Source organism: Bombina bombina, chromosome 4 (assembly GCF_027579735.1).
Source record: "Bombina bombina isolate aBomBom1 chromosome 4, aBomBom1.pri, whole genome shotgun sequence".
Taxonomy (NCBI): domain Eukaryota; kingdom Metazoa; phylum Chordata; class Amphibia; order Anura; family Bombinatoridae; genus Bombina; species Bombina bombina.
The window spans coordinates 825,545,932-825,618,020 of NC_069502.1; the positions used below are offsets into that span (position 1 = coordinate 825,545,932).

General features: G+C 40.8%; 3 pseudogenes; 2 read left to right on the forward strand and 1 right to left on the reverse strand.

Moving 5' to 3' along the window:
- Positions 1 to 34,075: 34,075 nt before the first annotated feature.
- LOC128657924 (histone H2B-like) lies at positions 34,076 to 34,538 on the reverse strand (annotated as a pseudogene).
- Positions 34,539 to 34,841: 303 nt separating this feature from the next.
- On the forward strand, positions 34,842 to 35,267 carry LOC128657925 (histone H2A type 1-like; annotated as a pseudogene).
- Positions 35,268 to 37,269: 2,002 nt separating this feature from the next.
- LOC128657146 (histone H3-like) lies at positions 37,270 to 37,683 on the forward strand (annotated as a pseudogene).
- Positions 37,684 to 72,089: the final 34,406 nt, after the last annotated feature.

The following is a 72,089-nucleotide window of genomic DNA, read 5'->3' on the forward strand; positions in this document are numbered from 1 at the left end:
TCAGATATTGTTGACTCATGTTGTAATATTAATAAAGGTATTTTATTATTGAAAGTGCTGGAGGACTTGTTGCTTTAAATATGATTTGAGACTTGGTAAGTCTCCTCCGGGCACTCCGTTTAACCCTTTAACGCCGTTAGGACGTTGTATTTTGTCCAAATTTTGCTAGTGCTTTAGCGTTGAAGGACGAAATACGACGTCCTAACGGCTTGGCTTTCCCGAAGCCACTGGCGCTTCCCTGATGGGATTGCGATCTGGAGGGCGTGCCTAGCATCATAGGGACGCCCCCCTGACGCGATCCCATCATTGAAATATTGTGATCACTTGCACGATCGCAAGATTTAAATTTGTTTATATCGGAACAGTTGTTCCGATGTAGACACGTTAACCCCGACAGGAAAAGGGTTAAAAAGTGCTGTTCCTATACCTGGATTGTTTACACATCCTGAAATTAGTCAGTGTTATTACCTCAGTATGTTTAACCTGCTAACCTTCTGTCATTGGGCTGTAGTAATCAAGAACAAAATATATATATATATATATATACACACACACGTTTTTGTTTATGTTTTACTTCTGCTGAAACACTAAATGAGCGTTTAACAAGTAGGCGCCATTTTATGAGGTAAATAGTAATTTTGCTGCTGCAGTGATAGAAGATTTTAATTCAGTTCTCTGAATCAGTGGGGTGTGGGGTTTGGGAGGTCACTGCTGGGGATCCACTGCCAAAAACTCTGTAGGCAGCAGCGGTGTCCTTAGGAGACCATAAGCACTGGCCCCATAAAGCTAGCTCAAAGGCGGGCCTAGAAAACAATTACATTACCAGCACACAAAAAGTCTGATATCTTAAAGGGACATAAAACAAAATTTCTGTCCTTTTCATGATTCATATAGAAAATTTACTTTTAAACAACTTTCCAGTTTACTTCTAATTTTTTTAATCTCTTGAAATCGTACGTAAAAAAGGGATACCTAGGTACATTCAGAGGCTGCTGATTGGTGGCTGCTCATATATGCCTCTATATATGGCTCTCCCGTTGCATTCAGCGTCCTCCCAGTAGTGCATTGCTGCTTCTACAACAAAGGATACCAAGAGAATAAAGCAAATTGGATAATAAGTGAATTGGAAAGTTATTTAACATTGTATTCTTTCTCTGACTCATGAAATAAAATTTTGTGTTTCATGTCCCTTTAAACCCTGCTAAGCCCTGAAAAGAGCCGAACAGCATGAGCGGCCGCCTACTTCTTCATTCCGATCCTCACAAAGGATCTGAGTGCACATATCTAGACTAGGGTTCCCCCCTCAGCCATGTTTTCCTGGACACTTATGAGTTACACATGCTGCAGGGTGTGCAGAAGACAACATGCATTGCACACCTAAACAGCACACGAATAGTGACCCTAGAAAGCACTATTCATGTTCCTCCCTGCAACATGTGTAACTCATAAGTGTCCAGGAAAGCATGGCTGAGGTGTCAACCCTAATCTAGCCTATATATATATATATATATATATATATATATATATATATATATATATATATATATATATATATATATATATATATATATGTGTGTGTCAATTAAAGTGATATAAAACAGTTGCAACAATCATTTTAATAAAACATATCTTATTTGCTCGTACATCAACTGCACAGTATGGTAAAAAAATGTGCATTTTATGCAGTTTATTACCTATATATTCTCCTTTGCTAGCAGGCTCCATAGCTTCTGGTAGCAGCCCTGCAAAGGGGCTGGGACTCGGAGCTGTACAGGAAGTGGGCGGTGCTAACAAATGCACAGAGACTTATTTAAAAAGTACTTTAAGTTAAAATTAAATAAATATTGTTAATAAGCTTTACATTAAAAAATATATGTATTGCCTTCTGTCTTACAGTAGTGGTGTGTGTAGTGCTCAACTTACAGTTAAGGTGGTCATTTTAATAAAAAAATCACCATATCCAAAAACAGAGAGGGACTGGTCTGGGGTAGGGTGCTTCTTCCCTCCTGGTCACTATTTATGGACTAAATCAGGGCCAATTGTTAATAAAAAATGTGTACTGTTTGATTTTTTTGGTGTGTGTGTCAGCAGCCACGATAGAGAATTGCTGTGGGTATAATGACCCAGCTTCCTGCTAGCACTGCAGACTGTTTCTCAGACAGTTCTGCATCTGATATCTTGCACACCCCTCTTTCCCTCTCCCTTCTCTCTGCCCGAATGCGGTGCTGACAGCCTATAACTTGAGGCAGGCACTGCATGCAGCTATTGTACAGGAAATCTATTAATCTCTAAGAAGGGCAGGAGGGCTGCTAAACTAAGGTAGGATGACCAGACATCTTGTTTTTAATGGGATTGTCCAACTTTTTCATGCACTGTCCCAGTGTCTCCATAACTTTTTGAATCACCCCAAATCGTCCTGTTTTTTTGTTTTTTTACATGAGTAGTAATCATACACTCACCTAGTACATTATATAGCACAGAGTTATATACACAGCCGATAAAATATACAGCTCTTAGACTTTTAGCATTAGACAGCATGGCATTATATACACAGAACTACAATCTCCAGGCCAGCATGCCTTGAGTCAAGTAAATGCCACTTCTGTTCCTGTGTGAGATCTCTGGAGTGTATTGGAACCCAGAGTCAGAATTTGGTTCAAGTTGGGATTCTCTAAGTCCAGGTATAGACTTTGGTTTCTGTGCAAGGAGGTGCGGGTGATGTGGGGTGACCACGGTTGTCCAGACCTGGGGTGCTAACCTAAGGTTGCCACCTTGGCTAAAGTTTCCTGGACACTTATGAGTTACACATGCTGTTGGGTGTGCCAGAAGGAATCTGTATTGTGCTGTTCATCAGCAGTATTCATGTGATGTCCAGAGACGCAATACATGATCCCCTCTGCTCACCCTGCAGCATGTGCAACTCATAAGTGTCCAGGAAAACATGGCCGAGGTGGCAACCATATGTAAGCACTCATAGCGCCACTTGTGTTCTACTGTGTAGCCAGCCCTACAGTGTATATGCACACTCTGGCTCCCACATACTCCAGCTACCAGGACCATTGTTGCTTTCTCTTTGCTGCAGGGACCGCAGTCAAAACCCAGATATGGTGTGCGGATCCGGCAGTAGTGTCCTGTGTAGAGCCTGGGAGTGCAGAGGATTGGCCATGGTCGAAATAATGAGAGGATGGGGTAATGGCACAATTATCACATGGGAAGTGAGTGGCTCAGATGTGCTATTGATTTAGTATGTTTAGTTTAAATATATAGTACATAAACAATAGTATCTTATACTGCAGTGTCCTATTGGTTAAATATATAGTACATAAACAATAGTATCTTATACTGCAGTGTCCTATTGGTTAAATATATAGTACATAAGCAATAGTATTTTATACTGCAGTGTCCTATTGGTTAACTATATAGTACATAAACAATAGTATCTTATACTGCAGTGTCCTATTGGTTAAATATATAGTACATAAGCAATAGTATCTTATACTGAAGTGTCCTATTGGTTAAATATATAGTACATAAGCAATAGTATCTTATACTGCAGTGTCCTATTGGTTAAATATATAGTACATAAACAATAGTATCTTATACTGCAGTGTCCTATTGGTTAAATATATAGTACATTAGCAATAGTATCTTATACTGCAGTGTCCTATTGGTTAAATATATAGTACATACACAATAGTATCTTATACTGCACTGTCCTATTGGTTAAATATATAGTACATACACAATAGTATCTTATACTGCACTGTCCTATTGGTTAAATATATAGTACATAAGCAATAGTATCTTATACTGCAGTGTCCTATTGGTTAAATATATAGTACATAAGCAATAGTATCTTATACTGCAGTGTCCTATTGGTTACCGTTAAATATATAGTACATAAACAATAGTATCTTATACTGCAGTGTCCTATTGGTTAAATATATAGTACATAAACAATAGTATCTTATACTGCAGTGTCCTATTGGTTAAATATATAGTACATAAACAATAGTATCTTATACTGCAGTGTCCTATTGGTTAAATATATAGTACATACACAATAGTATCTTATACTGCAGTGTCCTATTGGTTAAATATATAGTACATAAGCAATAGTATCTTATACTGCAGTGTCCTATTGTTTAAATATATAGTACATAAGCAATAGTATCTTATACTGCAGTGTCCTATTGGTTAACTATATAGTACATAAGCAATAGTATCTTATACTGCAGTGTCCTATTGGTTAAATATATAGTACATACACAATAGTATCTTATACTGAAGTGTCCTATTGGTTAAATATATAGTACATACACAATAGTATCTTATACTGAAGTGTCCTATTGGTTAAATATATAGTACATAAACAATAGTATCTTATACTGCAGTGTCCTATTGGTTAAATATATAGTACATAAACAATAGTATATTAAACTGCAGTGTCCTATTGGTTAAATATATAGTACATAAGCAATAGTATCTTATACTGCAGTGTCCTATTGGTTAAATATATAGCACATAAACAATAGTATCTTATACTGCAGTGTCCTATTGGTTAAATATATAGGATACTCACATATGCAGAGGGATAATTATTGAAGGTCAACCACAAGCAGTGCATTTAGTGTCACACGGTTTACCTTGCTGGTTGCCCACAATCATTTAGCACAAAATGCTGTAGTAGTCAAACAGTTAAAGCTGCATGTGGCGTTGTATACAACATTGCAGCATCCAAGAGGTTAACCTTGTACCCATATTTAGTCCAATGTAGCAGCAGCAGTCAAGGAGTTAACCGTGTAGGGCACTTACTGCAGTTATGGGTTTGAGCCTGCTGTGTACTAATGATTTATATAGGGAAGTTTTTATACAATATATATAGTGTGGAAATTTTCACTTACCCACGACCGATAAAAAAACAGCAGATGAGTAATACTGATTGCACCAATAACAAAATGTTTTCCTCTTACTTAAAAGAAAGAAAAAAGTGCAAAAAGAAAATGCTGCAATGTGTTAAATCATGGTGTTATTGCACAGTTGCTTGTATATAAGGAGTTAAACACATAGATAATATCAGCTCCAGTGCAGCAATGCACTACTGGGAGCTAGCTGAACACATCTGATGAGCCAATGACAAGAGAGAAATGTGGGTAGCCACCAATTACCAGCTAGCTCCCAGTAGTGCAGTGCTGCTTCTGAGCCTACTTAGTTATGCTTTTTAACAAACGATACCAATATAACAAAGTAAATTAATTGAAACACAACATAAAACAACATGGTCTATTTGAACCATGAAGCTTTAGTTTTGACTCTCATGTCCATTTAAAGGGACAGTCTAGTCAAAATGAAACTTTTGTGATTTAGATAGGACATGCAAGTTTTAACAACTTTCCAATTTACTTTTATCATCAAATTTGTGTTCTTCGCTTGGTATTCTTTGTTGAAAGCTAAACCTAGGTAGACTCATATGCTAATTTCTAAGCCCTTGAAGGCCACTTCTTATCTCAGTGCATTTTGACAGTTTTCACAGCTAGACAGTGCTAGTTCATGTGTGCCATATAGATAATGTGCTCACTCCTGGGGAGTTATTTATAATTCATCACTGATTGGCTAAAATGCATGTCTGTCAAAAGAACTGAAAGGGGCAGTTTGCAGAGGCTTAGATACAAGGTAATCACAAAAGTAAAAGTGTATTAATATAACTGTGTTGGTTATGCAAAACTGGGGAATGGGTAATAAAGGGATTTCTATCTTTTTAAACCATAACAATTCTGAAGTAGACTGTGCCATAGTTATTTATCCTTTGTTTTGCATGTGTTGTCAATGGAGCGTCCCTTTTATTCCCCTCATATCTGGTTACCCTAAACCACTGGTTTTCAAACCTGCCCCCAGGCCTCCCTAACAGGCCACATTTTGAGGATATCTGAACTAGAGCACAGATGAATTAATCAGCTGATTAATAAACCTGGTTATTTTCTCTCATCCAAGGTATTCCGGAAAACCTGGCCTGTTAGTCAGGTCTGAGGACAAGTTTGAAAACCAGTGCCCTAGACTAAGGTTTGTACTATGTTTATTTCTCAATTGGAATTCCCTTTTCTTTTATGCATGCTGCAGTTCTGGGCAAGTGCTCCCTGTCTACCTTTCAGCAGGTCATATAGTTGTTTAACCCCTTTATTCCTAGAAGTGATGAGTTACAAGTAAAATTTGCAACACTGAAATAAATGTGATCTGTGCATGTCTTCCCCTTTAAGACATCAGAGTATATGCTGTGCTTCGGATGTAGTGTTTAAATGTGTGACACCAAAAATATCTCTATTCTCTCCTCCTGTTCTCTTCTGTCTCACCTTTCTCCCCTGTCTCTCCTTTCTTCTCTCCTATATTATAATATTTCTGCAAACTAAAGTCATCTTTAAAAATATACTTGGCGTGCTAAAAAAGTGAGGTATAAATTGTGTGGGTACCTTAAAGAAAAAAAGTTAAAATCTACGTGTAGATACAATGATTGCCAGACAACTAAAGACACTTCTTGCCCAGAGGTGTGGAAATGGTGCAGCAGGGAAAGGGTTAAACAGGAAACGCATGCTAGACATGATATATTCAAAGCAAAGATTAGCATTAGAATAATAAGTAGATGTATGTATTACACACATAGTTGTTTAAAGGGACATGAAGCCCACATTTTTTATTCTTTCTTAATTTAAAAAGCGCATGCAATTTTAAACAATTTTCCAATTGATTTCTATTATATAATTTGCTTCATTCTCTGATATCCTTTGTTGAAAAGCATATCTAAATAGGCTCAGTAGCTGCTGATTGGTGACTGTGCATTGATGCCTTGTGTGATTAGCTCATCCATGTGCATTGCTATTTCTTCAACAAAGGATACGAAAGAATGAAGCAAATTAAATAATAGAAGTAAATTGGAATGTTGTTTAAAATTGTATTCTCTACCTGAATCATAACAGAAAATGTTGGGGTTTTATGTCCCTTTAAATATTGAAGCTGTGTTTAGTTTCTATAAATATAAATTTTTATAAAATAATGGGTGACACCATGTTTGAACTTTATTTTTCTATTGATGTCTCCTTACTGCTGAGCACAATTAAGGGCAGATATAAATTAAGCAATAAAACAGAGTTTACAAAGCACTGTCCACCCTAGGGTTGCCACCTCAGCCATGTTTTCCTGGAAACTTATGAGTTAATCATGCTGCAGGGTATGCAGGAAGGAACACGTATTGTGTTTCTGGATAGCACTATTCATATGCACTATACATATTCTTCCCTGCGCAGACTGCAGCATGATTAACTCATAAGTGTCCAGGAAAACATGGCTGAGGTAGCAACCGTAGTCCACCCCCAGCTGAGCACTTTTCTCAAATCTACCATATACAAATGACCCCTTAAGGGTGATGGGGCAACTAGAAGTGGACCCCTTGCCTGCTGTGCCTAGAGGGATATAGCTGCACCTCTGATGATGATGTCCATATAGGCTGAAACGTACGTCTGCGGTTAGCTGAAAAAAAGAGAATTGCCTGGTATTTTGGGGCTAAACTGTCCTTATGGATGGAGATTGATATACTGCAGGAAAGTTTACTTCTCTGAAAGGAACATTATGGGCAAAAAGATGCTGCAGCCTGGATGGTTACTTACCAACCCATAGAATGGTCTACTGAGCACGGTCTATCCCCAGATGAACACTTCTCTCCAATCTACCAAGGATATGTAGAAACCTTGTTATATAATTAACAATCCTCTATTGTTCAACACAGCCTTCTTTACACAGTCTATCTTATTGCCTGCTTTATATCTGACTGTAACTGTTCTCAGGAGAAGATGAAGAGAAACAGAAAACTTAGTTTCAAACATGGCAGTGCCCTTTACTTCATAGAGACTCAGTAGAATTTAGAAAAAACAACAATTTGCAGAGTTAAATTATAAGAAAAGAGGCCAAAATAAATAATGAAAGTATAATGTAAGTATAACTACACATAATTACACATTTCATAATACAATCTCATATTTTTAATATCTTTTAACCAATAGGACTCCCAGCACAATTATCCCCTTAACTATCAGGACCTTCCACCACAATAAGTTGAAATATTTTTATAAATTTTTCTTTTGCAGTAAACATAATATGCGAAACAACAACATGTTACACATTGTATATATTATCATACGCCTATATTTAGAGTTTTGCGTTAGAGTTAAAAAGCAGCGTTAAGGGGTCCTAACGCTGATTTTTACCGCCCGCTGGTATTTAGAGTTTCCTTAACGCAACTCAAAAATTGTTTAACGCTGAAATCATTACCGACAACACAGACCCAGTAGTTAACATCTAACGCAAAAATAAACATCCACGAATCACACAAAAAATATTACACAAAGTACACTTACACTCATACAAACACTACACTATATTTATTTTTCATATTTTCATGGCAAAATAGAAAGGATCAAAGTTACGAGATCTCGGGTGTTTGAAAAACCCCCCACTAATATCCTTTTTCCATTGACTTACATTGACAGAAGGGAACAGACACTCATATAGCTACATCTAAATAATAATATTATCACATACATACACTAATCGATACATACAAGCAATATACACCACATTACATAAACAAATCACATTTGTATTAGGAAATAAACACGATTTAGCTACTTTTTCACACAAGACCATGACGTCACTCACTTTACGCTCAAAACCAGTCTTGGATTTTATTTACACACACATTTTTCTCCTCCATTGACTTTTATGGGGAAGACGTGCTCATGCATGCGACAGACAGATTTACCTAACGCACGCAAAAAGCGTAGACAAGAAAACTCTAAATACCAGCGTTACAATTGTGAAACTAACTCATGCGTTAGTTCCGCTATGACAAATAGATCACGAAATGACTATTTCCCTACGGACTTATGGCTTTTACTTATGTGAAATTCACAACAACATCAAATTGTTTGATACATTCACATTACATCAACTACAAATCACCATCACTAGTAACAAACATTTGGAATAATTACATCAGATTTAAATGGACAGAAAAATAATTGGAACATTTCAGTATTCACAAACAGTAGACTACTGGAAACACCTCTCATTTACATCTATTATAGCATTTCATTTATTCAACTCATATGCTTGCATCAACAGCATATCTACATAGGCTTAACACATGATCATTAATGGATGCACATACTTTACTTTTAGCATTCACTCATACATGTGCATTCATATGATGGGGAAAAACACATTACATTCTCTCTATGAATCAGGAAACATAAAATAGGGATTTTACTGTCCCTTTAATATCACGATTCACTCAGAATAAACCATTAGGAATTACGTACAATAAGAACATCATTAGAACAGATTACAGCTGTCACTTTTTGGGAAGGAACCACAATGCTATACTGCTTTATAGAAGTCAGCATATGTGGGAGAGAATCACAATCAGTGGAGGCTCCTCCATTTGTGCACTGTCGCACGTGAACCCCCAGGGGCAAGGAGGAAAAAAATTGAGCAAAAAAAAAAATGAGCAAAAAAAAATAAATATAATTTTATTTTTTATTATTATTATAATTGTGTTAATAATATAATATACATAATCATTTCATTACTACTAGTCCATCTGTAGTGTAGGTAAAGTTACCAGGCTGTGTATGTATTTTTTTATGCATTTAACTGTAAGCAGGAGGAAGCTAGGACTGGGCGGACGCCGGACGACAGAGCAGAGCCAGAGCAGAGTGAGTGCTGCAGAGAGTAGGATTGCTCAGCTGATGTCATCAGACCCACACCGTGTCAGTCACTTCTCACTCCTCCTCTGAGCTCTCCTGACCCGACCAGGCACTGCGGCTGCTGTCTCTACTGTGCGCACACATCGTCACCTGACCTCCTATCCTAAACCTGTTCGCACGTGCGATAGAGAGAGCCCCTATCCTGCACAGTGATCTCTATGCATCACTGTGCAGGCGTAGCTCCTCCCAGCCCGGCATTTCTAATAGAGCCTTAATCGCACAGGCTGAAGTGTGCAATTGACTTCAGCCTGTGCTCTACCTCCTCCCACAGTCTGCCTGAGCTCGCCTCTGATATGCTGTTGCGTACACGTGACGGCCCCCACAAGGTTCCTCCCCCTCAATGGCACGAAAATCGCATTGAGGAGATAGCCGTTGAGCCGATAGGAGCCTTGTTTAAGAACTCTGTGTGCAACTTGCCTCTCTTCTTGTTGTGTGTTTAAAAAAACCCTGAATAAGACAATTCTACTGCTAGGTCCTCCTGGTTACTGCTGCTTGACAGAGTCTGTGACTCTCAGAGTTAGATTAGATAGGGAAGGGTAGGGAGGTCCGAGGAAGATCTTGTTCTGGCCTAAAAAAAAATATTTTGCTGCAGGCCTGCAGCTTATTAGTTTAGTTAAACTTTTACACTTCTTGACAAGTTGAGACAGAGAGAGAACAGACAGATTAGACAGTGTCAGTGGACAGTGTGTGAGAAAAAAAAGTTCATTTTTATCTTTATTTAAAAAAAAACAGATACAGTCAGATTAGAGTACTTAGGTAGGGAGTTCTTTAGTGGAGTAATTTGGGAATAATAAAATTATATTTTTTAGCAGATTTTATCAGATTGCAATTAGAAGTTTTGCAAAAAAAAAGTTAAAAAAAAAGCAGTTAACTGCTGTGCTGCTGCTGATACTAGTTGTTGACCGTTGACGGCTGTCACGGTTGCTTACCATTAATAAATTTAAGTATTTTAGCAGATTAATTAATTATCAGATTGCAATTAGAAGTTTTGCAAAAAAAGGTAAAAGTTTTTTGTTTTTTAAATAAAAGCTGTTAACTGCTGTGCTGCTGCTAATACTAGTTGTTGACCATTGACGGCTGTCAAGGTTGCTTACCATTAACACATTTAAGTATTTTAGAAGATTAATTAATTAGCAGATTGCAATTAGAAGTTTTGCAAAAAAAGGTAAAAGTTCAAAAAAAAAAAAAAAAAAGCAGTTAACTGCTGTGCTGCTGCTTATACTAGTTGTTGAACCGTTGACGGCTGTCACGGTTGCTTACCATTAATACATTTAAGTATTTTAGCAGATTAATTAATTAGCGGATTGCAATTAGAAGTTTTGCAAAAAAAGGTAAAAGTTAAAAAAAAAAAAAAGCAGTTAAGTGCTGTGCTGCTGCTGATACTAGTTGTTGACTGTTGATGGCTGTCACAGTTGCTTACCATTAATACATTTAAGTATTTTAGCAGATTAATTAATTAGCAGATTGCAATTAGAAGTTTTGCAAAAAAATGTAAAAGTTAAAAAAAAAAAAGCAGTTAACTGCTGTGCTGCTGCTGATATTAGTTGTTGACCGTTGACGGCTGTCACGGTTGCTTACCATTAATATATTTAAGTATTTTAGCAGATTAATTAATTAGCAGATTGCAATTAGAAGTTTTGCAAAAAAAAGGTAAAAGTTTTTTTTTTTTTTTTTTAAAAAGCAGTTAACTGCTGTGCTGCTGCTGATACAAGTTGTTGACCGTTGACGGCTGTCACGGTTGCTTACCATTAATACATTTAAGTATTTTAACAGATTAATTAATTAGCAGATTGCAATTATAAGTTTTGCAAAAAAAAGGTAAAAGTTTTAAAAAAAAAAAAGCAGTTAACTGCTGTGCTGCTGCTGATACTAGTTGTTGACCATTGACGGCTGTCACGGTTGCTTACCATTAATACATTTAAGTATTTTAGCAGATTAATTAATTAGCAGATTGCAATTAGAAGTTTTGCAAAAAAAGGTAAAAGTTTTAAAAAAACCCAAAACAGTTAACTGCTGTGCTGCTGCTGATACTAGTTGTTGACCGTTGACGGCTGTCATGGTTGCTTACCATTAATACATTTAAGTATTTTAGCAGATTAATTAATTAGCAGATTGCAATTAGAAGTTTTGCAAAAAAAGGTAAAAGTTTAAAAAAAAAAAAAAAAAAAGCAGTTAACTGCTGTGCTGCTGATGATACTAAAATTAGGCAGTAAACCTGCATATTTAACATTTTATATTTTATCTCTAGTGAGCTATATTATTATAATTATTATAAGATATTACCTATTAGTTCTAGTTGATATTTTCTAACAGCTGCAATATATTTTATAACATCCGGCACTGCAAAACTACTTGCCTTGCCTACTAGTGTTGTATATTTTCTAACAGCTGCAGAGCTACTTACCTACAAGTTATATATTAGATAATAACCGCAAAACTATTTAACTATTACTTCAAGTTGTATATTTTCTAACAGCTGCAGAGCTACCTACCTACAAGTTATATATTAGATAACAACCGCAAAACTATTAAACTATTACTTCAAGTTCAGTTGTATATTTTCTAACAGCTGCAGAGCTACCTACTGTTACAGAAGCATTAGTTATTTTGTTGTGAAGAAACTTATTTCCCAGCAGCAATGCCTGAACCAGCCAAGCCAGCGCCTAAGAAGGGCTCCAAGAAAACTGTAACAAGTATCATTTCATAAAGGGTTAACTCTGTTCAGTTTTGAGAAAACTATTTTCTGAGGCAGGTTTCCTAGCATATTGTGTACTGTAATTAAGTTTGTGATAAGCATTCACTGCTAGGTGATAAGAAGGACTCAATTGTTTTCTTGTGTGTACTTGTTATCTGCGGTGGCCTGTCCAAGGGGCTTTGTCTAAATGTGTGATGGGGGATTTATGCTTCCCCCCCTGGGAGTGCCCTGTGTGCATGTAACCTAAATAAAAAGCAGGCTGGGCATCCCAGTCCCTCAGTTTCTTGGTTGTCCCTCAATCGCAGCGTTGACTCGTTTTTGTGGGCAGAAGGGTATCCTAGCTGTACTACAGCTAAGGGGGATTATTCTACATTTGCGAGACTCATATAGAATACTATGGAAAGCAGTTTCTCCCCTCTTCAGCAATAGGAATCCAGGCTACTAAGCGGTCCATCTCTCAGCGAGACTAAGGGTAACCGTAACATTTGGCGGCAGCGGTGGGATTTTTCCTGGATTTCCTAGGAGAGGTACAGAACGGATGGAGAGCGCTTACGAAAAATTGAAGCGTACAACCCTAAAGGATTTACTTGAAAGCAGAGGGGGGTACGCCAGCAACCGGGCCGAGGAGAGAGCTGATCGCAGAATTGACCGAACTGGATCAGAGCTTCACAATGGCGGGAAACACCGACCACGATTAGTGACGAAAAAACCAGGATTGTTTCGGGAGAAGGCTCTCACTGTACGGGCCGAACCCCTCCATGGAATTGGTACAGCAGTTGATGGCGGAAGCGGACAAGGATATACGAGAGACCGAGCCCACGAACTCAACCTAGCGAACGCACACCCGCAATGCTGAAAGCCCCGCAGGTAATCATCCCTGTCGAAAATGCTGGGAGGCCCAAGATACCCTATGCGGCATTTCGACCCTTCCTAGAGAGCGAGACAGGGATTGATGAATATTTGGCGGACTTCGAAAGGCAATGTGCCCTGCACCAGATTCCCAACAGGGAGTGGCCCACGATATTGTCTGGGAAACTATCCGGGCGAGCCCTGGAAGCCTTTCGTACTCTGGGTTCTGAGGAAGTGACACAGTATGAGCTAGTTAGGAGACACTTGTTGCGACGGTACGCAGTAACTCCGGACGCGTATCGCCGACAGTTTCGGGGCACGAAAAAGAAGCCTAACGATACCCATATGGAAATGGGCGGCACCGAATGCGGAGAGCGGCAAATCACTGGATGAGCGGAAGTAAAGCGTGACTGGTGAGGAAATTTTACAATTGTTTCTCTTAGAACATTTTTATAATGGCATGGAACAGCAAGGGAAGGAATGGCTGCGAGACAGGCGACCTTCTACCTTAGAAGAAGCAGCCAAATTGGCCGATGAACATTATGACTCCCCGTCTTCACGAACCCAGAGAGGTTTACCGTGCACCCCCTCGTGCTGAATCCGAGCCCCGGTGCCCGCAGGGCCCGCCCGACACTCAGGACCACCCAATAACAGCTCTGAGCGTCCCAGACCGACTTGCCACCGATGCAAGCAACCAGGGCATTTCATGGCTAGCTGCCCCCTTAATACGCACAAGACACCCAGGAATTACAATTACCCCTCTGGGGCATATCGTCCGGTCCCGGGACCCTCTGTGTTAACCAAGAGGCCCCTATGGAGGAATATTTGGGGCCGCTTCACGAGGCGGACCCTGTATATGCTGCCTCAGATAACCGCCAGCACCATCGGCAGAAGGTATGGCTCGAGGGGCGATCTACCGAGGGATTGAGAGACACAGGGGCTACTATCACGCTGGTACAGAGTCATTTGGTGCCGGAGCACAAGCGATCTGGACAGACTGTGGCCGTTAGAGTGGCGGGGGGGGATGTGTACAAAATTCCAACAGCTAAAGTGCATCTTGATTGGGGAGGCGGGAAAGGGGGCTGTGAACGTGGGCATAATGGATAATTTACCTGCCGAAGTACTACTGGGCAATGATTTGGGCCCCATGACTTCTGCCTATGCTCCAGTATGCAACAACGAGGCGGACCCAGTGACTACACGGGCCCAAGCCCGGACGGAGCGAGAACTCTCACCAGTGCGGGAGACACAGGTAAGACCTACCCCGACATTGCCTGACATGTTAGGCCCCATACCCTGGGGACACCCCAGATGCTTTCGAGACAGAGTCTAAGACTGACCCGACCTTACAAAAGTACCGGGAACGAGCAGAGACCGGAGGGGGCGGGGCAGATAATGAAACATTCTTATGGGAAAAAGGGAAACTATACCGCTGGACAGAGAAAAGGGGACAGCGTAGGCGACAGCTGGTAGTGCCCCACAAATACCGTCAAGAAATCCTCAAGATAGGCCATGACATCCCCTTAGCAGGCCACCTAGCTGTAACCCGTACCCTACACCGCATTACTCACACGTTCTTTTGGCCAGGGGTACACGCTGACGTTAGAACTTACTGTAACACCTGCGATGTGTGTCAACGAGTAGGAAGGCGAGGCGATCACCCTAAAGCCCATCTAGTAAATATGCCCATTGTAGAGGAACCCTTCAGCCGGGTTGCTATTGACCTAGTGGGACCACTGGCTACCCCTAGTCCCTCCGGTAAGCGCTACATTCTTACCGTAGTGGACTACGCTACCAGGTACCCAGAGGCTGTCGCCCTATCCAACATACAAGCGGATACGGTAGCGAATGCACTAGTACAGGTGTTCTCCCGGGTAGGATTTCCAAAAGAAATCCTATCCGACCGAGGCACCCAATTTACGGCTGAATTGACCCAACAACTCTGGCAGGTTTGCAAAATTAAGTCCCTCCTGAGCTCCCCATACCACCCCCAGACGAACGGGCTGTGTGAGAGGTTCAATGGGACCCTCAAGCAAATGCTCAAGACGTTCACCTCAGGAATACCGAGACTGGGAACGCTTTCCTGCCGCACCTCCTTTTTGCTTATCGGGAGGTGCCCCAGGAAACGACAGGGTTTCTCTCCCTTCGAGTTGCTCTACGGAAGAAAGGTACGGGGACCCCTAAACCTGATCCCGGGAGCACTGGGGAGGGAGAGATGGAGACTGACGGTGTCCCCATTGTTCCTGAACGTGCTGGAACTCAGGGACCGAATGGAGCAATTGGCCAAATCCGTGCGGGCTAATCTGCCAGTCGGGCCCAGAGAAGACAGAAAGTATGGGTACGATCGGGGGGCCCGAAAGAGAATCTTTACCATAGGACAAAAGGTGTTAGTACTTAAGCCGGTGAAGACAGACAAATTGCAGGCGTCCTGGCAGGGCCCCTACCAGATCGTAGAGAAATGGGGAGACACCAATATGTGATAGCTAGCTGCCACGACAACAATCTTAGAAAGACATTCCATGTAAACTTGCTCAAGGGAATATTTTGAGGCGACCAGAGAACGTGACGGCCGTATGTTGTTCCCCCTCAGGAAGGCCCCGGACAGTCTAACCCATTCCAGACCTATTAGAAAGAGTCCTCCCCACAGGTATAGTGGCTCAGGTTCAGATAGGAGACCGACTTAGCCCCCACTGAAAGGGAGCAGCTCAACCAACTCCTACAGTCCAAAACACCTCACCCTTCTCCCCGACAGCCAGGGTACACTACTTTAACCACCCACCAGGTAGATACTCCGGGACAAGCTCCTTGCGCCAGGCTCCGTACCGAATCCCCGAAGCAGTTAGGATAAGGAATGAAGAAGGAGATCGATGAGATGCCTCCAACTCAGGGTAATAGAGCCCTCCGATAGTCCTGGGCCTCCCCAGTTGTCTTGGTGCCCAAGAAAGATGGGACCACCCGGTTCTGCGTAGACTATCGGAGGCTCAATGAAAAGACCGTGACGGACGCTTACCCTATGCCCAGGGTAGACGAGCTACTCGATCGTATAGCCAGGGGAAATTACCTGACCACTATGTGACCTCTGCAAAGGTTACTGGCAGATTCCCCTGGCCCCCGGAGGCTATCCCCAAGTCGGCATTCGTCACCCCATTCGGCTTATATCAGTTTAGGGTAATGCCGTTTGGGATGAAGAATGCCCCAGCTACATTCCCAGCGCTTGGTGGATAGGCTCCTGGATGGCTTCCAGAGTTTTGCTTGCGCCTACCTGGACGACATAGCGATCCACAGTGAGTCATGGGAGGACCACTTAGCTCACATAGGAATGGTTCCTGGATCAGATCCGGGCTGCTGGCCTGACTCTGAAGCCAGAAAAAATGCCACTTTGGATGGCCGAGGTACAGTACCTGGGTCACCGGGTGGGGTGTGGAAAGCAGCGACCAGAGCCGGCCAAGATAGAAGCTGTCGCCAATTGGCCCACCCCCATCACTAAGACTCAGGTCCTAGCCTTCCTGGGGCACGGCAGGGTACTATAGACGGTTCGTACCCAGACTACAGCACACTTGCCAAACCCCTGACTGACTTGACCAAGGAAGAACTTACCTCGACAGGTCCTGTGGTCTCCCCACTGTGAAACGGCTTTCCAGGCTCTCAAAAATGCTTCTAATTAACGCTCCTGTCTTGGCGGCTCCAGCCCTTAACAAACGTTGTATCGTCCCCACAGATGCTTCCATGTTCGGGCTGGGAGCCGTCCTCAGCCAAGTAGGGCGAAGATGGAGGGGAGCATCCAGTTGCCTACATCAGCCGGAAGCTCCTGCCCCGCGAAGTCAGCTATGCAGCGGTCGAAAAGGAGTGTTTGGCTTTGGTGTGGGGCATTAAAGAAATTGACCTCCCTATTTTATATGGGCAGGAGTTCACTCTGGTCACCGACCATAACCCGTTGGTGTGGCTGAGAACCGGGTCCTCTGGAGATAATGGCAGGCTATTACGTTGGAGTTTATCGTTGCAACCCTTCAATTTCACCATTACTTACAGACCTGGGAAACAGAATGGCCAACGCCGACGGTTGTCCAGACAAACCGACCTCAGCCCCCCGCATAAACCAGCGGTCTGGACAAGCCTTAGTCTGCCCCGAAAAGGGGTCAGACCGTGTCTGCCAGAGTGTTCCACAGAAAGGGAGCACTGTTACAGAAGCATTAGTTATTTTGTTGTGAAGAAACTTATTTCCCAGCAAGCAATGCCTGAACCAGCCAAGCCAGCGCCTAAGAAGGGCTCCAAGAAAACTGTAACAGATATCATTTCATAAAGGGTTAACTCTGTTCAGTTTTTGAGAAAACTATTTTCTGAGGCAGGTTTCCTAGCATATTGTGTACTGTAATTAAGTTTGTGATAAGCATTCACTGCTAGGTGATAAGAAGGACTCAATTGTTTTCTTGTGTTGTACTTGTTATCTGCGGTGGCCTGTCCAAGGGCTTTGTCTAAATGTGTGATGGGGGATTTTATGCTTCCCCCCCTGGGAGTGCCCTGTGTGCATGTAACCTAAATAAAAAGCAGGCTGGGGCATCCCAGTCCTCAGTTCTTGGTTGTCCCTCAATCGCAGCGTTGACTCGTTTTTGTGGGCAGAAGGGTATCCTAGCTGTACTACAGCTAAGGGGGATTATTCTACATTTGCGAGACTCATATAGAATACTATGGAAAGCAGTTCTCTCTCCCCTCTTCAGCAATAGGAATCCAGGCTACTAAGCGGTCCATCTCTCAGCGAGACTAAGGGTAACCGTAACACCTACCTACAAGTTATATATTAGATAACAACCGCAAAACTATTAAACTATTACTTCAAGTTGTATATTTTCTAACAGCTGCAGAGCTACCTACCTACAAGTTATATATTAGATAACAACCGCAAAACTATTAAAACTATTACTTCAAGTTCAGTTGTATATTTTCTAACAGCTCGCAGAGCTACCTACCTACAAGTTATATATTAGATAACAAACCGCAAAACTATCAAACTATTACTTCAAGTTCAGTTGTATATTTTCTAACAGCTGCAGAGCTACCTACCTAAAAGTTATATATTAGATAACAACCGCAAAAACTATTAAACTATTACTTCTAGTTGTATATTTTCTAACAGCTGCAGAGCTACCTACCTACAAGTTATATATTAGATAACAACCACAAAACTATTAAACTATTACTTCAAGTTGTATATTTTCTAACAGCTGCAGAGCTACCTACTACAAGTTATATATTAGATAGACATGTGCGGTTCATTTCGGATTTATTCGGAAATTCGGAAAATTCTGGTAAATTCGGGAGATTCGGATCGATTCGGATTTCCGAATTAAAATACTTCCGAATCTACCGAATGAATCCGAAATAGCTGCCGTATCTCCGAATAAATCCGAATTAGCTCGGTAAAATTCGGCATTTCCCCATAGGAAAACAATGGAAGTTTCGGCTGAAAAAAAACTAACACCGCAGCCCCATTGTTTCCTATGGGGAAACACTAAGTCTGCACCTAACACCCTAACATGTACCCCGAGTCTTAAACACCCCTAATCTAACACTTATTAACCCCTAATCTGCCGCCCCCGCTATCGCTGACACCTGCATATTTTATTAACCCCTAATCCTGCCGACCGAATATCGCCGCCACCTACATTATAGCTATTAACCCCTAATCTGCTGTCCCTAACACCGACGACCCCTACATTATAGTTATCAACCCTAATCTGCCCCCCCAATGTTGCCGCAATCTAACCTACAAGTATTAACCCCTAATCTGCCGACCCGATATCGCCGCCGCTACATTATAGCTATTAACCCCTAATCTGGCGTCCCTAACACCGCCAACCCCTACATTATAGTTATTAACCCCTAATCTGCCCCCCCCCAACGTCGCTGCAATCTAACTACAAGTATTAACCCCTAATCTGCCGACCCGATATCGCTGCCCCGCCTACATTATAGCTATTAACCCTAATCTGGTGTCCCTAACACCGCCGACCCCTACATTATAGTTATTAACCCCTAATCTGCCCCCCCCCAACGTCGCCGCAATCTAACTACAAGTATTAACCCCTAAACTGCCGACCGCAAATCGCCGCCGCTATAATAAATGTATTAACCCGCTAAAACCGCCGCACTCCCGCCTCGCAAACACTATAATACATTTTATTAACCCCTAATCTGCCCTCCCTAACATCGCCGCCACCTACCTACAATTATTAACCCCTAATCTCCCGCCCCCAACGTCGCCGCTACTATAATAAGGTTATTAACCCCTAAACCTAAGTCTAACCCTAACACTAACACCCCCTAACTTAAATATAATTTAAATAAAACGAAATAAGTTTACTATAGTTTAAATAAATGAATCCTATTTAAAACTAAAGACTTACCTGTAAAATAAACCCTAAGATAGCTGCAATATAACTAATAGTTACATTGTAGCTATTTTAGGATTTATTTTTATTTTACAGGCAACTTTGTATTTATTTTAACTAGGTACAATAGTTTATTAAATAGTTAATAACTATTTAATAACTACTTAGCTAAAATAAATACAAATTTACCTGTAAAATAAATCCTAACCTAAGTTACAATTAAACCTAACACTACACTATCATTAAATAAATTAACTACAAGTACCTACAAATTATCTACAATTAAATAAACTAAAGTACAAAAAACCCCCACTAAATTCCAAAAAAAAAAACCCCACTAAAATTACAAAAAATAAAAAATATTACAAGAATTTTAAACTAATTATACCTAATCTAAGCCCCCTAATAAAATAACAAAGCCCCCCAAAATAAAAAAAATGCCCTACCCTATACTAAATTACAAAAGTTAACAGCTCTATTACCTTACACATCCCTGAACAGGGCCCTTTGCGGGGCATGCCCCAAAGAAAACAGCTCTTTTGCCTGTAAAAAAAACACACAATCCCCCCCCCACATTACAACCACCACCCACATACCCCTACTCTAACCCAAACCCCCTTAAATAAACCCAACACTACACTATCATTTAATTAATTAATAAATAAATGAATCATATTTAAAACTAAATACTTACCTGTAAATAAACCCTAATATAGCTGCAATATAACTAATAGTTACATTGTAGCTATTTTAGCATTTATATTTATTTTACAGGCAACTTTGTATTTATTTTAACTAGGTACAATAGCTATTAAATAGTTATTGACTAATTAATAGCTACCTAGTTAAAATAATTACAAAATTACCTGTAAAATAAATCCTAACCTAAGTTACAATTAAACCTAACACTACACTATCATTAAATAAATTAACTACAAGTACCTACAATTATCTACAATTAAAATAAACTAAAGTACAAAAACCCCCACTAAATTCCAAAAAAAACCCCCCACTAAATCTACAAAAAATAAAAAATATTACAAGAATTTTAAACTAATTATACCTAATCTAAGCCCCCTAATAAAATAACCCAAAGCCCCCCAAAATAAAAAAAATGCCCTACCCTATACTAAATTACAAAAGTTACAGCTCTATTACCCTTACCATCCCTGAACAGGGCCCTTTGCGGGGAATGCCCCAAAGAAAACAGCTCTTTTGCCTGTAAAAAAAACCACACAATCCCCCCCCACATTACAAAACCACCACCCACATACCCCTACTCTAACCCAAACCCCCCTTAAATAACCTAACACTACCCCCCCTGAAGATCTCCCTACCTTGAGTCGTGTTCACTCAGCCGGGCCGAAGTCTTCATCCGATGGGGCAGAAGAGGACATCCAGACCGGCAGAAGTCTTCATCCCAAGCGGGGCAAAGAAGAGGTCTTCCATCCATCATACAAGTACCAAAATACAAACAAACACTAAATTACCAAAAATAATAAAATATTACAATAATTTTAAACTAATTACACCTAATCTAAGCCCCCTACTAGCTATTAATATAGCTACAATATAACTAATAGTTACATTGTAGCTATTTTAGGATTTATATTTATTTTACAGGCAACTTTGTATTTATTTTAACTAGGTACAATAGTTATTAAATAGATATTGACTATTTAATAGCTACCTAGTTAAAATAATTACAAAATTACCTGTAAAATAAATCCAAACCTAAGTTACAATTAAACCTAACACTACACTATCATTAAATAAATTAACTACAAGTACCTACAATTAAATACAATTAAATAAACTAAACTAAAGTACAACCCCCCCCCCCCAATAAATTACAAAAAATAAAAAAATATTACAAGAATTTTAAACTAATTACACCTAATCTAAGCCCCCTAATAAAATAACAAAGCCCCCCAAAATAAAAAAATGCCCTACCCTATAACTAAATTACAAAAGTTAACAGCTCTATTACCCTTACCAGCCCTTAAAAGGGCCCCTTTTGCTGGGGCACTGCCCAAAGTAAAACAGCTCTTTTGCCTGTAAAAAAACAACACATTACCCCCCCCACATTACAACCCAACACCCACATACCCCTACTCTAACCCAACCCCCCTTAAATAAACCTAACACTACCCCCCTGAAGATCTCCTACCTTGAGTCTTGTTCACCAAGCCGGGCGAAGTCTTCATCCGATGGGGCAGAAGAGACATCCAGACCGGCAGAAGTCTTCATCCAAGCTGGGCAAGAAGAGATCTTCCATCCATCAGAAAAGTACAAAAAAACAAACAACACTAAATTAGCAAAAATAATAAAATATTACAATAATTTTAAATAATTACACCTAATCTAAGCCCCCTACTAGCTGATTAATTTAGCTACAATATAACTAATAGTTACAATTGTAGCTTTTTTAGGATTTATATTTATTTTACAGGCAACGTTTGTATTTATTTTAACTAGGTACAATAGCTATTAAATAGTTAATAACTATTTAATAACTACCTAGCTAAAATAAATACAAATTTACCTGTAAAATAAATCCTAACCTAAGTTACAATTACACCTAATACTACACTGTCATTAAATTAACTAAATAAATGAATCCTATATAAAACTAAAGACTTACCTGTAAAATAAACCCCTAATATAGCTACAATATAACTAATAGTTACATTGTAGCTATTTTAGCATTTATATTTATTTTACAGGCAACTTTGTATTTATTTTAACTAGGTACAATAGCTATTAAATAGATATTTACTGTTTAATAGCTACCTAGTTAAAATAATTACAAAATTACTGTAAAATAAATCCTAACCTAAGTTACAATTAAACCTAACACTACACTATCATTAAATAAATTAACTACAAGTACCTACAATTAAATACAATGAAATAAACTAAACTACAGTACAAAAAACAAACCACTAAATTACAAAAAATAAAAAAAATTACAAGAATTTTAAACTAATTACACCTAATCTAAGCCCCTAATAAATAACAAAGCCCCCCAAAATAAAAAAATGCCCTACCCTATACTAAATTACACAAGTAATCAGCTCTATTACCTTACCAGCCTTAAAAGGCCTTTTGCGGGGGCATGCCCCAAAGAAAACAGCTCTTTTGCCCTGTAAAAAAAAACACAATACCCCCCCCCACATTACAACCCACCACCCACATACCCCTACTCTAACCCAAAACCCCCTTAAATAAACCTAACACTACCCCCCTGAAGATCTCTCTACCGTGTCTTCACCCAGCGGGCGAAGTCTTCATCCCGATCGGGCAGAAGAGGACTTCCAAGACCGGCAGAAGTCTTCATCCAAGCGGGGCAAGAAGAGGTCTTCCCATCCATCAGAAGTCTTGATCCAGGCGGCATTCTTCTCTGTTTCATCATCCGGAGCGGAGCGGCAGCATCCTGAAGAATCCCCCGCAGAGCATCCTCTTCTTTTCTTGATCCCGACGACTAAGTGACTGCCCCGCCCACACCCCCACCCGCCCGTACCTTTAAGTGACAGGTCATCCCAAGATTGCGTCCCTGAATTCCGATGGCCTGATCGGAACAGCCAATAGAATGTGAGGTCAATCTGATTGGCTGATTGGATCAGCCAATCGGATTGAACTTGAATCTGATTGGCGATTGAATCAACCAATCAGATTTTTCCTACCTTAATTCCGATTGGCTGATAGAATCCTATCAAGCAATCGGAATTCAAGGGAACGCCATCTTGGGATGACGTCACTAAGGTACAGTACACTAGTCGATCGGATTAAGAAAGAAGAGGATGCTCTGCGTGGGATGTCTTCAGGATGCTGACCGCTCCGCTCCTGGATGGATGACAGAGAAGATGCCGCCTGGATCAAGACTTGCTGATGGATGGAAAGACCATCTTCTTGCCCCGCTTGGATGAAGACTTCTGCCGGTCTGGATGTCCTCTTCTGCCACCAATCGGATGAAGACTTCGAGCCCGCTGGGTGAAGACACGGTAGGGAGATCTTCAGGGGGGTAGTGTTAGGTTTATTTAAGGGGGGTTTGGGTTAGAGTAGGGGGTATGTGGGTGGTGGGTTGTATGTGGGGGGGGGGGTATTGTGTTTTTTTTTTACAGGGCAAAAGGAGCTGTTTTCTTTGGGGCATGCCCCCGCAAAAGGCCCTTTTAAGGGCTGGTAAGGTAATAGAGCTGATTACTTTTGTAATTTAGTATAGGGTAGGGCATTTTTTTTATTTTGGGGGGCTTTGTTATTTTATTAGGGGGCTTAGATTAGGTGTAATTAGTTTAAATTCTTGTAATATTTTTTTATTTTTTGTAATTTAGTGTTTGTTTTTTTTGTACTTTAGTTTAGTTTATTTCATTGTATTTTAATTGTAGGTACTTGTAGTTAATTTATTTAAGATAGTGTAGTGTTAAGGTTTAATTGTAACTTAGGTTAGGGATTTATTTTACAGGTAATTTTGTAATTATTTTAACTAGGTAGCTATTAATTAGTCAATAACTATTTAATAGCTATTGTACCTAGTTAAAATAAATACAAAGTTGCCTGTAAATAAATATAAATGCTAAAATAGCTACAATGTAACTATTAGTTATATTGCTAGCTATATTAGGGTTTATTTTACAGGTAAGTATTTAGTTTTTAAATAGGATTCATATTATTTAATTAATAGTGTAGTGTTAGGTGTAATTGTAACTTAGGTTAGGACTTTATTTTACAGGTAAATTTGTATTTATTTTAGGCTAGGTAGTTATTAAATAGTTATTAACTATTTAATAAGCTATTGTACCTATTTAAAATAAATACAAAGTTGCCTGTAAAATAAATATAAATCCTAAAATAGCTACAATGTAACTATCTAGTTATATTGCAGCTATCTTAGGGTTTATTTTACAGGTAAGTATTTAGTTTTAAATAGGATTCATTTATTTAACTATAGTAAACTTATTTCGTTTTATTTAAATTATATTTAAGTTAGGGGGTGTTTAGTGTTAGGGTTAGACTTAGGTTTAGGGGTTAATAACCTTATTATAGTAGCGGCGACGTTGGGGGCGGGAGATTAGGGGTTAATAATTGTAGGTAGGTGGCGGCGATGTTAGGGAGGGCAGATTAGGGGTTAATAAAATGTATTATAGTGTTTGCGAGGCGGGAGTGCGGCGGTTTAGGGGTTAATACATTTATTATAGTGGCTGGCGATTTGCGGTCGGCAGATTAGGGGTTAATACTTGTAGTTAGATTGCGGCGACGTTGGGGGGGCAGATTAGGGGTTAATAACTATAATGTAGGGGTCGGCGGTGTTAGGGACACCAGATTAGGGGTTAATAGCTATAATGTAGGCGGCGGCGATATCGGGTCGGCAGATTAGGGGTTAATACTTGTAGTTAGATTGCGGCGACGTTGGGGGGGGCAGATTAGGGGTTAATAACTATAATGTAGGGGTCGGCGGTGTTAGGGACACCAGATTAGGGGTTAATAGCTATAATGTAGGCGGCGGCGATATCGGGTCGGCAGATTAGGGGTTAATACTTGTAGTTAGATTGCGGCGACGTTGGGGGGGGCGCAGATTAGGGGTTAATAACTATAATGTAGGGGTCGGCGGTGTTAGGGACACCAGATTAGGGGTTAATAGCTATAATGTAGGCGGCGGCGATATCGGTCGGCAGAGTAGGGGTTAATAATTGTAGTTTAGATTGCGGTGACGTTGGGGGGGGGCAGATTAGGGGTTAATAACTATAATGTAGGGGTCGGCGGTGTTAGGGACACCAGATTAGGGGTTAATAGCTATAATGTAGGCGGCAGCGATATCGGGTCGGCAGATTAGGGTTAATACTTGTAGTTAGATTGGGGCGACGTGGGGGGGGCAGATTAGGGGTTAATAACTATAATGTAGGGGTCGGCGGTGTTAGGGACAGCAGATTAGGGGTTAATAGCTATAATGTAGGTGGCAAGCAGATATCGGGACGGCAGAATTAGGGGTTAATACTTGTAGTTAGATTGCGGCTACGTTGGGGGGGGCAGATTAGGGGTTAATAACTATAATGTAGGGGTCGGCGGTGTTAGGGACAGCAGATTAGGGGTTAATAGCTATAAGTAGGTTGCGGCGATATCCGATCGGCAGAATTAGGGGTTTAAATAATGTTATTTAGGGTTTGCGATGTGGGGGGGCCTCGGTTTAGTGGTTCATAGGTAGTTTTATGTGTGATAGTGAATTAGCTGTACTAAAACATACCGAATTTCGGAAACCGAATAGAACCGAATTCAGCCGAATCCAGAATAAATCCCGAAACGAATTTATTCGGATCCGAATAAATCCGAAACAAATTTATTCAAATTTTGCCCGAATCCGATTCGATCGAAACCAAATTCGAAAAGTCCGAATCGATCCGAACCGAAAACGAACCAAATTTTTTAGCCTGTGCACATGTCTAAATATTAGATAACAACCTCAAAAAAATTCAAACTTCAAGTCAGTTGATATAGTTTCTAACAGCTGCAGAGCTACCTACCTACAAGTTATTATAATTAGATAACAACCGCAAAACTATTTAACTATTATTCTAGTTGTATTTTTCCTAACAGCTGTAGAGCTACTTACATACAAGTTACTATATTTAAATAACAATCGACACAGCTACTTACCTAGTCTTCTAGTTGTATATTTTATAACAGCTGCAGAGCTAATTAACCTACAAGATATATATTTATAAGAGCAAAAGGACTGTTCTTTGTGTGTAAACTAACAGTTAAGATGGTACTTAGTAAAATTAGTGTGTCTGAGCTAAGCCAATTAATTTTTCAACCGTTTGCCCCATTGAAAGAAAAATTGAAATTAAAATGCTCAGGCCAACACCTATGCTTAACCTTACCCAGGTGACAAAATGTAAAACTAGAGATTACAAAGAGATTCAAAACCGAGGTATATGATAAATATCCATGGGATTTTGTGGTTGTGAATTATCTAACAGGCTCTTTTGTTTTTATTGTCTCCTGTTTGCAAAAACAAAGTGGGGATTCAAGCTGGGTTAGTTATGGGGTCGCCAATTTATCACATTTAAATCAAAAAACAATAAACATAATTGCTCCCAATCACATTTTAAATCCACATTAGAGTTTAATTTGCTAGGAAGGGTTGATATTCGGCAAACAACTTGACAGTGCATATCGTTTGAATATTAAAAGACATAACTGAGCAAGTAACCGAAACTCGCTATGTTCTTTCCAAATAATTATTGTATTTTACTTTGCGGCGCATTTGAGCATGCCACTTCGAGGACATGGACGAACGCGATGATTCATTAAATCCAAGCATTTTCAGAGGTCTTATAAACTTCTCAGCAGAGTTGATGCATTTCTAAAAGAACATCTCGCTCTAGTGCACTGTTTTTAAAGGACGTCAAAAGAAATTTCAAAACGATTTATTAGACTGTATGCTTACTGTTTGCCTGAACCAAATAAAGAAGGAAATCTGCAAATGCAAGTTTTGTAGCAGTGATAGCAGATGAAACTACTGATGTTTCATCTGCCTTCAATTGGTTGTTGTTTTTAGATACAATTATAGGTAAGGACAACCGGTTTGAGAGATTCTGGGAATTCACTAATCCAGCTGGACATGATGCAGAATCAATAGCTACGTGCTATTCAAGCTACCTTTGGAAAAAGTTCTAGACAACCCAGAGAAATTGACTATCGCAGAGTTACGACGGTGCAAGCGTGCAGAGGTGGTCAGCATGCAGGTGTTCAGGCTATAATTAACAGTACCTACAAGAATGCACATTTTGTGCATTGCTACGTACATCAGCTCAATTTAATTGTCAGCAAGCCAGCAGTCAAAATCAACAAGTTTGAGTATTTTTTCAAACCTAAGTGGGCATTACTAACTTTTTTAGTACACTCGCCATAAAGGGATAGCTATCTAGATGAAACTGTTAGAAGAAGGATACTCATGGTTCAGCCACCAGGTGGAATTTCCAAGAGTTGAACCGTCAATACAGTTTTGAAAAACAGGGAACTGAATGCATGGAAAAATAGAGTCAACATCGAAAAAAGAACTAGCTATAAATAAGCACGGGACTATTCGGAATATGTTAACAGACTCAGTATTCGTGTTTTGGCTTACAGTTTTTCACAATATTTTGCCACATGTAGATGTGTTATACAACCAACTTCAGAAAAGACTAACAGATGCGGACTTATTCGAAAACATATTAACACTTTCAAGCAGACAATGGAAACCGATAAGGAATAGAATGGACACAGTGACCATGACGATCATCAGAAACAGAGGAAAATCTAGGAAAGGAATAGAGAAAATATTCACATCGCTCAGAGACCTGTGGCAGCTAAAGAGATATGCAATGTTATCACAAATCAAGTAAAAGATAGATTTCTTTAACTAACTCACCTACTAGGCTGTTTCTCTCCTCCAAGCGGAAAAAATTTGCGGATTACGAGAAAATTTTTTCCAAACTCAGCATCTTGACCAAAATTCAGCTGTTTACCACACATTTACAGCAAAGATCAGGCCTGAAAAACTTAACTAGGAGTAATTTACAGAAGACCAGATTTCAGAAATATGAATGGTGCCATTAGTCTTCTACAGTTTGTAATAGAAAATAACTTGGACGTACTTTCTCGGAGACCTACAAAACTGTTGCAAATTATTTCAACTATTCCCGTCACAAACTGCTGAGGCTGGAGAGATGTTTCTCAACTTTAAACGAGTTAAGACATTTCTAAGGAGCACCATGACTGAGGAAAGAGCTGACCGCTCTAGCCATGCTGACATGAAAAACAATTGATAAATGACATGCCTAAATTCAACGAAGATGTTATTGAGTTATTTGCCTCACAAAAAAGACAGGCGGATTGACTTGATTTACAAAACTTGTACTTGAGTTATCAACATTGTTTAATGTTTACCTTTGAAGTAAATTATTAAGCACTAGTGTATAGAAATAATCTTCTTTTGTACTAGAAAGTAAAATGTTGGTGTATTTATCTTCATGTTGCCCACGGCCTTTGGCTGTATGCCTAATATCGAACACTGGGGGCTGGGGCAACAGTAATTGAAATGTGGTTTTATTTCTCTATAAAGTGGAAGGTTCTTTAAATCCAGGAATATATATGTTTTCATAAATGTACATTCAATATACTTATTATTTCACAGCTTTAATTAATCATTTGGTTAATATATATGTTATTATATAATTTAACTGAGCATGTATTTTTAAGACTAGACATGGGCAGGTAGTGTAGGCTCCTCCATTTGTGCACTGTCGCACGTGAACATGGGTATACTGAAGAGTATCGATTCATGTATATTAATTTAAATATTAGACCTGGTCATAATATTAAATTTATAATTATATATATATATATATATATTATATATATATAGATATTATGAATGTTAAAAAACACAATGATCAAGTAACCACAAATCGTTATGTTCTTTCCAAAATTATGAATTGTATTCTATTTTCCGGCGCATTTGAGCTTTCACTTCGAGGACATGATGAATGCGATGATTCATTAAATATTGGGAGACTTCAAGGAATTGTAATTTAATACTTAGTATGATACTAATAATAAGTCAGCTATACTATTAACTATTTGAATTCAATTGATTAATCATTTCATATTCTGATATTACATTGCATTTGATTAGAATTCAGTAGTGATTAATTTATTGTAACGATATTTATATTTCCTTATTATCCCACTTTAATATAAATATATTCCATATTTGAAGTCATTCCTTAATAAAGTATAGGAGTATATAAACTATATGAAATTAGTTACAAGTCATTTGATATGAAATTTTGTCTTCTATATGCTTGCACTCGATTCTGAGCTAGAACACCTTTCCTGGCGTATATGTGGATTCAGACCTTCAAAGTATTGTTAGTCCCATCATTTGTATATCATACAAGTGATAACTTACTTACCTTTCCTGACGATTCTAATCTGAGCATATCTGAACTAAAGTACAGAATTGTTTCTCTGTCACCCCAGAGAGGTAACATGGTTATCTTGTTTGTAGAGATCTAATCTCTTAGAGATGAAGTAAAGAATCTTTTGAAGATTAAACTTTAACAAATGCTTCCTTTGTATATGTTCTTTAGATATCCTGCCTGGGACTGTATTGGAGCATAGTATTTATATATAATTGATGTTACATTTCATAAAAATATATTTCATATCTGAGTACATGACTTTAATACAGTTTGAATGCATGAAATCTATTATACAGTTGTATGCATAAAGTTCAGGCACCCTGACAATTTCCATGATTTTCAGTTATAAACTAAATGGTTGTTTGCATCAGTAATTTCCTTTTGATCTATCAAATAAATGAAGGACACAGACAAAATTCAGTAGTGCAATGAGGTTTATTGGATTAACAGGAAAATGTGCAAAATGATCAATACAAAATTTGTCAGGTGCCAAACATTTGGGCACCTTGTTATTTTGTTGATTCTGAATACCTTGTAACTACCTAGACTGATTAATTGGAAGACAAAATTGGTTTGGTGAGCCTGTTAAGCCTTAAACTTCATAGACAGGTGTATCCAATCATGAGTAAGGGTTTTAAGGTGGCCAATTGCAAGTTGTTCTCTATGACTCTCCTCTGAAGAAGTGGTCAGCATGGGGGCCTCAAAAAAACTCTCAAATGACCTAAAAACAAAGATTTGTTCAACATCATGGTTTTAGACAGCGAGAAGGCTACAAAAGCTATTGCAATTGCATAGATTTAAGATGTCTGTGTCCAATGTGAGGAACATAGTGAGCAATGAATGGTGAGGATATGGAAGACCACAGGCACAGTTCTTGTAAGGCCAGAAGTGGCAGGCCAAGTAAAATATCGGAGAGGGCCAGAGGCAAAGGATGGTCGAGAACGGTCAAAAACAGCACACAGACCACCTCCAAAGACCTGTACTATGAGAATATTGTTGAGGGTCTCATGGATCCCACCTCAATATCAGCAGATACTTGAGAATAATGTTGAGGAATCAGCTCAAAACTTCAGTTGATGTTACCCCCCAGGCGGGGGCTGGATATTTCAAGAAGACGATGACCAAAAACACTGCTGGTTCAAATGGGTGGGGGCATTTGAGGGGCGTGACTTTCACAAAGGGGTGTGGCTTTTAAAAATGGGTGTGGCTTGTTAAAAGAGGCATTGTTTTTTAAAAGGGGTGTGTTTTAAATGGGCGTGGCCTTTTAATAGGGGCAGGGTCTTGTGCACCACCCATCCTAAAAATTCACCAGCGCCCACTGGTTCCAGTTTCTTCTAGAAGTAGATGAATAACCTCAGAAAGGAGGGCAACTGCTCATTATATTGTGTTTCTGAGAAACCTGAATGGGAACTAGTGGGCGGAGTTTGTTAACACTTCAAAATGATTGGCTGACTTAGTGTATCCTCCTTTGATTGGCCTACAATAACCGTTAGTGGGTTGTTTTTTTTTCTATTTCTTAAAAATAAAAAAGCCCGGGCTCCCATTGTTCTATCTAATGTATTATCACATTTATAATCATTATTGAAAAATAAATGTGTCGATAATTAAATCACAGTAAAATCAATTGAAATTTCTTGTGAAAACAAAAATGAAAGCAATTGGCGACACAAATGTATAAATCCTTATGTATAAATATCGTATAAGACTCCAGGCAGCCTCTGTAATAACAGACGCCATTGTGTGATGGAAAAAGCGCGGGCTCCAGAGATTCTTTCAAAGGTTTTAACCTTCTCTTTAGAATTCTTCTTCACAATAGAATTAAATATCGAGTAATTCATGAATAATAATGATGATGATGTTAGGGAAATAAAGTGAGCTGGGAATTAAGACAAAGAAATGCGACACAGCTCAGCTTCTAATAAACAAGCTAAGATTTTTATTATTGTTATTTTCAAGCAAAGAAATTCTCTGTCCCTAAAGAAAATTAAGTATCAAGTAAATAATGTAAAGCCTTTCCCAGCACTTTCCTTCCCAGAACTAACCAGCTATAATTTACATTACAATACACAGTGTCTAAGTAATATCTGCTGAATGGCAGAATGTGAGGGGAATTGTTACTGATGAAGTAAGGAACAGACAGAAATAAAATGATGTGCAGCCTTATTTATAAGAACATTACAAATATTACAGAAGGTCATAAAAGTTAAATTCCCATTTTAAAGATGAGCACATAGATTACAGAACAAAGCATAAATGTGTCTTAATAAAGAAAAGTAAAATAATACCACAAAAGAACAATGTATCAATGTTTGTTTCAAAATTATTTAGTGCATAGTTTAGTGTTTAATAAATATCAAAAGGAAACAGCTGTCACTATATGGAAAGGAAGAGAACAAGATTTGGGTCTGGAGCTTGTTAAGTTCATATTCATGGAATAAACCTGTTATTTTGTGGTTGGCAACAGGAGCCTTTGTAAGTTTTGGGGGGAAAGTCCGGGCTCGTGATTGTCTTCATTATTTATTTTTTACTTTACTTTGTAGGTTCTCTCTACTAACAGATCTTATTATCAAACCTTATTTTTTTATTTATATTAAAATGTGTCCTTATAAATACTGACATTTCTATTTGTATCCATGCATTATTTATATTTAAACAGGAAAAAAGGTTACTATGGATCAGTAGTTTATAACTTACATACAATTACATTTGTTAAATAAAAAGCCTCTGTAAATTCTAACATTGAAAGTTAGTTAATAGAAATTATTCCAGGAAACTAGAAATATTTTTGTTTGTACTTTAATTCCATTTCTTATCCTGCAGCGCCACCTACTGGATATTGTTATGTTCAAATATTTTCCTTGTACACTTTTGGTTTTACATCGCTATTTTTCTAATCAAAGTGCAGAGAAGAGATGGGTCAAATGTATAAGCGATTCTCTCACTTTATGTGCAAATTGTTTTATTTCATGTTGATAAATTATTTAAAAATACATTGTTTTCTAATAATCATAAGTCAACTGGTTTTCTTTTTTTTTTCATTTAAAACCCCCCGATAAATTTCAATATACTTTAGTCTTTTCTTTAGTCTTTTCTCCAAACAAATATGCTACTTCTTATAGATTTTACATTTGGAAGGAAAAGCCATAATGTGTGCTCTATTTATGGTCAGTGATCAATATGGGTGGGTCTGTGTGCCAATCCCTGATTAGCTGATCTTTTAGTTTTTAATGCATCTTTTAGCTTTTAAATGATCTCGATAGGAGACAATTGTCACTATATAGAAAGGAAGAGAACGTGGTTTGGGACTGGAGCTTGTTTTAGCTTCTGTTCATTGTTAAACTCTGTTACTTGATGTTTGGGAACAGGAGCCTTTGTAAGTTTTGGGTTGGTGCTCGTGATTGTCATTTATTTTATTTGTCTTGGTTCTCTCTAACAAGTCTTATTAACAGACCTTAATTGTATTCCTCTCTATTTCATAATCCCCAATCATTAATTTATGACCTTATAAATACTGACAGTTCTATGTGCAGTTATGTATATTTGTATCTGTGCCTATATATATATATATATATATATATATATATATATATATATATTATGTTTAGTTACTATGAATAACTTACTTTATAACTTACATAACATTAAATTTGTTGAAATAAAAAAACACCAGCTATTTCTAACATTGAAAGTTAGTTATTGGAAATTATCCCATGAAATTAAAAAGTATTTTTTGTTCTGTAATTCCATCTCTTATCCTGCAGCGCCACCTACTGGATATTTTTATGTTCACTTTTATTTCAATATTTTTCAAATCGGAATGCAGAGAGGCGACGGGACAAATGTATAAGTGATTCTCTCACTTGATGTGCAAATTGTACCATTTCACATGTTGTTAAATTATTTAAAAATACATTGTTTTCAAACCATAAAATATTAACTGTATCTGGATTTTTTCCTTTTTTAAAAACTTCTGAAATGTTAGTATAATTTTCTACAAACTAACAAATATGGTATTAACTAGTTTTTACATTTTGAGGAGAAGGCTGTTATATGACAACAATATATATATATATATATATATATATATTACACACACACACACAGGGAGTGAAAAAACACTTTAATTTGGAATCAATGAATGCCGATTTGAAGACAAATACGTTAGCCAGAATTATTTTACAGAATGCGCCACACACAGCTCCTTTATCCGTTTTTAATTTATAGTTAACTATAATACAAGTTGCATTATATTCATAAACGGATCTTATCCAAGAAAATCAATTAAACACAATAATTACAAACGTTTGAAAATGATAACCACCTATATGATCGTTGTTTTATATCTAATACATGAAGAGTGATTTTTGTTTACAGTATAAGTTTTAGCTCTGATAGTGGATGTGTGGATGGCTCTTTAAAGAGCCTTTGGGTGTATATGACACAGTACAGGAGGTCACTTGGCGTGGTGTACTTGGTGACAGCCTTGGTGCCTCAGACACTGCGTGCTTAGCCAGCTCTCCCGGCAGCAGCAGGCGGACAGCAGTTTGGATCTCCGGGAAGTGATGGTGGAGCGCTTGTTGTAGTGAGCCAGGCGGGAGGCTTCCCCTGCGATGCGCTCAAAAATGTCGTTGACAAAGGAGTTCATGATGCCCATGGCCTTGGAGGAGATGCCGGTGTCTCCCGGTTTGCACTTGCTTCAGCACCTTGTACACGTAGATGGCGTAGCTTTCCCTTCCTGCTTCTCTTCCGCTTCTTGCGTCCTTCTTCTGAGTCTTCGTCACGCGCTTTCTTGGAGCCCTTCCTTGGGCGCTGGCTTAGCTGGTTCAGGCATTGCTAGGAAATGAGCTCTTCACAGCACAGAGAACTAATAAACTGACAGCGCGCCAAGAGCTCTATTTATTGTCAGGGATCAATAGGGGCGGGGTCTGTGTGCTGATCTCTGCATTAGCTGGTAATGTCATGTGAAATCCAAAGTAATTTATGAGTGGTGTATAATAACTTTTGAACTTCATTGGTTCCCCTCAAAATGACCAATCACAGTGAGCGTCTTTGTTCTCCCATGGTGATAAATGACAGAGTAGTGAGGGGATTTAGTTACTGTTTCTCTGCTACACAGTAAACATTTTCTCTAATCATGTCAGGAAGAGGCAAACAAGGCGGTAAAGTCCGTGCTAAGGCCAAGACTCGTTCATCTAGGGCTGGTTTGCAGTTCCCAGTACAGGCCCGTGTGCACAGGCTGCTCCGGAAGGGAAACTACTCTGAGCGCGGTGGGAGCCGGTGCCTCCCGTCTATCCTGGCTGCAGTGCTCGAGTACCTCACCCGCCTGAGATCCTGGAGTTGGCGGCAATGCTGCCAGGGATAACAAGAAGACCCACATCATCCCCAGGCACCTGCAGCTCGCTGTGAGGAACGACGAGGAGTCTCAACAAGCTGCATCGGTGGGGTCACCATCGCTCAGGGCGGTGTGTTATGCCAACATCCAGGCTGTGCTGCATGCCCAAGAAAACCGAGAGCAGCAAAACCGCAAGGAGGGGGGGGGGGGGGGGGTTGGCGCAAGTGAGAACCCAACACCCAGATCTTAGCACAACCCAAAGGCTCTTTTCAGAGCCCGCCCAACACCTCCTAAAATGTGCTGAATTACTAGTTTTACACAACACGATAAATACAACAATATCTGTGTAAATATTATAAACTTATAAAATAGCTCTGTGTACAAACTAAATTATATTATAAAAATGCAAATAACAACCAGTGCTTAAAATAAAACTTTACTCTTTTTACAACATGAGAAATGCTATAAATGTTATTTCACTGCCTTTATACCACTGGGGGAAGTATTTATGTAATTAACAGCAATGTAATAAGTACATTTCAGGAGAGATTATATGAAACATTGTTGCTTATTTTAATTCAGATCAGCTGCACGAAGTTACCACTAGATGCCAATCAGATATAATTTATCAGACATCTTAGGTTGAAATAGTTTAATTTGGAGCTTCCCCCCCTCTGAAACACAACAGGTGAAACAGATCTCACCGGTCCGTGCAGCACTGCTGAGTACATTTGTATAAATTATTAAATCAGTTATTAAATGTTATAAAATGTTATAGGCAGAGACTGTGAATAACACGTGTGAAACAGGGCGGGCCTTTTTAAAATAAATATAAACCGGTCATAATAGCCAATCGGTAGAAGGATTGCAGAGTGCAGCAGCCAATCACAAGCGCTCACAGAGTATTCGCTTTATAGACCTCAGAGTTTTCTGCTTCTACAATGATAGTTTGTCAATTAGAGAAGCGAAATTTCACCACTTAAACATTTTTTATCGGAGAAATTATAAATAGTTTTTTTTTTACACAATCCAGAAAACATTCAGCTCTAATGATTATGATGTTTTAGAACCACAACACTTTGTCATTTTCATTAGCTCCTTATATTTGTAACTGAGTAAACTGTAATTACAATCTGAGCTTTATGGGTTACAGGTTAACACCCATGAGACACTTTATCAAGTAAATCTATTTCTATAGCAACTGAGTAAGGCAGAATATTTAGCAATTAGTCAGGTGATCACAGCTGTATATAACCCGCTTAATTTATTAGTTATAATCTAATAAGGAACAAGGTGTCTAGTAAATATAAAGGTTACATTTATTAGTTATAATCTAATGAGGAACAAGGTGTCTAGTAAATATAAAGGTTACATTTATTAGTTATAATCTAATAAGGAACAAGGTGTCTAGTAAATATAAAGGTTACATTTATTAGTTATAATCTAATGAGGAACAAGGTGTCTAGTAAATATAAAGGTTACATTTATTAGTTATAATCTAATGAGGAACAAGGTGTCTAGTAAATATAAAGGTTACATTTATTAGTTATAATCTAATAAGGAACAAGGTGTCTAGTAAATATAAAGGTTACATTTATTAGTTATAATCTAATGAGGAACAAGGTTTCTAAAATATAAAGGTTACATTTGCTATAGACTGAAATATTTGTTACATCGTTTGTGTAGCTGATAATTATAGCTAAGATTTACTTTTGTGACATCAATAGAGGAGCTGTAGCATTTTATTTGTCACTTTTCTTTATATCTTTTATCTACGGAGAAACGGCAACATTTTATTAAGTTTATTTCCCCTCATTATAAAATGTGTAGCGATCGCTAAAGCTTTAGAGTAATATGTGATGTGTTTATGTGCAGCTCCGTGTAACCTGTCTGTGTACAGATTGTTATTAGATCCTATTACACAATCACATAACACACAGACATAGCGGTACCACATCAGCTGCTGGGGGGCTTTATATTTAATCGTTTAACATCTGCTGTTTGTGTATCAGGCTCAGTTTTATTATCATAAAGTTATTAAGACAAATAATAGAAATAAAATACATAAAACAGGCGGGCTTTTTAAAATGTGCTCAAGATCACATTAGCCAATCAGTAAGGAGGGACTGCAGCCAATCGGCACTCAGTACAGTGTATAAATAGCCGCTCTCTGGCACTTACAGATCATTTCTAGCATCTGACCTGACGAGTACATTACACAGAGCTCGCTATGGCTCGCACCAAGCAGACCGCTCGCAAATCCACAGGAGGGAAGGCTCCCCGCAAGCAGCTGGCCACCAAGGCTGCCAGGAAGAGCGCCCCGGCCACCGGCGGAGTCAAGAAGCCTCACCGCTACCGGCCCGGGACTGTGGCTCTCAGGGAGATCCGCCGCTATCAGAAATCCACCGAGCTGCTCATCCGCAAACTGCCCTTCCAGCGCCCCTGGTCCGAGAGATCGCCCCAGGACTTCAAGACGATCTGCGCTTCCAGAGCTCTGCGGTCATGGCGCTGCAGTGAGGCCAGCGAGGCTTATCTAGTGGGGCTCTTCGAGGGACACCAACTGTGTGCTACCCACGCCAAGAGAGTCACCATCATGCCCAAGGACATCCAGCTGGCTCGCAGGATCCGCGGGGAGAGGGCTTAGACCCACTGCACGCCCGGAATAACTACTGACCAAAAGGCTCTATTAAGAGCCACCAAATTGTCTTCAAAGAGCTGCACTCACTTTACAGTTCTGATTGCAAGGTGTTTTACACTAATTTACTTGTCTTTATATTAAGTATTGCACTAGACCATCACAGTGCGACTCTCCCTATAAATCACTTTTACAGTCTGTTAAAACACTGATCTGCGCAAGTCCCATAGCAACAACAAATCTGGTCTCCAACCTAAATCAGTTAGGCTAAATTATAAATATGCTACGTTAACCATTTAAAAATACCTACAATAGATTCTGTTACTATATAGATATATGCACTTTGCACTACCTGTAGCCAATAGCCATCAGATGAGCAGTATTTTATTATAATATTGTGATTCAAAGTGTACATCTGATATAAAAGCCGTTTGTCCCCCCAATAATGGCTGTGTCTATAGTCTGCTAAATTCACATTGCTCTAGCAATTCTGTTAAATGTATAAATAAACAGCTGATGGCTCGAGTATTCAAATTGGAGCTAAAAACCTCATTATGTATCGTAATTCGAATCTCAGAACTTTATTACACAGCTGCAGCCCCAGATACAACGCAATAGGACCTCACACTACAGTCCCAAACCCTAATCTGATTGAGACTTTTATAATAATGAGCCGTCCTCACTTTTGGTTTCTGATCAGTCTAATTTTATACTAATGCATCCTCACTGCTGTATGAGTATGGGGGTAGCAAATGGGGATTAGTGATGTCGCAAACTGTTCGCGGAGAACAGTTCCCGGCGATCTTACTTGTTCTGGTTTGCGCGCGGCGGCGAACATATGCGATGTTCGATCCGCCCCCTATTCGTCATCATTGAGGAAACTTTGACCCTGTATCTCACAGCCTTCAGACACATTTGAGCCAATCAGCAGCAGACACTCCCTTCCAGACCCTCCCAGCTCCTGGGCAGCAGCCATTTTAGATTCATTACGATCCTGCATTCTTAGGGAGAGGAGGTTTAGTGCTGCTGCTGATATTATAGGGAAATAGATAGCTAGGCTAGTGTATTCAGTGTCCACTGCAGTCCTGAAGGACTCATCTAATCTCTGTTGTAAGGACAGCACCCCAAAAAGCCCTTTTTAGGGCTAGAACTTCAGCCAAAAAGCCCTTTTTAGGGCTAGTACTTCAGTCGTTTTTTGTTTTTTTTGTAATTTTATTTGCCTGCCTGTCAGCCTGTGTGTGAGGCTCACAGCATATACTATGATTAGTGCCACCACTGATATCTGCTTAACATTAGTGTAAATGTTTTAAAAAAACTTTTACATCATTTGCTAGTGTAATCTAATTTCATTTTCTGTCAGGCTCACATCATATACTGTGATTAATTCTTCTGTGCCACCACTGATATCTGGTTAACATTAGTGTAATTTTTTTTAAAAAAATGTTTACATCATTTTGCTAGTGTAATCTAATTTAATTTTCCATCAGGCCTGTGTGTCAGGCTCACATCATATACTGTGATTAATTCTTCTGTGCCACCACTGATATCTGCTTAACATTATTGTAATTTTTTTTAAAAAAACTTTTACATCATTTGCTAGTGTAATCTAATTTCATTTTCTATCAGGCCTGTGTGTCAGGCCCACATCATATACTGTGATTAATTCTTCTGTGCCACCACTGATATCTGGTTAACATTAGTGATGTCACAAACTTAAAAATTTCGGTTCGGGAATGGACGGACTCGAACTTCCGCTACTGTTCGCAAACCGCCATTGACTTCAATAGGCAGGCGAACTTTAAAACCCACAAGGACTCTTTCTGGCCACAATAGTGATGGAAAAGTTGTTTCAAGGGTACTAACACAAGGACTGTGGCATGCTGGAGGGGGATCCATGGCAAAACTCCCATGGAAAATAACATAGTTGATGCAGAGTCTGCTTTTAACCCATAAAGGGCCTAAATCACCTAACATTAATACATTTTTTGCAATAACGTGCTTTAAAACATCAGTTATGATGTTGTATCGATCAGGTAGTGTAAGGGTTACGCCCGCTTCACAGTGACAGACCAAACTCCAAGTGTAACGCAAACCGCAAACAACCGCCAACAGTCCATTTGCACAACCACGAGATAGATAGATTTGATAGATAGATACATAGATTACATAGCTCAATAGATGCAATATACATATGATCGACAATATCCATATGATACAGATTACTTAGATCAATAGATGCAATACTACATTCGATAGATACGAATTACATAGATCAATAGATGCAATATACTTTGATAGATACAAATTACATAGGTCAATAAGATGCAATATACATTTGATAGACTCGAATTACATAGATCAATAGATGCAATATACATTTGATAGATACGATTGATGTTAGATAGATTCGATAGATAAATAGATAGATTTGAAAGATATATAATTTCCCTGACAGAGTATAACAATAAGACATGCGGTCTGGACCCGTGGTGTGTTTAAGTAGTACTATTCGTTAGCAGTTTACTAATACCTGTTACTCCCCCTATCGGGGAGTGTCTATATGGCCTGCATTATTGGATCAGGGAGATGGAAGAAGATGATTGGTCGTGGTCCTCCTACTTCAAATTTGTCCTAAAACACAAGTGGCTGGCTCAAAACAGTCCGGCCACGAGATAGATTTGATTAGATAGATAGATATACATAGATTGATAGTTAGATAGAATTGATAGAAGATAAATAGATAGATTTGATCGATATATAATTACCCTGAAAAAGTATAATAATAAAACATGCGGTCTGGGACCCATGGTACTAGGTTGTGTTAAGTAGTACTATCTGTTAGCACTTTAATCCCTTGTTACTCCCCTATCGGGGGAGGTCTATATGGCCTGCATGATTACCCTGACAAAGTAAACAACCAAAACATGCGGTCTGGGACCCATGGTAACTAGGTTGTGCTTAAGTAGTACTATTCTTAGCACTTTAATCCCTGTTACTCCCCCTATCAAGCGAAGGTCTATATGGCCTGCATGATTACCCTGACAAAGTATAACAACAAAACATGCGGTCTGGGACCCCATGGTAACTAGGTTGTGTTAAGTAGTACTATTCTTAGCACTTTAATACCTGTAACTCCCCCGATAGGGGGAGGTCTATATGGCCTGCATGATTACCTTACCAAAATATAACAAATAAGACATGTGGTTCTGGTACCCATGGTAACTTGGGTTGTGTAAGTAGTACTATTTCTTAGCACTTTCATCCCTGTTACTCCCCCTATCAAGGGAGGGGTCTATATGGCCTGCATGATTACCCTGACAAAGTTATAACAACCAAAACATGGGGTCAGGGACCATGGTAACTAGGTTGTGTTAAGTAGTACTATTCTTAGCACTTTCATCCCTGTAACTCCCCCTATCGGGGGAGGTCTATATGGCCTGCCTGTTTATCCTGACAAAATATAACAAGAAGACATGCGGTCTGGGACCCATGTTAACTAGGTTGTGTTAAGTTGTACTATTCTTAGCACTTTAATCCCTGTTACTCCCCCTATCAAGGGGGGTCTATATGGCCTGCATGATTACCCTGACAAAGTATAACAACAAAACATGGGGTCAGGGACCCATGGTAACTAGGTTGTGTTAAGTAGTACTATTCTTAGCACTTTAATCCCTGTTACTCCCCCTATCGGGGGAGGTCTATATGGCCTGCCTGATTATCCTGACAAAATATAATAATAAGACATGTGGTCTGATACCCATGGTAACTAGGTTGTGTTAAGTATTACTATTCTTAGCACTTTAAACCTGTTACTCCCCCTATTGGGGGAGGTCTATATGGCCTGCATGATTACCCTGACAAAGTATAACAACAAAACATGCGGTCAGGGACCCATGGTAACTTGGTTGTGTTAAGTAGTACTATTCTTAGCACTTTCATCCCTGTTACTCCCCCTATCGGGGGAGGTCTATATGGCCTGCATGATTACCCTGACAAAGTATAACAACCAAACATGCGGTCTGGGACCCATGGTGGTACTGGTCTAACTAGATTTTCTTAAGTAGTACTATTCTTAGCAGTTTAATCCCTGTGATTGGTCTGTCCTCCTACTTCAAATTTGTCAAAAACACAAGTGGCTGTCTCAAAACAGTCCGGACACGAGATAGATAGATTTGATAGATAGATATACATAGATTGATAGTTAGATATAATTGATAGAATATAGATAGATTTGTTAGCTATATAATTACCCTGACAAAGAATAATAATATCGGGGGAGGTCTATATGGCCTGCCTGTTTATCCTGACAAAATATAACAACAAGACATGCGGTCTGGGACCCATGTTAACTAGGTTGTGTTAAGTTGTACTATTCTTAGCACTTTAATACCCTGTTACTCCCCCTATCGGGGGAGGTCTATATGGGCTGCCCTGATTATCCTGACAAAATATAATAATAAGACATGCAGCTGGGACCCATGGTAACTTGGTTGTGTTAAGTAGTACTATTCTTAGCACTTTAATACCTGTACCTCCCCCGATAGGGGGAGGTCTATATGGCCTGCATGATTACCTTACCAAAATATAACAATAAGACATGTGGTCTGGTACCCATGGTAACTAGGTTGTGTTAAGTAGTACTATTCTTAGCACTTTCATCCCTGTTACTCCCCCTATCAAGGGAGGTCTATATGGCCTGCATGATTACCCTGACAAAGTATAACAACAAAAACATGGGGTCAGGGACCCATGGTAACTAGGTTGTGTTAAGTAGTACTATTGTTAGCACTTTAATCGCCTGTGACCTCCCCCGATAGGGGGAGGTCTATATGGCCTGCATGATTACCCTGACAATGTATAACAACAAAACATGCAGCTGGGACCCATGGTAACTAGGTTGTGTTAAGTAGTACTATTCTTAGCACTTTCATCCCTGTAACTCCCCCTATCGGGGGAGGTCTATATGGCCTGCATGATTACCCTACCAAAATATAACAATAAGACATGCAGCCGGGAACCATGGTAACTAGGTTGTGTTAAGTAGTACTATTCTTAGCACTTTAATCCCTGTTACTCCCCCTATCAAGGGAAGTTTATATGGCCTGCATGATTACCCTGACAAAGTATAACAACAAAACATGCGGTCAGGGACCCATAGTAACTAGGTTGTGTTAAGTAGTACTATTCTTAGCACTTTAATCCCACTTACTCCCCCTATTGGGGGAGGTCTATATGGCCAGCATGATTACCCTGACAAAGTATAACAACAAAACATGCAGTCAGGGACCCATGGTAACTTGGTTGTGTTTAAGTAGTACTATTCTTAGCACTTTCATCCCTGTAACTCCCCCTATCGGGGGAGGTCTATATGGCCTGCATGATTACCCTGACAAAGTATAACAACCAAACATGCGGTCTGGGACCCATGGTGGTACTGGTCTAACTAGGTTTTCTTAAGTAGTACTATTCTTAGCAGTTTAATCCCTGTGATTGGTCTGTCCTCCTACTTCAAATTTGTCAAAAACACAAGTGGCTGTCTCAAAACAGTCCGGACACGAGATAGATAGATTTGATAGATAGATATACATAGATTGATAGTTAGATATAATTGATAGAAGATAAATAGATAGATTTGTTAGCTATATAATTACCCTGACAAAGAATAATAATATCGGGGGAGGTCTATATGGCCTGCCTGTTTATCCTGACAAAATATAACAAGAAGACATGCGGTCTGGGACCCATGTTAACTAGGTTGTGTTAAGTTGTACTATTCTTAGCACTTTAATCCCTGTTACTCCCCCTATCAAGGGGGGGTCTATATGGCCTGCATGATTACCCTGACAAAGTATAACAACAAAACATGGGGTCAGGGACCCATGGTAACTAGGTTGTGTTAAGTAGTACTATTCTTAGCACTTTAATCCCTGTTACTCCCCCTATCGGGGGAGGTCTATATGGCCTGCCTGATTATCCTGACAAAATATAATAATAAGACATGTGGTCTGATACCCATGGTAACTTGGTTGTGTTAAGTATTACTATTCTTAGCACTTTAATCCCTGTTACTCCCCCTATTGGGGGAGGTCTATATGGCCTGCATGATTACCCTGACAAAGTATAACAACAAAACATGCGGTCTGGGACCCATGGTGGTACTGGTCTAACTAGATTTTCTTAAGTAGTACTATTCTTAGCAGTTTAATCCCTGTGATTGGTCTGTCCTCCTACTTCAAATTTGTCAAAAACACAAGTGGCTGTCTCAAAACAGTCCGGACACGAGATAGATAGATTTGATAGATAGATATACATAGATTGATAGTTAGATATAATTGATAGAATATAAATAGATAGATTTGTTAGCTATATAATTACCCTGACAAAGAATAATAATATCGGGGGAGGTCTATATGGCCTGCCTGTTTATCCTGACAAAATATAACAACAAGACATGCGGTCTGGGACCCATGTTAACTAGGTTGTGTTAAGTTGTACTATTCTTAGCACTTTAATCCCTGTTACTCCCCCTATCGGGGGAGGTCTATATGGGCTGCCTGATTATCCTGACAAAATATAATAATAAGACATGCAGCTGGGACCCATGGTAACTTGGTTGTGTTAAGTAGTACTATTCTTAGCACTTTAATACCTGTAACTCCCCCTATCGGGGGAGGTCTATATGGCCTGCATGATTACCTTACCAAAATATAACAATAAGACATGTGGTCTGGTACCCATGGTAACTAGGTTGTGTTAAGTAGTACTATTCTTAGCACTTTCATCCCTGTTACTCCCCCTATCAAGGGAGGTCTATATGGCCTGCATGATTACCCTGACAAAGTATAACAACAAAAACATGGGGTCAGGGACCCATGGTAACTAGGTTGTGTTAAGTAGTACTATTGTTAGCACTTTAATCCCTGTTACTCCCCCTATCGGGGGAGGTCTATATGGCCTGCATGATTACCCTGACAATGTATAACAACAAAACATGCAGCTGGGACCCATGGTAACTAGGTTGTGTTAAGTAGTACTATTCTTAGCACTTTCATCCCTGTAACTCCCCCTATCGGCGGAGGTCTATATGGCCTGCATGATTACCCTACCAAAATATAACAATAAGACATGCAGCTGGGAACCATGGTAACTAGGTTGTGTTAAGTAGTACTATTCTTAGCACTTTAATCCCTGTTACTCCCCCTATCAAGGGAAGTTTATATGGCCTGCATGATTACCCTGACAAAGTATAACAACAAAACATGCGGTCAGGGACCCATAGTAACTAGGTTGTGTTAAGTAGTACTATTCTTAGCACTTTAATCCCTGTTACTCCCCCTATTGGGGGAGGTCTATATGGCCAGCATGATTACCCTGACAAAGTATAACAACAAAACATGCAGTCAGGGACCCATGGTAACTTGGTTGTGTTAAGTAGTACTATTCTTAGCACTTTCATCCCTGTAACTCCCCCTATCGGGGGAGGTCTATATGGCCTGCATGATTACCCTGACAAAGTATAACAACCAAACATGCGGTCTGGGACCCATGGTGGTACTGGTCTAACTAGGTTTTCTTAAGTAGTACTATTCTTAGCAGTTTAATCCCTGTGATTGGTCTGTCCTCCTACTTCAAATTTGTCAAAAACACAAGTGGCTGTCTCAAAACAGTCCGGACACGAGATAGATAGATTTGATAGATAGATATACATAGATTGATAGTTAGATATAATTGATAGAAGATAAATAGATAGATTTGTTAGCTATATAATTACCCTGACAAAGAATAATAATATCGGGGGAGGTCTATATGGCCTGCCTGTTTATCCTGACAAAATATAACAAGAAGACATGCGGTCTGGGACCCATGTTAACTAGGTTGTGTTAAGTTGTACTATTCTTAGCACTTTAATCCCTGTTACTCCCCCTATCAAGGGGGGGTCTATATGGGCCTGCATGATTACCCTGACAAAGTATAACAACAAAACATGGGGTCAGGGACCCATGGTAACTAGGTTGTGTTAAGTAGTACTATTCTTAGCACTTTAATCCCTGTTACTCCCCCTATCGGGGGAGGTCTATATGGCCTGCCTGATTATCCTGACAAAATATAATAATAAGACATGTGGTCTGATACCCATGGTAACTAGGTTGTGTTAAGTATTACTATTCTTAGCACTTTAATCCCTGTTACTCCCCCTATTGGGGAGGTCTATATGGCCTGCATGATTACCCTGACAAAGTATAACAACAAAACATGCGGTCTGGGACCCATGGTAACTAGGTTGTGTTAAGTAGTACTATTCTTTGCACTTTCATCCCTGTAACTCCCCCTATCGGGGGAGGTCTATATGGCCTGCATGATTACCCTGACCAAAGTATAACAACCAAACATGCGGTCTGGGACCCATGGTGGGTACTGGTCTAACCTAGGTTTTCTTAAGTAGTACTATTCTTAGCAGTTTAATCCTGTGATTGGTCTGTCCTCCTACTTCAAATTTTGTCAAAAACACAAGTGGCTGTCAAAGTGGCTGTCTCAAAACAGTCCGGACACGAGATAGATAGATTTGATAGATAGATATACATAGATTGATAGTTAGATATAATTGATAGAAGATAAATAGATAGATTTGTTAGCTATATAATTACCCTGACAAAGAATATAATATTGGGGGAGGTCTATATGGCCTGCCTGTTTATCCTGACAAAATATAACAAGAAGACATGCGGTCTGGGACCCATGTTAACTAGGTTGTGTTAAGTTGTACTATTCTTAGCACTTTAATCCCTGTTACTTCCCCCTATCAAGGGGGGTCTATATGGCCTGCATGATTACCCTGACAAAGTATAACAACAAAACATGGGGTCAGGGACCCATGGTAACTAGGTTGTGTTAAGTAGTACTATTCTTAGCACTTTAATCCCTGTTACTCCCCCTATCGGGGGAGGTCTATATGGCCTGCCTGATTATCCTGACAAAATATAATAATAAGACATGTGGTCTGATACCCATGGTAACTTGGTTGTGTTAAGTATTACTATTCTTAGCACTTTAATCCCTGTTACTCCCCCTATTGGGGGAGGTCTATATGGCCTGCATGATTACCCTGACAAAGTATAACAACAAAACATGCGGTCTGGGACCCATGGTGGTACTGGTCTAACTAGATTTTCTTAAGTAGTACTATTCTTAGCAGTTTAATCCCTGTGATTGGTCTGTCCTCCTACTTCAAATTTGTCAAAAACACAAGTGGCTGTCTCAAAACAGTCCGGACACGAGATAGATAGATTTGATAGATAGATATACATAGATTGATAGTTAGATATAATTGATAGAATATAAATAGATAGATTTGTTAGCTATATAATTACCCTGACAAAGAATAATAATATCGGGGGAGGTCTATATGGCCTGCCTGTTTATCCTGACAAAATATAACAACAAGACATGCAGTCTGGGACCCATGTTAACTAGGTTGTGTTAAGTTGTACTATTCTTAGCACTTTAATCCCTGTTACTCCCCCCTATCGGGGGAGGTCTATATGGGCTGCCTGATTATCCTGACAAAATATAATAATAAGACATGCAGCTGGGACCCATGGTAACTTGGTTGTGTTAAGTAGTACTATTCTTAGCACTTTAATACCTGTAACTCCCCCTATCGGGGGAGGTCTATATGGCCTGCATGATTACCTTACCAAAATATAACAATAAGACATGTGGTCTGGTACCCATGGTAACTAGGTTGTGTTAAGTAGTACTATTCTTAGCACTTTCATCCCTGTTACTCCCCCTATCAAGGGAAGTTTATATGGCCTGCATGATTACCCTGACAAAGTATAACAACAAAACATGGGGTCAGGGACCCATGGTAACTAGGTTGTGTTAAGTAGTACTATTGTTAGCACTTTAATCCCTGTTACTCCCCCTATCGGGGGAGGTCTATATGGCCTGCATGATTACCCTGACAATGTATAACAACAAAACATGCAGCTGGGACCCATGGTAACTAGGTTGTGTTAAGTAGTACTATTCTTAGCACTTTCATCCCTGTAACTCCCCCTATCGGGGGAGGTCTATATGGCCTGCATGATTACCCTACCAAAATATAACAATAAGACATGCAGCTGGGAACCATGGTAACTAGGTTGTGTTAAGTAGTACTATTCTTAGCACTTTAATCCCTGTTACTCCCCCTATCAAGGGAAGTTTATATGGCCTGCATGATTACCCTGACAAAGTATAACAACAAAACATGCGGTCAGGGACCCATAGTAACTAGGTTGTGTTAAGTAGTACTATTCTTAGCACTTTAATCCCACTTACTCCCCCTATTGGGGGAGGTCTATATGGCCAGCATGATTACCCTGACAAAGTATAACAACAAAACATGCAGTCAGGGACCCATGGTAACTTGGTTGTGTTAAGTAGTACTATTCTTAGCACTTTCATCCCTGTAACTCCCCTGTTACGGTTACCCTTAGTCTCGCTGAGAGATGGACCGCTTAGTAGCCTGGATTCCTATTGCTGAAGAGGGGAGAAACTGCTTTCCATAGTATTCTATATGAGTCTCGCAAATGTAGAATAATCCCCCTTAGCTGTAGTACAGCTAGGATACCCTTCTGCCCACAAAAACGAGTCAACGCTGCGATTGAGGGACAACCAAGAACTGAGGACTGGGATGCCCAGCCTGCTTTTTATTTAGGTTACATGCACACAGGGCACTCCCAGGGGGGGGAAGCATAAAATCCCCCATCACACATTTAGACAAAGCCCTTGGACAGGCCACCGCAGATAACAAGTACACACAAGAAAACAATTGAGTCCTTCTTATCACCTAGCAGTGAATGCTTATCACAAACTTAATTACAGTACACAATATGCTAGGAAACCTGCCTCAGAAAATAGTTTTCTCAAAACTGAACAGAGTTAACCCTTTATGAAATGATACTTGTTACAGTTTTCTTGGAGCCCTTCTTAGGCGCTGGCTTGGCTGGTTCAGGCATTGCTGCTGGGAAATAAGTTTCTTCACAACAAAATAACTAATGCTTCTGTAACAGTGCTCCCTTTCTGTGGAACACTCTGGCAGACACGGTCTGACCCCTTTTCGGGGCAGACTAAGGCTGTCCAGACCGCTGGTTATGCGGGGCTGAGGTCGGTTTGTCTGGACAACCCGTCGGCGTTGCCATTCTGTTTCCCAGGTCTGTAAGTAATGGTGAAATTGAAGGGTTGCAACGATAAACTCCAACGTAATAGCCTGCCATTATCTCCAGAGACCCGGTTCAGCCACACCAACGGGTTATGGTCGGTGACCAGAGTGAAGCTCCTGCCCATATAAATAGGGAGTCAATTTCTTTAATGCCCACACCAAAGCCAAACACTCCTTTTCGACCGCTGCATAGCTGACTTCGCGGGGCAGGAGCTTCCGGCTGATGTAGGCAACTGGATGCTCCCCTCCATCTTCGCCTACTTGGCTGAGGACGGCTCCCAGCCCGAACATGGAAGCATCTGTGTGGACGATAAAACGTTTGTTAAGGGCTGGAGCCGCCAAGACAGGAGCGTTAATTAGAGCATTTTTGAGAGCCTGGAAAGCCGTTTCACAGTGGGGAGACCACAGGACCTGTCGAGGTAAGTTCTTCTTGGTCAAGTCAGTCAGGGGTTTGGCAAGTGTGCTGTAGTCTGGTACGAACCGTCTATAGTACCCTGCCGTGCCCAGGAAGGCTAGGACCTGAGTCTTAGTGATGGGGGTGGGCCAATTGGCGACAGCTTCTATCTTGGCCGGCTCTGGTCGCTGCTTTCCACACCCCACCCGGTGACCCAGGTACTGTACCTCGGCCATCCCAAAGTGGCATTTTTCTGGCTTCAGAGTCAGGCCAGCAGCCCGGATCTGATCCAGAACCATTCCTATGTGAGCTAAGTGGTCCTCCCATGACTCACTGTGGATCGCTATGTCGTCCAGGTAGGCGCAAGCAAAACTCTGGAAGCCATCCAGGAGCCTATCCACCAAGCGCTGGAATGTAGCTGGGGCATTCTTCATCCCAAACGGCATTACCCTAAACTGATATAAGCCGAATGGGGTGACGAATGCCGACTTGGGGATAGCCTCCGGGGCCAGGGGAATCTGCCAGTAACCTTTGCAGAGGTCAATAGTGGTCAGGTAATTTCCCCTGGCTATACGATCGAGTAGCTCGTCTACCCTGGGCATAGGGTAAGCGTCCGTCACGGTCTTTTCATTGAGCCTCCGATAGTCTACGCAGAACCGGGTGGTCCCATCTTTCTTGGGCACCAAGACAACTGGGGAGGCCCAGGGACTATCGGAGGGCTCAATTACCCCGAGTTGGAGCATCTCATCGATCTCCTTCTTCATTCCTATCCTAACTGCTTCGGGGATTCGGTACGGAGCCTGGCGCAAGGGAGCTTGTCCCGGAGTATCTACCTGGTGGGTGGTTAAAGTAGTGTACCCTGGCTTCGGGGAGAAGGTGAGGTGTTTGGACTGTAGGAGTTGGTTGAGCTGCTCCCTTTCAGTGGGGCTAAGTCGGTCTCCTATCTGAACCTGAGCCACTATACCTGTGGGGAGACTCTTTTCTAATAGGTCTGGAATGGGTAGACTGTCGGGGCCTTCCTGAGGGGAACAACATATGGCCGTCATGTTCTCTGGTCGCTCAAAATATTCCTTGAGCATGTTTACATGGAATGTCTTTCTAAGATTGTTGTCGTGGCAGCTAGCTATCACATAAGTGGTGTCTCCCCTTTTCTCTACGATCTGGTAGGGGCCCTGCCAGGACGCCTGCAATTTGTCTGTCTTCACCGGCTTAAGTACTAACACCTTTTGTCCTATGGTAAAGATTCTCTTTCGGGCCCCCCGATCGTACCATACTTTCTGTCTTCTCTGGGCCGACTGGAGATTAGCCCGCATGGATTTGGCTAATTGCTCCATTCGGTCCCTGAGTTCCAGCACGTATGGCACAATGGGGACACCGTCAGTCTCCATCTCTCCCTCCCAGTGCTCCCGGATCAGGTTTAGGGGTCCCCGTACCTTTCTTCCGTAGAGCAACTCGAAGGGAGAGAACCCTGTCGTTTCCTGGGGCACCTCCCGATAAGCAAAAAGGAGGTGCGGCAGGAAGCGTTCCCAGTCTCGGTATTCCTGAGTGAACGTCTTGAGCATTTGCTTGAGGGTCCCATTGAACCTCTCACACAGCCCGTTCGTCTGGGGGTGGTATGGGGAGCTCAGGAGGGACTTAATTTTGCAAACCTGCCAGAGTTGTTGGGTCAATTCAGCCGTAAATTGGGTGCCTCGGTCGGATAGGATTTCTTTTGGAAATCCTACCCGGGAGAACACCTGTACTAGTGCATTCGCTACCGTATCCGCTTGTATGTTGGATAGGGCGACAGCCTCTGGGTACCTGGTAGCGTAGTCCACTACGGTAAGAATGTAGCGCTTACCGGAGGGACTAGGGGTAGCCAGTGGTCCCACTAGGTCAATAGCAACCCGGCTGAAGGGTTCCTCTACAATGGGCATATTTACTAGATGGGCTTTAGGGTGATCGCCTCGCCTTCCTACTCGTTGACACACATCGCAGGTGTTACAGTAAGTTCTAACGTCGGCGTGTACCCCTGGCCAAAAGAACGTGTGAGTAATGCGGTGTAGGGTACGGGTTACAGCTAGGTGGCCTGCTAAGGGGATGTCATGGCCTATCTTGAGGATTTCTTGACGGTATTTGTGGGGCACTACCAGCTGTCGCCTACGCTGTCCCCTTTTCTCTGTCCAGCGGTATAGTTTCCCTTTTTCCCATAAGAATGTTTCATTATCTGCCCCGCCCCCTCCGGTCTCTGCTCGTTCCCGGTACTTTTGTAAGGTCGGGTCAGTCTTAGACTCTGTCTCGAAAGCATCTGGGGTGTCCCAGGGTATGGGGCCTAACATGTCAGGCAATGTCGGGGTAGGTCTTACCTGTGTCTCCCGCACTGGTGAGAGTTCTCGCTCCGTCCGGGCTTGGGCCCGTGTAGTCACTGGGTCCGCCTCGTTGTTGCATACTGGAGCATAGGCAGAAGTCATGGGGCCCAAATCATTGCCCAGTAGTACTTCGGCAGGTAAATTATCCATTATGCCCACGTTCACAGCCCCCTTTCCCGCTCCCCAATCAAGATGCACTTTAGCTGTTGGAATTTTGTACACATCCCCCCCCGCCACTCTAACGGCCACAGTCTGTCCAGATCGCTTGTGCTCCGGCACCAAATGACTCTGTACCAGCGTGATAGTAGCCCCTGTGTCTCTCAATCCCTCGGTAGATCGCCCCTCGAGCCATACCTTCTGCCGATGGTGCTGGCGGTTATCTGAGGCAGCATATACAGGGTCCGCCTCGTGAAGCGGCCCCAAATATTCCTCCATAGGGGCCTCTTGGTTAACACAGAGGGTCCGGGCCGGACGATATGCCCCAGAGGGGTAATTGTAATTCCTGGGTGTCTGGTGCGTATTAAGGGGGCAGCTAGCCATGAAATGCCCTGGTTGCTTGCATCGGTGGCAAGTCGGTCTGGGACGCTCAGAGCTGTTATTGGGTGGTCCTGAGTGTCGGGCGGGCCCTGCGGGCACCGGGGCTCGGAATTCAGCACGAGGGGGTGCACGGTAAACCTCTCTGGGTTCGTGAAGACGGGAGTCATAATGTTCATCGGCCAATTTGGCTGCTTCTTCTAAGGTAGAAGGTCGCCTGTCTCGCAGCCATTCCTTCCCTTGCTGTTCCATGCCATTATAAAAATGTTCTAAGAGAAACAATTGTAAAATTTCCTCACCAGTCACCGCTTTACTTCCGCTCATCCAGTGATTTGCCGCTCTCCGCATTCGGTGCGCCCATTCCATATGGGTATCGTTAGGCTTCTTTTTCGTGCCCCGAAACTGTCGGCGATACGCGTCCGGAGTTACTGCGTACCGTCGCAACAGTGTCTCCTTAACTAGCTCATACTGTGTCACTTCCTCAGCACCCAGAGTACGAAAGGCTTCCAGGGCTCGCCCGGATAGTTTCCCAGACAATATCGTGGGCCACTCCCTGTTGGGAATCTGGTGCAGGGCACATTGCCTTTCGAAGTCCACCAAATATTCATCAATCCCTGTCTCGCTCTCTAGGAAGGGTCGAAATGCCGCATAGGGTATCTTGGGCCTCCCAGCATTTTCGACAGGGATGATTACCTGCGGGGCTTCAGCATTGCGGTGTGCGTTCGCTAGGTTGAGTTCGTGGGCTCGAGTCTCTCGTATATCCTTGTCCGCTTCCGCCATCAACTGCTGTACCAATTCCATGGAGGGGTTCGGCCCGTACAGTGAGAGCCTCTCCCGAACAATCCTGGTTTTTTCGTCACTAATCGTGGTCGGTGTTTCCGCCATTGTGAAGCTCTGATCCCGTTCGGTCAATTCTGCGATCAGCTCTCTCCTCGGCCGGTTGCTGGCGTACCCCCCTCTGCTTTCAAGTAAATCCTTTAGGGTTGTACGCTTCAATTTTTCGTAAGCGCTCTCCATCCGTTCTGTACCTCTCCTAGGAAATCCAGGAAAAATCCCACCGCTGCCGCCAAATGTTACGGTTACCCTTAGTCTCGCTGAGAGATGGACCGCTTAGTAGCCTGGATTCCTATTGCTGAAGAGGGGAGAAGCTGCTTTCCATAGTATTCTATATGAGTCTCGCAAATGTAGAATAATCCCCCTTAGCTGTAGTACAGCTAGGATACCCTTCTGCCCACAAAAACGAGTCAACGCTGCGATTGAGGGACAAACAAGAACTGAGGACTGGGATGCCCAGCCTGCTTTTTATTTAGGTTACATGCACACAGGGCACTCCCGGGAGAGGGGGGGAAGCACAAAATCCCCCATCACACATTTAGATAGAGAGCACTGTCCTTTGACAGGCCACAATAGGATTACAGTACTTAAGATAACAAGTTTACAAGTTCATCTTATCAATTAGCAGTCTGGCTCCAGAGGTGATTAGACAATAGTTTCTAAAAGCTGAAAAAAAAGAGTTAACTCTTTATGCAATGAAAACTTGTTACAGTTTTCTTGGAGCCCTTCTTAGGCGCTGGCTTGCTGGTTCAGGCATTGCTGCTGGGAAATAAGCTCTTCACAACAAAATAACTAATGCTTCTGTAACAAGTAGTACTATTCTTAGCACTTTAATACCTGTAACTCCCCCTATCGGGGGAGGTCTATATGGCCTGCATGATTACCTTACCAAAATATAACAATAAGACATGTGGTCTGGTACCCATGGTAACTAGGTTGTGTTAAGTAGTACTATTCTTAGCACTTTCATCCCTGTTACTCCCCCTATCAAGGGGGGTCTATATGGCCTGCATGATTACCCTGACAAAGTATAACAACAAAACATGGGGTCAGGGACCCATGGTAACTAGGTTGTGTTAAGTAGTACTATTCTTAGCACTTTAATCCCTGTTACTCCCCCTATCGGGGGAGGTCTATATGGCCTGCCTGATTATCCTGACAAAATATAATAATAAGACATGTGGTCTGATACCCATGGTAACTAGGTTGTGTTAAGTAGTACTATTCTTAGCACTTTAATCCCTGTTACTCCCCCTATTGGGGGAGGTCTATATGGCCTGCATGATTACCCTGACAAAGTATAACAACAAAACATGCGGTCAGGGACCCATGGTAACTTGGTTGTGTTAAGTAGTACTATTCTTAGCACTTTCATCCCTGTAACTCCCCCTATCGGGGGAGGTCTATATGGCCTGCATGATTACCCTGACAAAGTATAACAACCAAACATGCGGTCTGGGACCCATGGTGGTACTGGTCTAACTAGATTTTCTTAAGTAGTACTATTCTTAGCAGTTTAATCCCTGTGATTGGTCTGTCCTCCTACTTCAAATTTGTCAAAAACACAAGTGGCTGTCTCAAAACAGTCCGGACACGAGATAGATAGATTTGATAGATAGATATACATAGATTGATAGTTAGATATAATTGATAGAATATAAATAGATAGATTTGTTAGCTATATAATTACCCTGACAAAGAATAATAATATCGGGGGAGGTCTATATGGCCTGCCTGTTTATCCTGACAAAATATAACAACAAGACATGCGGTCTGGGACCCATGTTAACTAGGTTGTGTTAAGTTGTACTATTCTTAGCACTTTAATCCCTGTTACTCCCCCTATTGGGGGAGGTCTATATGGGCTGCCTGATTATCCTGACAAAATATAATAATAAGACATGCAGCTGGGACCCATGGTAACTTGGTTGTGTTAAGTAGTACTATTCTTAGCACTTTAATACCTGTAACTCCCCCTATCGGGGGAGGTCTATATGGCCTGCATGATTACCTTACCAAAATATAACAATAAGACATGTGGTCTGGTACCCATGGTAACTAGGTTGTGTTAAGTAGTACTATTCTTAGCACTTTCATCCCTGTTACTCCCCCTATCAAGGGAGGTCTATATGGCCTGCATGATTACCCTGACAAAGTATAACAACAAAACATGGGGTCAGGGACCCATGGTAACTAGGTTGTGTTAAGTAGTACTATTGTTAGCACTTTAATCCCTGTTACTCCCCCTATCGGGGGAGGTCTATATGGCCTGCATGATTACCCTGACAATGTATAACAACAAAACATGCAGCTGGGACCCATGGTAACTAGGTTGTGTTAAGTAGTACTATTCTTAGCACTTTCATCCCTGTAACTCCCCCTATCGGGGGAGGTCTATATGGCCTGCATGATTACCCTACCAAAATATAACAATAAGACATGCAGCTGGGACCCATGGTAACTAGGTTGTGTTAAGTAGTACTATTCTTAGCACTTTAATCCCTGTTACTCCCCCTATCAAGGGAAGTTTATATGGCCTGCATGATTACCCTGACAAAGTATAACAACAAAACATGCGGTCAGGGACCCATAGTAACTAGGTTGTGTTAAGTAGTACTATTCTTAGCACTTTAATCCCTGTTACTCCCCCTATTGGGGGAGGTCTATATGGCCAGCATGATTACCCTGACAAAGTATAACAACAAAACATGCAGTCAGGGACCCATGGTAACTTGGTTGTGTTAAGTAGTACTATTCTTAGCACTTTCATCCCTGTAACTCCCCCTATCGGGGGAGGTCTATATGGCCTGCATGATTACCCTGACAAAGTATAACAACCAAACATGCGGTCTGGGACCCATGGTGGTACTGGTCTAACTAGGTTTTCTTAAGTAGTACTATTCTTAGCAGTTTAATCCCTGTGATTGGTCTGTCCTCCTACTTCAAATTTGTCAAAAACACAAGTGGCTGTCTCAAAACAGTCCGGACACGAGATAGATAGATTTGATAGATAGATATACATAGATTGATAGTTAGATATAATTGATAGAAGATAAATAGATAGATTTGTTAGCTATATAATTACCCTGACAAAGAATAATAATATCGGGGGAGGTCTATATGGCCTGCCTGTTTATCCTGACAAAATATAACAAGAAGACATGCGGTCTGGGACCCATGTTAACTAGGTTGTGTTAAGTTGTACTATTCTTAGCACTTTAATCCCTGTTACTCCCCCTATCAAGGGGGGTCTATATGGCCTGCATGATTACCCTGACAAAGTATAACAACAAAACATGGGGTCAGGGACCCATGGTAACTAGGTTGTGTTAAGTAGTACTATTCTTAGCACTTTAATCCCTGTTACTCCCCCTATCGGGGGAGGTCTATATGGCCTGCCTGATTATCCTGACAAAATATAATAATAAGACATGTGGTCTGATACCCATGGTAACTTGGTTGTGTTAAGTATTACTATTCTTAGCACTTTAATCCCTGTTACTCCCCCTATTGGGGGAGGTCTATATGGCCTGCATGATTACCCTGACAAAGTATAACAACAAAACATGCGGTCAGGGACCCATGGTAACTTGGTTGTGTTAAGTAGTACTATTCTTAGCACTTTCATCCCTGTAACTCCCCCTATCGGGGGAGGTCTATATGGCCTGCATGATTACCCTGACAAAGTATAACAACCAAACATGCGGTCTGGGACCCATGGTGGTACTGGTCTAACTAGATTTTCTTAAGTAGTACTATTCTTAGCAGTTTAATCCCTGTGATTGGTCTGTCCTCCTACTTCAAATTTGTCAAAAACACAAGTGGCTGTCTCAAAACAGTCCGGACACGAGATAGATAGATTTGATAGATAGATATACATAGATTGATAGTTAGATATAATTGATAGAATATAAATAGATAGATTTGTTAGCTATATAATTACCCTGACAAAGAATAATAATATCGGGGGAGGTCTATATGGCCTGCCTGTTTATCCTGACAAAATATAACAACAAGACATGCGGTCTGGGACCCATGTTAACTAGGTTGTGTTAAGTTGTACTATTCTTAGCACTTTAATCCCTGTTACTCCCCCTATCGGGGGAGGTCTATATGGGCTGCCTGATTATCCTGACAAAATATAATAATAAGACATGCAGCTGGGACCCATGGTAACTTGGTTGTGTTAAGTAGTACTATTCTTAGCACTTTAATACCTGTAACTCCCCCTATCGGGGGAGGTCTATATGGCCTGCATGATTACCCTACCAAAATATAACAATAAGACATGTGGTCTGGTACCCATGGTAACTAGGTTGTGTTAAGTAGTACTATTCTTAGCACTTTCATCCCTGTTACTCCCCCTATCAAGGGAGGTCTATATGGCCTGCATGATTACCCTGACAAAGTATAACAACAAAACATGGGGTCAGGGACCCATGGTAACTAGGTTGTGTTAAGTAGTACTATTGTTAGCACTTTAATCCCTGTTACTCCCCCTATCGGGGGAGGTCTATATGGCCTGCATGATTACCCTGACAATGTATAACAACAAAACATGCAGCTGGGACCCATGGTAACTAGGTTGTGTTAAGTAGTACTATTCTTAGCACTTTCATCCCTGTAACTCCCCCTATCGGGGGAGGTCTATATGGCCTGCATGATTACCCTACCAAAATATAACAATAAGACATGCAGCTGGGAACCATGGTAACTAGGTTGTGTTAAGTAGTACTATTCTTAGCACTTTAATCCCTGTTACTCCCCCTATCAAGGGAAGTCTATATGGCCTGCATGATTACCCTGACAAAGTATAACAACAAAACATGCGGTCAGGGACCCATAGTAACTAGGTTGTGTTAAGGAGTACTATTCTTAGCACTTTAATCCCTGTTACTCCCCCTATTGGGGGAGGTCTATATGGCCAGCATGATTACCCTGACAAAGTATAACAACAAAACATGCAGTCAGGGACCCATGGTAACTTGGTTGTGTTAAGTAGTACTATTCTTAGCACTTTCATACCTGTAACTCCCCCTATCGGGGGAGGTCTATATGGCCTGCATGATTACCCTGACAAAGTATAACAACCAAACATGCGGTCTGGGACCCATGGTGGTACTGGTCTAACTAGGTTTTCTTAAGTAGTACTATTCTTAGCAGTTTAATCCCTGTGATTGGTCTGTCCTCCTACTTCAAATTTGTCAAAAACACAAGTGGCTGTTTCAAAACAGTCCGGACACGAGATAGATAGATTTGATAGATAGATATACATAGATTGATAGTTAGATATAATTGATAGAAGATAAATAGATAGATTTGTTAGCTATATAATTACCCTGACAAAGAATAATAATATTGGGGGAGGTCTATATGGCCTGCCTGTTTATCCTGACAAAATATAACAACAAGACATGCGGTCTGGGACCCATGTTAACTAGGTTGTGTTAAGTTGTACTATTCTTAGCACTTTAATCCCTGTTACTCCCCCTATCGGGGGAGGTCTATATGGCCTGCCTGATTATCCTGACAAAATATAATAATAAGACATGCAGCTGGGACCCATGGTAACTTGGTTGTGTTAAGTAGTACTATTCTTAGCACTTTAATACCTGTAACTCCCCCTATCGGGGGAGGTCTATATGGCCTGCATGATTACCTTACCAAAATATAACAATAAGACATGTGGTCTGGTACCCATGGTAACTAGGTTGTGTTAAGTAGTACTATTCTTAGCACTTTCATCCCTGTTACTCCCCCTATCAAGGGAGGTCTATATGGCCTGCATGATTACCCTGACAAAGTATAACAACAAAACATGGGTCAGGGACCCATGGTAACTAGGTTGTGTTAAGTAGTACTATTCTTAGCACTTTAATCCCTGTTACTCCCCCTATCGGGGGAGGTCTATATGGCCTGCATGATTACCTTACCAAAATATAACAATAAGACATGTGGTCTGGTACCCATGGTAACTAGGTTGTGTTAAGTAGTACTATTCTTAGCACTTTCATCCCTGTTACTCCCCCTATCAAGGGAGGTCTATATGGCCTGCATGATTACCCTGACAAAGTATAACAACAAAACATGGGGTCAGGGACCCATGGTAACTAGGTTGTGTTAAGTAGTACTATTGTTAGCACTTTAATCCCTGTTACTCCCCCTATCGGGGGAGGTCTATATGGCCTGCATGATTACCCTGACAATGTATAACAACAAAACATGCGGTCTGGGACCCATGGTAACTAGGTTGTGTTAAGTAGTACTATTCTTAGCACTTTCATCCCTGTAACTCCCCCTATCGGGGGAGGTCTATATGGCCTGCATGATTACCCTACCAAAATATAACAATAAGACATGCAGCTGGGAACCATGGTAACTAGGTTGTGTTAAGTAGTACTATTCTTAGCACTTTAATCCCTGTTACTCCCCCTATCAAGGGAGGTCTATATGGCCTGCATGATTACCCTGACAAAGTATAACAACAAAACATGCGGTCAGGGACCCATAGTAACTAGGTTGTGTTAAGTAGTACTATTCTTAGCACTTTAATCCCTGTTACTCCCCCTATTGGGGGAGGTCTATATGGCCAGCATGATTACCCTGACAAAGTATAACAACAAAACATGCAGTCAGGGACCCATGGTAACTTGGTTGTGTTAAGTAGTACTATTCTTAGCACTTTCATCCCTGTAACTCCCCCTATCGGGGGAGGTCTATATGGCCTGCATGATTACCCTGACAAAGTATAACAACCAAACATGCGGTCTGGGACCCATGGTGGTACTGGTCTAACTAGGTTTTCTTAAGTAGTACTATTCTTAGCAGTTTAATCCCTGTGATTGGTCTGTCCTCCTACTTCAAATTTGTCAAAAACACAAGTGGCTGTTTCAAAACAGTCCGGACACGAGATAGATAGATTTGATAGATAGATATACATAGATTGATAGTTAGATATAATTGATAGAAGATAAATAGATAGATTTGTTAGCTATATAATTACCCTGACAAAGAATAATAATATCGGGGGAGGTCTATATGGCCTGCCTGTTTATCCTGACAAAATATAACAACAAGACATGCGGTCTGGGACCCATGTTAACTAGGTTGTGTTAAGTTGTACTATTCTTAGCACTTTAATCCCTGTTACTCCCCCTATCGGGGGAGGTCTATATGGCCTGCCTGATTATCCTGACAAAATATAATAATAAGACATGCAGCTGGGACCCATGGTAACTTGGTTGTGTTAAGTAGTACTATTCTTAGCACTTTAATACCTGTAACTCCCCCTATCGGGGGAGGTCTATATGGCCTGCATGATTACCTTACCAAAATATAACAATAAGACATGTGGTCTGGTACCCATGGTAACTAGGTTGTGTTAAGTAGTACTATTCTTAGCACTTTCATCCCTGTTACTCCCCCTATCAAGGGGAGGTCTATATGGCCTGCATGATTACCCTGACAAAGTATAACAACAAAACATGCGGTCAGGGACCCATGGTAACTTGGTTGTGTTAAGTAGTACTATTCTTAGCACTTTCATCCCTGTTACTCCCCCTATCAGGGGAGGTCTATATGGCCTGCATGATTACCCTGACAAAGTATAACAACAAAACATGGGGTCAGGGACCCATGGTAACTAGGTTGTGTTAAGTAGTACTATTCTTAGCACTTTAATCCCTGTTACTCCCCCTATCGGGGGAGGTCTATATGGCCTGCCTGATTATCCTGACAAAATATAATAATAAGACATGTGGTCTGATACCCATGGTAACTAGGTTGTGTTAAGTATTACTATTCTTAGCACTTTAATCCCTGTTACTCCCCCTATTGGGGGAGGTCTATATGGCCTGCATGATTACCCTGACAAAGTATAACAACAAAACATGCGGTCAGGGACCCATGGTAACTTGGTTGTGTTAAGTAGTACTATTCTTAGCACTTTCATCCCTGTAACTCCCCCTATCGGGGGAGGTCTATATGGCCTGCATGATTACCCTGACAAAGTATAACAACCAAACATGCGGTCTGGGACCCATGGTGGTACTGGTCTAACTAGATTTTCTTAAGTAGTACTATTCTTAGCAGTTTAATCCCTGTGATTGGTCTGTCCTCCTACTTCAAATTTGTCAAAAACACAAGTGGCTGTCTCAAAACAGTCCGGACACGAGATAGATAGATTTGATAGATAGATATACATAGATTGATAGTTAGATATAATTGATAGAATATAAATAGATAGATTTGTTAGCTATATAATTACCCTGACAAAGAATAATAATATCGGGGGAGGTCTATATGGCCTGCCTGTTTATCCTGACAAAATATAACAACAAGACATGCGGTCTGGGACCCATGTTAACTAGGTTGTGTTAAGTTGTACTATTCTTAGCACTTTAATCCCTGTTACTCCCCCTATCGGGGGAGGTCTATATGGCCTGCCTGATTATCCTGACAAAATATAATAAAAAGACATGCAGCTGGGACCCATGGTAACTTGGTTGTGTTAAGTAGTACTATTCTTAGCACTTTAATACCTGTAACTCCCCCGATAGGGGGAGGTCTATATGGCCTGCATGATTACCTTACCAAAATATAACACTAAGACATGTGGTCTGGTACCCATGGTAACTTGGTTGTGTTAAGTAGTACTATTCTTAGCACTTTCATCCCTGTTACTCCCCCTATCAAGGGAGGTCTATATGGCCTGCATGATTACCCTGACAAAGTATAACAACAAAACATGGGGTCAGGGACCCATGGTAACTAGGTTGTGTTAAGTAGTACTATTGTTAGCACTTTAATCCCTGTTACTCCCCCTATCGGGGGAGGTCTATATGGCCTGCATGATTACCCTGACAATGTATAACAACAAAACATGCGGTCTGGGACCCATGGTAACTAGGTTGTGTTAAGTAGTACTATTCTTAGCACTTTCATCCCTGTAACTCCCCCTATCGGGGGAGGTCTATATGGCCTGCATGATTACCCTACCAAAATATAACAATAAGACATGCAGCTGGGAACCATGGTAACTAGGTTGTGTTAAGTAGTACTATTCTTAGCACTTTAATCCCTGTTACTCCCCCTATCAAGGGAAGTTTATATGGCCTGCATGATTACCCTGACAAAGTATAACAACAAAACATGCGGTCAGGGACCCATAGTAACTAGGTTGTGTTAAGTAGTACTATTCTTAGCACTTTAATCCCTGTTACTCCCCCTATTGGGGGAGGTCTATATGGCCAGCATGATTACCCTGACAAAGTATAACAACAAAACATGCAGTCAGGGACCCATGGTAACTTGGTTGTGTTAAGTAGTACTATTCTTAGCACTTTCATCCCTGTAACTCCCCCTATCGGGGGAGGTCTATATGGCCTGCATGATTACCCTGACAAAGTATAACAACCAAACATGCGGTCTGGGACCCATGGTGGTACTGGTCTAACTAGGTTTTCTTAAGTAGTACTATTCTTAGCAGTTTAATCCCTGTGATTGGTCTGTCCTCCTACTTCAAATTTGTCAAAAACACAAGTGGCTGTCTCAAAACAGTCCGGACACGAGATAGATAGATTTGATAGATAGATATACATAGATTGATAGTTAGATATAATTGATAGAAGATAAATAGATAGATTTGTTAGCTATATAATTACCCTGACAAAGAATAATAATATCGGGGGAGGTCTATATGGCCTGCCTGTTTATCCTGACAAAATATAACAACAAGACATGCGGTCTGGGACCCATGTTAACTAGGTTGTGTTAAGTTGTACTATTCTTAGCACTTTAATCCCTGTTACTCCCCCTATCGGGGGAGGTCTATATGGCCTGCCTGATTATCCTGACAAAATATAATAATAAGACATGCAGCTGGGACCCATGGTAACTTGGTTGTGTTAAGTAGTACTATTCTTAGCACTTTAATACCTGTAACTCCCCCTATCGGGGGAGGTCTATATGGCCTGCATGATTACCTTACCAAAATATAACAATAAGACATGCAGCTGGGAACCATGGTAACTAGGTTGTGTTAAGTAGTACTATTCTTAGCACTTTAATCCCTGTTACTCCCCCTATCAAGGGAAGTTTATATGGCCTGCATGATTACCCTGACAAAGTATAACAACAAAACATGCGGTCAGGGACCCATAGTAACTAGGTTGTGTTAAGTAGTACTATTCTTAGCACTTTAATCCCTGTTACTCCCCCTATTGGGGGAGGTCTATATGGCCAGCATGATTACCCTGACAAAGTATAACAACAAAACATGCAGTCAGGGACCCATGGTAACTTGGTTGTGTTAAGTAGTACTATTCTTAGCACTTTCATCCCTGTAACTCCCCCTATCGGGGGAGGTCTATATGGCCTGCATGATTACCCTGACAAAGTATAACAACCAAACATGCGGTCTGGGACCCATGGTGGTACTGGTCTAACTAGGTTTTCTTAAGTAGTACTATTCTTAGCAGTTTAATCCCTGTGATTGGTCTGTCCTCCTACTTCAAATTTGTCAAAAACACAAGTGGCTGTCTCAAAACAGTCCGGACACGAGATAGATAGATTTGATAGATAGATATACATAGATTGATAGTTAGATATAATTGATAGAAGATAAATAGATAGATTTGTTAGCTATATAATTACCCTGACAAAGAATAATAATATCGGGGGAGGTCTATATGGCCTGCCTGTTTATCCTGACAAAATATAACAACAAGACATGCGGTCTGGGACCCATGTTAACTAGGTTGTGTTAAGTTGTACTATTCTTAGCACTTTAATCCCTGTTACTCCCCCTATCAAGGGGGGTCTATATGGCCTGCATGATTACCCTGACAAAGTATAACAACAAAACATGGGGTCAGGGACCCATGGTAACTAGGTTGTGTTAAGTAGTACTATTCTTAGCACTTTAATCCCTGTTACTCCCCCTATCGGGGGAGGTCTATATGGCCTGCCTGATTATCCTGACAAAATATAATAATAAGACATGCTGGTCTGGACCCATGGTAACTTGGTTGTGTTAAGTATTACTATTCTTAGCACTTTCATCCCTGTAACTCCCCCTATCGGGGGAGGTCTATATGGCCTGCATGATTACCCTGACAAAGTATAACAACAAAACATGGGGTCAGGGACCCATGGTAACTTGGTTGTGTTAAGTAGTACTATTCTTAGCACTTTCATCCCTGTAACTCCCCCTATCGGGGGAGGTCTATATGGCCTGCCTGATTATCCTGACAAAATATAATAAAAAGACATGCAGCTGGGACCCATGGTAACTTGGTTGTGTTAAGTAGTACTATTCTTAGCACTTTAATACCTGTAACTCCCCCTATCGGGGGAGATCTATATGGCCTGCATGATTACCTTACCAAAATATAACAATAAGACATGTGGTCTGGTACCCATGGTAACTTGGTTGTGTTAAGCAGTACTATTCTTATCACTTTCATCCCTGTTACTCCCCCTATCAAGGGAGGTCTATATGGCCTGCATGATTACCCTGACAAAGTATAACAACAAAACATAGGGTCAGGGACCCATGGTAACTAGGTTGTGTTAAGTAGTACTATTCTTAGCACTTTAATCCCTGTTACTCCCCCTATCGGGGGAGGTCTATATGGCCTGCATGATTACCTTACCAAAATATAACAATAAGACATGTGGTCTGGTACCCATGGTAACTAGGTTGTGTTAAGTAGTACTATTCTTAGCACTTTCATCCCTGTTACTCCCCCTATCAAGGGAGGTCTATATGGCCTGCATGATTACCCTGACAAAGTATAACAACAAAACATGGGGTCAGGGACCCATGGTAACTAGGTTGTGTTAAGTAGTACTATTGTTAGCACTTTAATCCCTGTTACTCCCCCTATCGGGGGAGGTCTATGTGGCCTGCATGATTACCCTGACAATGTATAACAACAAAACATGCGGTCTGGGACCCATGGTAACTAGGTTGTGTTAAGTAGTACTATTCTTAGCACTTTCATCCCTGTAACTCCCCCTATCGGGGGAGGTCTATATGGCCTGCATGATTACCCTACCAAAATATAACAATAAGACATGCAGCTGGGAACCATGGTAACTAGGTTGTGTTAAGTAGTACTATTCTTAGCACTTTAATCCCTGTTACTCCCCCTATCAAGGGAAGTCTATATGGCCTGCATGATTACCCTGACAAAGTATAACAACAAAACATGCGGTCAGGGACCCATAGTAACTAGGTTGTGTTAAGTAGTACTATTCTTAGCACTTTAATCCCTGTTACTCCCCCTATTGGGGGAGGTCTATATGGCCAGCATGATTACCCTGACAAAGTATAACAACAAAACATGCAGTCAGGGACCCATGGTAACTTGGTTGTGTTAAGTAGTACTATTCTTAGCACTTTCATACCTGTAACTCCCCCTATCGGGGGAGGTCTATATGGCCTGCATGATTACCCTGACAAAGTATAACAACCAAACATGCGGTCTGGGACCCATGGTGGTACTGGTCTAACTAGGTTTTCTTAAGTAGTACTATTCTTAGCAGTTTAATCCCTGTGATTGGTCTGTCCTCCTACTTCAAATTTGTCAAAAACACAAGTGGCTGTCTCAAAACAGTCCGGACACGAGATAGATAGATTTGATAGATAGATATACATAGATTGATAGTTAGATATAATTGATAGAAGATAAATAGATAGATTTGTTAGCTATATAATTACCCTGACAAAGAATAATAATATCGGGGGAGGTCTATATGGCCTGCCTGTTTATCCTGACAAAATATAACAACAAGACATGCGGTCTGGGACCCATGTTAACTAGGTTGTGTTAAGTTGTACTATTCTTAGCACTTTAATCCCTGTTACTCCCCCTATCGGGGGAGGTCTATATGGCCTGCCTGATTATCCTGACAAAATATAATAATAAGACATGCAGCTGGGACCCATGGTAACTTGGTTGTGTTAAGTAGTACTATTCTTAGCACTTTAATACCTGTTACTCCCCCTATCGGGGGAGGTCTATATGGCCTGCATGATTACCTTACCAAAATATAACAATAAGACATGTGGTCTGGTACCCATGGTAACTAGGTTGTGTTAAGTAGTACTATTCTTAGCACTTTAATCCCTGTTACTCCCCCTATTGGGGGAGGTCTATATGGCCTGCATGATTACCCTGACAAAGTATAACAACAAAACATGCGGTCAGGGACCCATGGTAACTTGGTTGTGTTAAGTAGTACTATTCTTAGCACTTTCATCCCTGTAACTCCCCCTATCGGGGGAGGTCTATATGGCCTGCATGATTACCCTGACAAAGTATAACAACCAAACATGCGGTTTGGGACCCATGGTGGTACTGGTCTAACTAGATTTTCTTAAGTAGTACTATTCTTAGCAGTTTAATCCCTGTGATTGGTCTGTCCTCCTACTTCAAATTTGTCAAAAACACAAGTGGCTGTCTCAAAACAGTCCGAACACAAGATAGATAGATTTGATAGATAGATATACATAGATTGATAGTTAGATATAATTGATAGAAGATAAATAGATAGATTTGTTAGCTATATAATTACCCTGACAAAGAATAATAATATCGGGGGAGGTCTATATGGCCTGCCTGTTTATCCTGACAAAATATAACAACAAGACATGCGGTCTGGGACCCATGTTAACTAGGTTGTGTTAAGTTGTACTATTCTTAGCACTTTAATCCCTGTTACTCCCCCTATCGGGGGAGGTCTATATGGGCTGCCTGATTATCCTGACAAAATATAATAATAAGACATGCAGCTGGGACCCATGGTAACTTGGTTGTGTTAAGTAGTACTATTCTTAGCACTTTAATACCTGTAACTCCCCCTATCGGGGGAGGTCTATATGGCCTGCATGATTACCTTACCAAAATATAACAATAAGACATGTGGTCCGGTACCCATGGTAACTAGGTTGTGTTAAGTAGTACTATTCTTAGCACTTTCATCCCTGTTACTCCCCCTATCAAGGGAGGTCTATATGGCCTGCATGATTACCCTGACAAAGTATAACAACAAAACATGGGGTCAGGGACCCATGGTAACTAGGTTGTGTTAAGTAGTACTATTGTTAGCACTTTAATCCCTGTTACTCCCCCTATCGGGGGAGGTCTATATGGCCTGCATGATTACCCTGACAAATTATAACAACAAAACATGCGGTCTGGGACCCATGGTAACTAGGTTGTGTTAAGTAGTACTATTCTTAGCACTTTCATCCCTGTAACTCCCCCTATCGGGGGAGGTCTATATGGCCTGCATGATTACCCTACCAAAATATAACAATAAGACATGCAGCTGGGAACCATGGTAACTAGGTTGTGTTAAGTAGTACTATTCTTAGCACTTTAATCCCTGTTACTCCCCCTATCAAGGGAAGTTTATATGGCCTGCATGATTACCCTGACAAAGTATAACAACAAAACATGCGGTCAGGGACCCATGGTAACTAGGTTGTGTTAAGTAGTACTATTCTTAGCACTTTAATCCCTGTTACTCCCCCTATTGGGGGAGGTCTATATGGCCAGCATGATTACCCTGACAAAGTATAACAACAAAACATGCAGTCAGGGACCCATGGTAACTTGGTTGTGTTAAGTAGTACTATTCTTAGCACTTTCATCCCTGTAACTCCCCCTATCGGGGGAGGTCTATATGGCCTGCATGATTACCCTGACAAAGTATAACAACCAAACATGCGGTCTGGGACCCATGGTGGTACTGGTCTAACTAGGTTTTCTTAAGTAGTACTATTCTTAGCAGTTTAATCCCTGTGATTGGTCTGTCCTCCTACTTCAAATTTGTCAAAAACACAAGTGGCTGTCTCAAAACAGTCCGGACACGAGATAGATAGATTTGATAGATAGATATACATAGATTGATAGTTAGATATAATTGATAGAAGATAAATAGATAGATTTGTTAGCTATATAATTACCCTGACAAAGAATAATAATATCGGGGGAGGTCTATATGGCCTGCCTGTTTATCCTGACAAAATATAACAACAAGACATGCGGTCTGGGACCCATGTTAACTAGGTTGTGTTAAGTTGTACTATTCTTAGCACTTTAATCCCTGTTACTCCCCCTATCGGGGGAGGTCTATATGGCCTGCCTGATTATCCTGACAAAATATAATAATAAGACATGCAGCTGGGACCCATGGTAACTTGGTTGTGTTAAGTAGTACTATTCTTAGCACTTTAATACCTGTAACTCCCCCTATCGGGGGAGGTCTATATGGCCTGCATGATTACCTTACCAAAATATAACAATAAGACATGTGGTCTGGTACCCATGGTAACTTGGTTGTGTTAAGTAGTACTATTCTTAGCACTTTAATCCCTGTTACTCCCCCTATTGGGGGAGGTCTATATGGCCTGCATGATTACCCTGACAAAGTATAACAACAAAACATGCGGTCAGGGACCCATGGTAACTTGGTTGTGTTAAGTAGTACTATTCTTAGCACTTTCATCCCTGTAACTCCCCCTATCGGGGGAGGTCTATATGGCCTGCATGATTACCCTACCAAAATATAACAATAAGACATGCAGCTGGGAACCATGGTAACTAGGTTGTGTTAAGTAGTACTATTCTTAGCACTTTAATCCCTGTTACTCCCCCTATCAAGGGAAGTCTATATGGCCTGCATGATTACCCTGACAAAGTATAACAACAAAACATGCGGTCAGGGACCCATAGTAACTAGGTTGTGTTAAGTAGTACTATTCTTAGCACTTTAATCCCTGTTACTCCCCCTATTGGGGGAGGTCTATATGGCCAGCATGATTACCCTGACAAAGTATAACAACAAAACATGCAGTCAGGGACCCATGGTAACTTGGTTGTGTTAAGTAGTACTATTCTTAGCACTTTCATCCCTGTAACTCCCCCTATCGGGGGAGGTCTATATGGCCTGCATGATTACCCTGACAAAGTATAACAACCAAACATGCGGTCTGGGACCCATGGTGGTACTGGTCTAACTAGGTTTTCTTAAGTAGTACTATTCTTAGCAGTTTAATCCCTGTGATTGGTCTGTCCTCCTACTTCAAATTTGTCAAAAACACAAGTGGCTGTCTCAAAACAGTCCGGACACGAGATAGATAGATTTGATAGATAGATATACATAGATTGATAGTTAGATATAATTGATAGAAGATAAATAGATAGATTTGTTAGCTATATAATTACCCTGACAAAGAATAATAATATCGGGGGAGGTCTATATGGCCTGCCTGTTTATCCTGACAAAATATAACAACAAGACATGCGGTCTGGGACCCATGTTAACTAGGTTGTGTTAAGTTGTACTATTCTTAGCACTTTAATCCCTGTTACTCCCCCTATCGGGGGAGGTCTATATGGCCTGCCTGATTATCCTGACAAAATATAATAATAAGACATGCAGCTGGGACCCATGGTAACTTGGTTGTGTTAAGTAGTACTATTCTTAGCACTTTAATACCTGTAACTCCCCCTATCGGGGGAGGTCTATATGGCCTGCATGATTACCTTACCAAAATATAACAATAAGACATGTGGTCTGGTACCCATGGTAACTTGGTTGTGTTAAGTAGTACTATTCTTAGCACTTTAATCCCTGTTACTCCCCCTATTGGGGGAGGTCTATATGGCCTGCATGATTACCCTGACAAAGTATAACAACAAAACATGCGGTTAGGGACCCATGGTAACTTGGTTGTGTTAAGTAGTACTATTCTTAGCACTTTCATCCCTGTAACTCCCCCTATCGGGGGAGGTCTATATGGCCTGCATGATTACCCTGACAAAGTATAACAACCAAACATGCGGTTTGGGACCCATGGTGGTACTGGTCTAACTAGATTTTCTTAAGTAGTACTATTCTTAGCAGTTTAATACCTGTAACTCCCCCTATCGGGGGAGGTCTATATGGCCTGCATGATTACCTTACCAAAATATAACAATAAGACATGTGGTCTGGGACCCATGGTAACTTGGTTGTGTTAAGTAGTACTATTCTTAGCACTTTAATCCCTGTTACTCCCCCTATCGGGGGAGGTCTATATGGCCTGCATGATTACCCTGACAAAGTATAACAACAAAACATGCGGTTAGGGACCCATGGTAACTTGGTTGTGTTAAGTAGTACTATTCTTAGCACTTTAATCCCTGTAACTCCCCCTATCGGGGGAGGTCTATATGGCCTGCATGATTACCTTACCAAAATATAACAATAAGACATGTGGTCTGGGACCCATGGTAACTAGGTTGTGTTAAGTAGTACTATTCTTAGCACTTTAATCCCTGTTACTCCCCCTATAGGGGGAGGTCTATATGGCCTGCATGATTACCCTGACAAAGTATAACAACAAAACATGCGGTTAGGGACCCATGGTAACTTGGTTGTGTTAAGTAGTACTATTCTTAGCACTTTCATCCCTGTTACTCCCCCTATTGGGGGAGGTCTATATGGCCTGCATGATTACCCTGACAAAGTATAACAACAAAACATGCGGTCAGGGACCCATGGTAACTTGGTTGTGTTAAGTAGTACTATTCTTAGCACTTTCATCCCTGTAACTCCCCCTATCGGGGGAGGTCTATATGGCCTGCATGATTACCCTGACAAAGTATAACAACCAAACATGCGGTCTGGGACCCATGGTGGTACTGGTCTAACTAGATTTTCTTAAGTAGTACTATTCTTAGCAGTTTAATCCCTGTGATTGGTCTGTCCTCCTACTTCAAATTTGTCAAAAACACAAGTGGCTGTCTCAAAACAGTCCGGACACGAGATAGATAGATTTGATAGATAGATATACATAGATTGATAGTTAGATATAATTGATAGAAGATAAATAGATAGATTTGTTAGCTATATAATTACCCTGACAAAGAATAATAATATCGGGGGAGGTCTATATGGCCTGCCTGTTTATCCTGACAAAATATAACAACAAGACATGCGGTCTGGGACCCATGTTAACTAGGTTGTGTTAAGTTGTACTATTCTTAGCACTTTAATCCCTGTTACTCCCCCTATCGGGGGAGGTCTATATGGGCTGCCTGATTATCCTGACAAAATATAATAATAAGACATGCAGCTGGGACCCATGGTAACTTGGTTGTGTTAAGTAGTACTATTCTTAGCACTTTAATACCTGTTACTCCCCCTATCAGGGGAGGTCTATATGGCCTGCATGATTACCCTGACAAAGTATAACAACAAGACATGGGTCTGGGACCCATGGTAACTAGGTTGTGTTAAGTAGTACTATTCTTAGCACTTTCATCCCTGTTACTCCCCCTATCAAGGGAGGTCTATATGGCCTGCATGATTACCCTGACAAAGTATAACAACAAAACATAGGGTCAGGGACCCATGGTAACTAGGTTGTGTTAAGTAGTACTATTCTTAGCACTTTAATCCCTGTTACTCCCCCTATCGGGGGAGGTCTATATGGCCTGCCTGATTATCCTGACAAAATATAACAATAAGACATGCAGCTGGGACCCATGGTAACTAGGTTGTGTTAAGTAGTACTATTCTTAGCACTTTAATACCTGTAACTCCCCCTATCGGGGGAGGTCTATATGGCCTGCATGATTACCTTACCAAAATATAACAATAAGACATGTGGTCTGGGACCCATGGTAACTTGGTTGTGTTAAGTAGTACTATTCTTAGCACTTTAATCCCTGTTACTCCCCCTATTGGGGGAGGTCTATATGGCCTGCATGATTACCCTGACAAAGTATAACAACAAAACATGCGGTCTGGGACCCATGGTAACTTGGTTGTGTTAAGTAGTACTATTCTTAGCACTTTCATCCCTGTAACTCCCCCTATCGGGGGAGGTCTATATGGCCTGCATGATTACCCTACCAAAATATAACAATAAGACATGCAGCTGGGAACCATGGTAACTAGGTTGTGTTAAGTAGTACTATTCTTAGCACTTTAATCCCTGTTACTCCCCCTATCAAGGGAAGTCTATATGGCCTGCATGATTACCCTGACAAAGTATAACAACAAAACATGCGGTCAGGGACCCATAGTAACTAGGTTG